This window comes from Cupressus sempervirens, chromosome 1 (assembly GCF_028749045.1).
Source record: "Cupressus sempervirens isolate cs-2001-9-10 chromosome 1, ASM2874904v1, whole genome shotgun sequence".
NCBI lineage: Eukaryota > Viridiplantae > Streptophyta > Pinopsida > Cupressales > Cupressaceae > Cupressus > Cupressus sempervirens.
In genome coordinates, this window is record NC_143118.1 from 80,836,023 (window position 1) to 80,908,111 (window position 72,089).

Below are 72,089 nucleotides of genomic sequence, written 5' to 3' on the forward strand. Positions count from 1 at the left end.
AATTCCTTGAACTGAATAAAAACTTGTGTCTTACTTTTCAAGAAATAAATCCATGTCCTTCTACTACAATCATCTATGAAAGATACAAAAAAATATAGACTTGGAGATTGAAAGAACTTTTATATGACCAAATACATTGGAATGAATAAGATCCAAAGCATCAAAAGATTTATGAGAACTAGAGTAAAATTGAACACAATTTTGTTTATCATAGACACAATGTTCGTAGAAGTTGAACTCAAGATTACAATCATTTAACCCCTCAATGAGGTTCTTGTTTTTTAGGGTTCTGAGACCCTTCTCACCAATGTGGCCAAATCTCATATGCCACAACATTGTCTTTTCTATAGGAAGTTTTCCTTCCAATGTGTTTGCACCCTTAGGTACACATGTTGCACTACCATCAGAACCAATAACCATAGTCTTCTTTACTACTCATTTAGATGGTGGCGATGAAGTGATAGTTGCTCTTTTCTTTGAAATAGAAGAACTATTGCACTAAGAAATGCATACATCAAGCTGAAACAAAGTACCTCTCCTAGTACCCTTAGCAAGCACCATAGCTCCTCTCATCATCTTACATCCATCTTTAGAAAAAAAAATTGCACACCTACATCATTCAACATAATTATAGACAATAGGTTTCGTGTCAAACCAGTGATGTGCATTACCTTGTTGATCCCCTTTACTCGTCCATTAGGGAATTTGATAGTGACATGTCCTCGTCCAACTATCTTTAGGTGAGAATCATCACCCAATTACACCTTTCCATCATCGAAAACTTCGTACTTTGAGAACCAGCTTTAATGAGAGGTCATGTGGAAAGAAGCACCTGAGTCTATCAACCACACATCATTAGATGCATGCACTACCAAGGATGTAATGAAAGCATCACCATCTTCTTGACATTTTTCTAAACCTGAATTTGAGGCCTTCTTCTTCTTCTTTGGCTATTTATAGTCTTTACAAAAGTACCTAGTCTTGTCACAATTCTAGCATTTTACCTTGGACTTTCTAGGAGTTTTTGATTTTCCACTAGATTTAGATCTACCCTTTCCAGACTTCTTATCATTTTTCTTGCCTCTATCATTGGATCTACCGCGAACAGCAAGAGCTTCCTTAGCCGAATCTGATGACTTTCTCTTTGTCTCCTCAAATAACAGTGAAGACACCACATCATCCATTCTGAAAGTGACTAAAGTAATTCCAAGAGCCATCACAAGATGGTCCCATGAATTTGGCAAGGAACATAACAAGGTCATACATCGATCCTCCTCTATCTTGACACCAGATGATGTCAACTATGCAATCAAAAAATTAAAAGCTTTTAAATGATCTATAAGAGATCCTCCTTCCTCCTTTCTTAGAGAATACAACCTCTTCCTCAAGAACAACTTATTCACCAGAGATTTGGCCTGATACACTAATCCAAGCCATGTCCAAACATTGTTTGCAATCTTCTCATCAAGAAAATTTAGGAGAACTGAATCAACTAGACAAAGTCTAATAAGACCCTTAGCTTTCTGATCCTTGATATCCCAATTTGCTTGAGATATTGTTGCAGGTCTCACATCAAGTGAAATTGCCTCCCATAGATCACAATCTTCAAGCAAGTCTTCCATCTTGAGTTGTTACTACCATTAAATTTCTCCACCTCCATTTTTTTGTATGATGAACTAGCCATCTCAATCTACAAATAAGATTCAGAATGCTCTGCAGAAAAATCCCACTTAACTTGAGATTAGCTCAAAAAACCCTACCCAAAAACTAGGATCAAAAGTTGATCAAGCTCTAATACCACTTGTAAGGAAACTCAGGTGTGGAAACAACTTCCTACACTAATCTCTTAAGGAAATTATTGTACAAATTCCTATTAAATCCTTACAATTTCAGATTTTATATTATGTAAACAATAATATTGTAGTCAACCATGAATACAAAAATAGATAGAGAAATAATAACACACAAACACAAAGATATGCTAGTGGGGAAAAACCTTTTGGTAAAACAACCCCACCCCTCCAAAATCTTCAACACAAAGGTTACAACACACTTGCAGTGCAAGTTCTTTCAAGACACGAAAGACTTATCGAGTAGCAACCAATAGTACACTACTCACACTCCCCTCAACTATCTACAGCCCTCAAAGTGCTTATATAATGCACTAAGGGAATCTTCCAAAGATAGCTCTTACGCGTCATAGGAATCCTTCATAACCGTTTCAGTTATGATTTCCTTACACACAATTAAATCTTCCAAAGATAGTTCTTACATGTCATAGGAATCCATCATAACTATTTCAATCATGATTTCCTTACACACAATTAAATATTCCAAATATAGCTCTTACGCATCATAAAAATTCATCATAACTCAAGATCTAGACACATGCAAGTGGAGTGACACATCAACATGCCAACTAGACATGTACACTCATAGTTAATTACATTATTTACAAAAAAAAATACATTTACAAAATGAATAATAAGAATAGCAACTATCCAAGGTTGAGACACCTTATTCCTAACAATCTTGTCTCCCCAAAACTTGATATCAGCCAAAGGGTCATACTTTCTATCTAAACCATTAATAAAATCCAAAACCCTACTATAAACTCTCCATCTTTCTTTCTTTACTTCTTATTTTTGCAAAGAGAAATCATTTCTAATTACATCTTTAGGATAGTAAAATATATGGTCATAGGATTTGACCCTACTTCTTTCTTTGAACATTTCAAAAAATCCTTCTGGATCTATAAAACTAGAATGAGATTGGGTCATTTGATATCTATCAAGAAACTTACCCAAGTGTCTCCATCTTCCTTTGGTTAAAACAAAATTGTGGATGATTATAAAATTTGGAAATATTGTCCCCCTAGATCTTCCCACCAAATCCATCTCTTCAAGGCCTTCAATCCGTCATAAGAAGTCAGCAATTCCTAGCTTAAAAGGTACTTGGTAGGACAAGACTAAGGGCTCCCCTTGGAAACTATACACTCTAAAAATAGTAGACACTGAATATGGGATGATGACTCCATAGTTATGACTAACCTTTAGACCCTTAGCATGATCCTTAGGCCTAATCAACTCCAATAAGGGTTTAGGAATTTGAGAGTTGTCTCCACTTAAAAAAATCCTCATCTTTGAAGCAAAATATCTATCAAAATGAACAAAACTGGCATTTGTGACTTCCCAAATCATATTTTTGCTCTAGAGTTGTATTGCTAGATTATCTCCATCCCTTTCTCGCTATAGTTTCATGTCATTTACAAAGACAGAAACACCCTTATACAGACACATATATATCAGAAAAGAATACCAACCAAAGGGTTTGTCAACCTTAACCTTGCTTATGCCAATTATCCCATCATGTATTTCTTCAGCTAAATGGGAGGGGAAATGAGAAATAGAGCTCATTTTATAATGAAAAACTTGAGCCATCATAAAAATCAAGGACCCTGGGATGTGCTCATGTTCTTCCATGCCAAAAATCTTGTAGAGGGAGATATAGAGGGCTTGTTCCTTAGGGTTGAAATATTTCTTTAATAAGGGCTCTGGGGTAGAAGATATTACTAGTGTCAGATGCCCTACCTTTACAGAATATTCTTGTAGTGATCCCCCTCTAAGGTATATTCTTTGAGAATTATACCTTGACTTCAAATCATCCAAATTGATCTTCCCATGCAAAGAAAGTTTAGGGCTTAACATAAAAACCTCTCTCATCACCTTTTTTGTTACCCTAAGCAAATTATCTCTAGCATGGTTCTTCACAACTTCCAACATAGGGTCATATCCCTTTTCCAACATCTCTAGCAAATCATCATCCATGAAGACACCTGGCCAAACAAGCTTTTTGATGTTGAATTCCCAAAAATTATTCAATTGTGTATCATGGTTTCTTTGTGCAAACCATTTCCTAAACAACTCCAAACCACTCATTGATGTTGCTGCATCTCTTAACCAATTTCCTTTGTCATAGAAACCCTCATCAATTTTTACTATAGGGATTTTTGGGACCAAATTCCTTCACAATTTCGTTTGTAGAGGTAGGAAATTGTTCAAGGAAATCATCATGCACATTTATGTGCTGATAGTCTATCTTTCTAGAAAGTCTCTTCATGGAGGCATCTTATCAATTCAATAAATTTTGAAATAGAAAAAACTTTTCACATCAAACATTCAGGTACTTACATACAAACCTCTGATCATAGCAAGAAAACTTGTTCACAATAATTCACAGTATGAATGATGAGAAATTTGGACTCTCATCAATCTCCTTCAATTCTATTTTGTGTTGTACCTGATCATGGAATGAATTGCAAACTTTATGCCAAATGAATTTACATGAGGTTTCCTTGAAACAATCTAATTGTACATGCAATGCAAAGAGTTTGAAAACTAGTTGTTAATGCACAAGAAATATCATGGCTATGATTCAAACTTGATACTGTGTCACCTTTTGTTTAGTGGGACATGCGTCAACTTATCATATTTTCACTTCGGTTAAAAACCTTGCACTTCAAATTTGTGAGATCATGCAATTAATTCTCTAACAATCTAATTGTACATGCAATACAAAGAGTTTGAAAACTGATTGTTAATGCACAAGAAATATCATGGCTATGATTCAAACTTGATACTATGTCACCTCTTGTTTAGTGGGACATGCATCAACTTATCATATTTTCACTTTGGTTAAAAACCTTGCACTTCAAATTTGCGAGATCATGACAACCCTCGATCAACCTTGCATTGGAAGATCAAGAAATAATCATGCTTTCTCAATAATATTTTTAGAAAATGAGCCCACTAAGACAAGTGTCACTTTGTCAATTTCTTGCTTTGGTTAACCTTCTTGCATATTTCTTTTGTGAGATGGTGAGAAGCATTGATCATCCTTTGATCTAACAAATTGGAAAATGTCTTTAATATTGTTATACATAACACTAAGAGCAAATCAGAACATGCCACCTGGTATCTTAGGCTAACATCAATCCTCTTTTAGGATTGCAATACAAATTGAACCCACCAAATCTACATGTCAGTCCCTCACATTCTCACTTTGATTAAAAACCCTTCATGTTCCTTTTGCGAGAATACAACCACCATAGATCTTTGCCTTAATCAATGGCAGAGAAAGTTGCTCATTCTTCAAACTATTCAATGAAAATGGGCCCACTAGGACACGCATCAAGAGCTCACGTTCTCACATTCCTTAAACACTGAACACCTTTTTTTTGCAAGTACATGACAACCCTTGATCTGCAATTTGATCAATGATCAAGAGCTTACCAAGAGAAAGACTTAGTTTGAATTAAGAACCAATCACAAGGTGACAATAGTCATATGCTAATGAAGTACTTTGAGAATTCTAAAATGGGCCTACACTATACACATAGTGATTCCTCACATTCTCACTTTAGTTAAAGCATGACCATATTTATTTTGAGAGATAGCAAGAAGTGTTGATCTTAACAGGATTTGAGAGTTGAGACCAAACTTGAGGATCATCATCCATGAAGACACCTGGCCAAACAAGTTTTTTGTTATTGAATTCCCAAAAATTATTCAATCGTATATCATGGTTTCTTTGTGAAAACTATTTCCTAAATAGCTTCAAAACACCCATTGATGTTTTTGCATCTCTTAACCAATTTTCCTTGTCATAGAAAGCATCATCAATTTTTAGTCTAGGGCTCTTTGGGACCAAATCCTTTTCCTTGTAGTTTTGTTTGTAGAGTCGGGCAATTGTTCAAGGAAATCATCGTGCACATTTTTGTGCTAATAGTTTGTCTTCCAAAAAAGTCTCTTCGTGGAGGCATATTATCAATTCAATAAATTTTGAAACAAAAAAAAAATACATCAAATGTTTGGGTACTTACATATAGACCTCTGATCACAAAAAGAAAACTTGTTCACAATAATTCATAGTGTGAAGGTTGAGAAATTTGGGCTCTATTCAATCTACTTCAATTCTAATTTGTGTTGTATCTAATTGTGGAATAAATTGTAAACTTTATGCCAAATGCATTCGAACGAGATTTCCTTCAAACACCAATAATTCTCTAATAGTCTAATTGTTCATGTAATGAGAAGAGTTTGAAAACTAGTCATTGATGCATAAGAAATATGATGGATATGATTCAAACTTGATACTGCATCACTTGTTTGTTTAGTGGGACACGTGTCAACTTCTCATATTGTTGTTTTAGTTAAAAACCTTGCACTTCAAATTTGTGTCAGATCACGACAACCCTCGAACAACCTTCCATCGAAAGATCAATAAATAATCATGCTTTCTCAATAATCCTTTTAGAAAATGGTCCCACTAAGATACTATCAGAATATATAGTTCACCAATTTAATTGGGGGGTGTGGTTTATCAATTATCCAACTAATATCACAATTATCAACCTTAAAAAACATTAATCATATGAACAATATAATTAGAAACCACAACAAGATACTCATGCACAATAACACTAGATATGTTAACTAGGGAAACCCTTAATCAAAGGGAAAACCTCAATGGGGATGATACCCACAAGATGATGTACTAATATGAATATTCCTTGTTAGAGGATGGACCTTGTTAGGAGTCTATAACAACATTCAATACATATCAGTCCTTGTTAGGAGACTTTGAATCCCTATTAGGATTCGTAGAAGATAGATGGACCCATTGTCCAAATAGCTTCAGGGAAAGACCAATGAACCCACTATCCAAATGATCTTTGTATTATTCCTTATAGAATAATAGAAATGAATAGTATTGCTCCTTCCTCTTTCTCTGTCCTATCAACTGGACTTTTGCTCCTAATTTTTTAACCAGATAAAAAATCTCCCATCTAATAATCCCTTAGATTGCTTACTCACATTCACCAAACATTTTGCTCCTTTTTGCACTTCACATTCAATACAATGATTACATCTATCTTTAAAATAAGGAAAACATCTTTCCTTTATACTGTATCTTCAAAATATTTCTTTGAGTCAGCCTTGAGGCTTTATCAATTAATTATAATAAGATAATTAATTAATTCATAATTACAATAGCATTGTCGACTCACAATCTATACAACTTCTCACACCTGCAACACTAGGGCTAGTGCATTCATTGATATCATCATCAGACTATCTTATGTCAATGGTTGACCATGCATCTCTAGATTATATCTTTATTAGAAGATGTAATACAAACATAAGAAATTGCTTCTTAGGTACTTTGTCTCAGTACTAATATCTGTAAATCAAGCATATCTTTTGTACATCTTCGACTCAAGTATTATGGATTAAACCTTAACATCAAGACATTGTTTCGAACATGTCCATAAATGCACATCACTAGAAAATCAAAACATTGTCCGTAGAACTAAGAACTTTGTCTTCTGCTCTGTCAATCTTCATAGACTTACTGCTATGTTGACATCAATGACAAACACAAACATGAATGCAACATATCAATACTCTCCAATGCTTAGGATACTCCCGCAAAGGAATACTATCAACATTCATGCTAAAAATCTTAGATGAAAAGCATCTATATTCCAAGAATACCAAACAGTGCTCTGTTGTTGTTGCTTATGAACTCATCTTTTCAAATCCTCTTCATCAATCAAATATGAAATCCTCTAGAACACTACTATGTTCTGCATCTTCTTTATGATTGATAACAATTGTTCACATTAAACAACTCATCATTAATCAAAATTCTTCATCTTGCATATGTCCCCATAGAGATATTCCTCCTTCTTTCTTACATGAATCTTTCTTAATCTCCCTAATAAAGTAGAGATTTTCATGTGCTCTTCTCCCCCATACACACTTAGGAGATGTTATTTTTTTCATACACTCTTCTCCCCAATTGACATCAATGACAAAGGCCTCATTATGTCAATTCACTTCTCCAAGTCTTCAACCAGCTCAAGTGTCCAAAGACATTGTTCAAGACCAAATACCAAGAGTCCCCAATGACTTAGCTCATAACAGATACTGCCCCATATAGGAAGCATCAGCATTCGGTCCAGTCTAACAAAATTTCTCTGTACTACTAGACTGATGCAATATCTGCATCATCTACTCTTAAGTAGGTAGGGGCATAACCCTAAGCATACCTCTCAAGTACTCAAATGTATCTTTAGGTAAGGGATTCATAAAGATATATGCAATATGATCTTTAGTACTCATATTCCAATCTAATCTCTTTTTTTTTTGCCTTATCTCTCAAGGCATGCTACTTAATATATATATATATATATATATATATATATATATATATATATATATATATATATATATATATATATATATATATATATATATGCTTAGTCTTAGAATGTAACACAAGATTCTTAAACATATTTATTGTACTTGTGTTATCACACTATATGATAACAAGTTCTACAAACTCAATCCCAATATCATTCAGCATCTATTTCATCCATATAACTAGTGTTTTTTCTATCATCCATACTGTCTGCCCAATCTGCATTAGTATATGCACATAGAGTGAAATCACTTGATTTGTCATACAATATTCCATAGTCATATATTCCTTCAAATATTTGAATATCCTCTTTACTGCTACATAATGATACTCCTTAGGATTGGTTTGAAATCTAGCTACAATCCCAACTACATTTGCTATATCTGAAACCTCCAATCATGGATCTATACTTCTTCTACTCAATTGTAGGTATCACATGCTTGCTAGATAACTTGTAATCATTTATCATAGGTGTACCAATAGGCTTACAACTTTCCAATCCAAATCTCTTCAAAAAATCTTTCAAGTACTTAGCTTATGAAATGAAAATGCCATCACTATTCTACACAATTTGTAACCCTAGGAAAAACTTAATTTCTCCTAGCATGCTCATCTCAAACTCATTCTTCATTTCTTTAGAAAACTTATCACTTCCTTCATCATTACCTCCAAATATTATGTCATCAAAAAAATATTTCGATTATCAACAAACCATTCTCAATTTCTCTCAAATACAAGTTACTATTTGTTGTACCTTTAACAAATCCAAGTTTTGTTAAATACTTATCGAACCTTGTGTACCAGGTTCTAGGTGCTTGCTTTAGTCCATATAGAGCTTTCTTCAGTCTGCATACCATTTCTTTGTCTTCTATTAGAGGGGAACCATCAGGTTGCTCAATGTATACTTCTTCTTCAAGCTCTCGATTTAGGAAAACCAATTTAACATCCATTTGATATACTTTGAACTTCTTATTTGCTACATAAGCTAAGAAAATTCTTACTACCTCCATTCTGGCTATAAGGGCATTTGTCTCCTCATAGTATATTCTTCCTTTGCACACAAGTCTAGCCTTGTTTCTTACAACTTCGTCTTGCTCATTCATCTTGCTTCTGAAAACCCATTTGGTTCCTATAACATTCTTGTCTCTAGGTCTAGGAATTAATTCTCATGTTTCATTCTTCACAATCTGATCTAGTTCCTCCTTCATTGCTTGAATCCAATGATCATCTTTACATGCTTCATCTGCACTCTTACATTGAAATTGATAAATTAGACATAATTCCTCAATAACTGTATTTCTTGTCATCACACCTTTGTCTTTGATTCCAATTATCTACTCTTGAGGGTGATTCTTTTTCATGTTTCTGTTAGAGGTAGGATTTTCTAACTCAACTCTTATCTCATCTCTTGGTTCATATCTGTGTTCTCCTCTTTGCTAAACAATTTGTACATCATGATGTAGATCAGTGTTAGTCTCAAAGAAACCTTCTACATTTTGTCTATCAATCTCTAGATTATAATCACCAATAATAGTACTAGAGCTAGCTCTTCTTTTACTTCATCTTCCTTAACCAATTCAAGCTCATTAACTTTATCAGAAAGTGAATTCTTTTTAGATTTTCTTGCCCTCATAGGACATCTTGATGAAAAATGATCAAGCTCCTTACATGTCCAACAAATAAAAATTTCCATACCTCATGACTCTCTTCTCACTAGTAGATCAATTCCTTCTTTGATCTTCATGTCTTCTTCAGATAAGGATTTTCTTGTGCTTCTATTCTTTTGTATGCAACAAAAAATTATGGATCAGGAAGCTCAATGTTCAGATCATTACACATATCTAATAACTCACCAAGAATCTCCATCTTTTGGGTGATGAAATTTCCTCTATCTGACTTAGGACTATAGATCTCCCAAAGTTATTAAGTTTTTCCTTCAAGGACCTCTGATACCAATTGTTGGAATATATAGTCCACCAATATAACTGAGAGGGGGAGGGGGGCAGGAGGGAGGAGGGGGGTGGGTGAATCAATTATCCAACTAATATCACAATTATCAACCTTAATAAACTTTACCCATATGAGCAATATAATCAGAAACCACAACAAGATACTCATGCACAATAACTCCACATATGTTAACTAAGGAAACCCTTGATCAGCTGGAAAACCCTGGTGGAGATGATATCCACAAGATGATGTACTAATATGAATATTCCTTGTTAGAGGATGGACCCTTTTAGGATTCTAGAACAAAATTCAGTACATATCAGTCTCTGTTAGGAGACTTTGAATCCCTATTAGGAGATTCCAACCCTATTAGGAGTTGTAGAAAATAGATGGACCCATTGTCCAAACAGCTTCAAGGCAAGACCAATGAACCCACTGTCCAAATGATCTCTGTATTATTCCTTGCAGAATAATAGACACGAATAGTACTACTCCTTCCTCTTTCTTTGTCCTATCAACCGGACTTCTACTCCTTTTGATATTGTAACCAGATAACAAATCTTGCATCCAATAATCCCTTGTATTGCTTACTCACGTTCACGAAACACTCTGCTCTTTTTCACACTTTGCATTCAATACAATCATTACATCTACCTTATAAAAAAGGAAAACATCTTTCCTTTATACCGTATCTTCAAAATAATTCCTTGACTCGGCCTTGAGGCTTTTTTCAATTAATTATAATAAGATAATTCATAAATTCATAATTACAATAGCACTATTGGCTCAAAGTCTATACAACTTCTCACACATGTAACACTAGGGCTTGTGCATTTGCTGACATCATCATCAAACTATCTTGTGTTGTTGGTTGACTGCTCATCTCCAAATTATCTCTCTTAGAAGATATAATACAAACATCATAAACAACTTATAAAGTACTCTGTCTATGTACTATTATCTGTAAATCAAGCATATCTTCCATACATCTTTGACTCAGGTACTATGCATTAAACTTTAACATCAAGAAATTGTATTGAACATATCCACGAATGTGCATTACCAAACAATCAAAACATTATCCTTACAGCTAAGAACTTTGTATGTTGCTCTTTCAATCTTCACAAACTTGCTGCTATGTTGACATCAATGACAAACACAATTATTGTTGAAATTACAATAGGAAAGGTAAACTTCTCTTTGACCCATAAAAATGTTCACCACACATCCATCTCATACATTCAATAAGTAAACTGAAATACCATGTAAAGCATGTACATCTAAATCATGTAGACATATAAACATTCACACACATATATGACACTAGATATAATTGCTCAGAAACCCTCCAATGAGAAGGTAAAACTGGGGTGGGGATGACACCCACAAATCTTCACTACTGCAATAACAAAGTGTATCTAGTGAAGATTACAATGCTTTGATCATGAAACATGATCTACTCTGTGAAAGGTTTGCCTTGTTAAAGGCTTACAAAGATTGTTAGGTCTCACCCTGTTAAAGGATTTCAACACTCTGTTAGAAGTGTGCCTTGTTAAAGGACTTTAACTCAAAATTAAGTAAGCACCTTGTTAGAGGATTTTAATACAACTTGTTAGGACTACTCTATTAAGAGATTTGAATGATTCACCTGCTAGAATGACTCAACATTAATCCTATGGTTATCATTTTGTTGCCTAATGACAGATCGCCTTCAAACTGATGTATTTTTTATCCTTCTTGATCAGATGTCTCTCTATTGTATGCTATTCCCTTCCTTTGTTCTCCTTTAACTGATTTTGCAATGCAATTTCAATTCACAATATATTAGGCACCATGAATGTTTTGTTTGCTCATGCAAACTTCTCTCTTCGCTCCTTCATATACCTTATAAATTTTAGGGTTTTTCCTCCTTAAGAAGACATAGGTGACTTAGGGTTGGGTATGAATCAACGACTGTGATTCATCCATTTTGCCGCTTAAACCTTCCCTTTACCTGATTAGCTACATGTAATGTATTGGGAATCCTTAAGATTCATCCTTATCTCCAAAATATTGTAATTCAATCTTTATGTCAGCTCAAAAATGGTTTATATAGTAGTTTGTGCCATTACAAACAACTATGTCAAAACTGTAATGATCTCATCTTTTGGCCTTCATGTTCTCCAAAGTCTAAGTGGAGGATAAGAAGAAATTAAATTAATTTCTTATAAAGCCATTAAATAAATTAAAATTAAAAGGTGGCTTTATATTTAATTAATTTAATTAATTATTGTATTACAAAGGAGATGCTTCTAGAGTCTGTATTAATTATTGGAAAGGTGGAAGCCTCTAGAAGCACAATTAATTATTGCAAGAGAGGAGTTTCTAGAGAGTGCATTAATTATTGGAAGGGGGAAGCTTCTAGCACCTGCAATTAATTAATGTTTTAGTTCTTTCTAGAAGGGTGAAGGAATAGGATAAATAGGGGTGAGAGTCTCATTGTTTAGCATGGGATTATTGTATCGAATGATTATGACTTGCATTTGATAACAGCTTGGATGTGTGAATCACACTCTTTTTTGGCAATAGGGGACGTTCATTCTCTGTTGTAACATTCTAGACGTCATTCCCTTAGGGTTTGGCCTTTGGAATACATCTCTTTGTACTTGATTGCAGCATTTTTAGAATTAATATAATTTCAGCAGTTGGTTCAACTTTTGGGCATTCCTGGGTGTCCATTACAAAAACTATCTCACTTGGCAACTAAAGTCTCTAATGCTCGGCATATACTGATTTCTATTTTGTGACTTGGCATCTATATCACTTGGCATGCACTGCTTTCTCAGGTCCTGAATCACTTGGCATACACTATCTGCTTGGCACTGACTATGGACTTGACATGCTCTATCATATACATGTTGTGCTCGGCATGTATTACTTTTTCGGTATGAACTAAGTAAATGACTTAAGTGTGTGGACACTCATTAGTCAAAACCAATCTAAGTTCAACAATCATGAATGCAACATATCAATACTCTCCAATGCTTAGGATACTCCCCCAAAGGAGTACCATTAGCATTCATGCTAAAAAATACGTGTCACTTTGTCACTTTGGTTAACTTTCTTGCATATTTATTTTGCGAGATAACGAGAAGCATCGTTCATCCTTTGATCTAACAATTTGGAAAATGTCTTTAATGTTGTTATGCATAACATGAAGAGCAAATCAGAACATGTAACCTGGTACCTTATGCTGACATCAATCCTCTTTTAGGCTCACAATACAAATTGGACCCGCTAACTCCACATCACTCCCTTGCATTCTTGATTTGGTTAAAAACCCTTCATGTTCCTTTTGCGAGAATATGACCATAGTAGATCTTCACCTTAATCTGTGGCTAACAAAATTGCTCATTCTTCAAATTGTTCATAAAAATGGGCCCACCAGGCCACACATCAAGAGCTCACATTCTTGCATTCCTTAAACATCAAACACCTTTGTTTTACGAGTACACAACAACACTTGATCTACAATTCGATCAATGATCAAGAGCTTACCAAGAGAAAGACTTAGTATGAATTAAGAACCAATCACGAGGTGACAACTAGCATATGGTGATGAAGCACATCAAGAATTCTAAAATGGGCCCACACTGTACAAGTGACGAGTCCTCACATTCTCGCTTTAGTTAAAGCTTGAATATCTTTATTTTAAGAGATAGTGAGAAGCATTGATCTTAATAGGATCTAAGGGCTAAGACCAAACTTGAGGATCACTGCATTCTTTTGGTCCCACCAAACAGGTGTCACAAGCTCGTATTGTCACATTTCTTAAATAGACATCTTCATTTTGTGAGAAAGCATGAGCTATAGAGCCGAGGAAGATCAATGGTTACCAAGAACAACTCATCACCTAGGTTAAAAAACATATTTATAACTAGAAAGCGACCTAACCCAAACCTAACCATGGTTTGAGCAAAACACGACATAAAGAATTAACTTTATTCTACAAAAATTTAAAACTAACAAGGAAATAACCCTACCAAAGGTATTTTAAAGTAATACTAGGGTTTTTTTAGATATTCCATGTTTGCACTTAGGGTTTACTTCAAAATTTCTCGCTCAAAAACATGATATGACTGTTGCAATTTCAAAAAAATTGCCAAACTATATTGAAATAACGAGACACAAAGACAAGGGCTAACATGACTTATACAGAGGATGATTGTGCATTTTGGTTATGTCATGTGACATCTTATGTACTTATATATTATTTCATTTGATTTCATACTTATGGTTATCCTATGGTGTGGACTTTGTTATGTATCAGATTTAATCTTAATAAAACTTATGTATGAGATTCAACGCCATGGAACCCTTAAGAGATGTAATTGTTAATGTATTGCTTATGTATGTATGTGAGTTATTGCTTTCACTATGTTATCTCTTGTTGTTTTAATCTTTCAAAAAAATGTTTAGGAAACTCAATGACATAATAGGTTAATTTCTTTTGGGTTCCTTGGGGGGTCGATACACAGAGTATAGCAAAAGCAGAGTATATAGTAGTTGAAAACAATTGCAATCAGATCATGTGGATGAAGCAGATGCTGAAGGACACTGGGATAGAGTTTTTAGAACCTATTATCATACATTGTGACAACACAAGTATAGTAAGTATGTCTAAGAATCATGTGTGGCATTCTAAGACTAAGCATACATCTATTAAGTATCATGTTTTGAGATAAAAGTTGCAAAAAAAGAGACCATTTTAGAATTTTTGAGTACAAAAGAGTAGATTGTAGATATCTTTACAAAACCTTTTTGTAGAGATACATTTGAGTATTTGTGAGGTATGCTTGGAGTTAGGCCCCTACCTACTTTTGAATAGATGATGCAAATAATGCATCAATCCAGTGGTATAGAGCAATATTGTTTATTTGGATTGAATGTTGATGTTTCTTATATGGGGGAGTATCTATGATGGGCAAAGTCATCAAAGACTCTTGGTAGTTGGTATTGAACTGTGTCTTTGGACACTTGAGCTAGTTCAAGACTTTGAGAAAATGATTGTTATAATGAAGTCTTTGTCATTGATGTTAATGGGGGGAGATGATCACATGAAAAACATATTCTAGTAGTATGTGGGAGACGTATGTATGGGGATAATTGTTCATGGATTTATTGATGTCAATGGGGAGAAACATTGAGTTATATCAATGGGGGAGAAGTTTGAAAATTGATGACCATCCATATAAGAATAAGGAAACACGGATGAAGAGTTGTTCCTGTGCATTAGAAGGAACAACTAATGTTGATCCTAAGAATGAGAAAGCATAGACATAGCAATATTCCAATGAGTTTTAGATTTGATTGATGAAGAGGATTTGAAAAGAAGAGAAGAGTAGCATAGTTTGATTTGATATTTTTGGAACTTGTATGTTTTTCATATATGCTATCATCAATGTCAAAGGTGGGGATTGTTAGCATAAATGTTGATGGTTTACATGATTGACATGTTGCATTCATGATTGTGTTTATCGTTGATGTCAACATAGTATTGTTTCTGTGAAGACTGGCAGAGTAGTAGACAGAGAACAAGGTCATACGGACTATGTATTGATAATAAGGTCAAGCACAATTGAGGACATTCTACACTATCCTTATGAAGTTGACAAGTGAACGTACAACAAATCAAAGACATGCAAAAGTTATTCATGAATTACAAAAGACAGTGTGCAAACAAAGTACCTGATAAGTGATTTATGATGATTGGGTTGTATCTCTTAACTAAGATAGAATTATGACGACCATAATTAGACAGTGACATTAGACAACCTGATGATGATGTCAACGAGTGCACAAGGTCAATAGTTGCACATGTGAGAAGTTGTAAAGACTGTGAGTCGACAGTGCCTTGTAATTATGAAAAGATGTAATGTTCTGTAATATCTTAATGAAGTCCTATTATTTTGAGGATATGGTATAAAGGAAGATTAATATGTGGTAAATACGAATAAGTGATACAAGGGATTATTAGATGTGAAGTTGGTGATATGGTATTTAGATCAAAAGAGGTTTGGTCCGACCAAGAAGACAAAGAAGGAGTTGAGGTTATTTCATTTCTATTATTCTACAAAGAATAATACAGAGGCCAATTGGACAGTGAGTTCAGTAGTCTTGCCCTTAAAACTATTTGGACAATGAGTCCTTCTGTCTTTTACAACTCCTAATAGGGTTGAAATCTCTTAACAAGGATTCAAGGTCTTCTAACATGGACTGACATGTACTAAATGTATTTCATTGGCTCCAAATAGAGTCCATCCTCTTATGAAAAATTGTTACATTAGTACATCATTTAGTGGGTACCATCCTCACCAGTGTCCTCTAATCAAGAGTTTTCCTAGTTAACATATCTGGTGTTATTGTGTATGTGTATCTTCGTATGATTGCCAATTATATTTTTTACATGATTATGCATTAATAATGTTAATAAGGTTGATAAATTTTTTAATAGTTGAAAAATTAATTACATAAGAGCGTGTTAAGAAGTGTGTGTCTTCTCGAGAAATTAAACAAACATTACATGAAGTGTTTCTTGCACTACAATACAAATACAACACTTTTCAATAATATTCGACATGCTAGACTGTTCCAGTCGGCTGCCAGTAGAATACATCACATGTTACGCTTTCTAGAATAAGCCAACGACTTACAAATCTGAAAATACATGCACAAAATAGTCCTCTAACAGCTTCCATGCTCGCAAGCATTATTTCCTAATCACCATAACAGTTCACGAAGCTTCCTATATGCATTGAACAGCTCGTGAAGCCCAGCTCCACATCCTCTTCACGTCCACCGTGTTTGCAAATTTGTGATCTAACTAGAATAATTTTAAATGGAGCATTAAAATAGAGTTCAAATAAATTCAATTTTTTCTAAGCGCTTCGACCATGAAATTTTTAATCAATCATCTAAGTTTGTTCCTTACTATGTGTGAAGATATTGCAAAATGAATTAGAATTGGTGATTAATTCGGGATTTGCGTCGATTAATCTTTTATCCAGCTAGTTTTGCTTTTCATTGTGATTAACTGTTTAATTTGAGGAATCTCGTGGAAGCTAGCTATACTTTTCATCGATCACTGTTTGTCCAAAGTGATTCTTCAATTTCTATAGAACCATAAAAGCAGTAACATGCAGAGATTTATGGATTGTGGAAATCTAATAGCTCAAGTGCGGAGTTGTTGCGGAGTTGAATATTGTTTCAGCTTAGATCAGTTTCAAGGAATCACAAATCTTTGGTAGCATGTGTCAATTTCTCATTACATGCTAACAAACTTAGTGTAGTTTTAGGTGGTTGTTTTCATGATAGTGGAGCTTTTCCTTCCGAATTACCAAATATTCTATCTCATAAAATGTACTTTTAAGGATTGTTTTCAAAAAGATAAATACAATTGCTCTCAAACCTATACATCAAGAGCCCATAGCAGCGTGTATAATACACAAACTTATCTTTAAAATGTTTTTAACCAAAAAGGAATCAAGAGTTAGGCCCAGCGACCTAGAGCTTAGCTCTTTGCAGTTGAGCCCCCGCAACCTCTCAAGTGATGTGAAACAGACCCTCATCCGCACCATGGGCGAAACAGGAGTTAAGCCCACAACCTGGGCTGGCAGCAAAGACCGAGTGAGCTAAGCCTAGGGTTCATAATAGATATAACTTCTCTTAAAGAAGCCAATCATTTAGACACAGATGAATTCAGTATGATACCTTCTCAATAAGACCACATAAAATCAATTCATTTTTCATTTTTTATTTATCATCTTTTGAGTATGCTGAATGATGTCTGCACCATTTCAACTGTCCTGGAATCAAATAACTTGTGCAGTACATAAGAATATGAAACTGGTATAAGAGTAATGGGAGCATCATATTGACATATATTCAAGAACATCTCCAGAGGCCATCACCAATCCCCAATGTATTATGGTACAGTAACTGAATCCAGAACTTGTGACATCTGAATATCATAAATTATCCAATCCTTCCCATGGAAAAAAAATTCCTGCATGAACCTTAAGGCAAGACATAGAGTAGAAAATGGCAAAACAGCGGACATCAAAGATGTGCATTTTTTTCTGAAAATGTAACCTTTCAGTAGTTGATAAGCAGATACTGATGAATTTTCAAAAATGATATACAAGAAGATCTACAGTTATTTCACAAATATGATCTACAAAATATACACAAAGACTACCAGTAGATCTATAATCATCTGTCAGCTCTGGGACCACTATTGTCTGCGAAAAATATCTCATCAATGAGAAGTAACAAGAGGCATTTCCAACTTAGGTACAGAGTTGTGTGCAAAGATCTCTTATTCTATCATCAGATACATTTCGAAATGGATATATCTTTGTTTTGCCACCATTTTCGCACGTTAAAGTCAATTCATTCTGGCCTTGTGAAGACTGTAAGAAAGCATCATTACAAGTAAGCATATCAGCTACTATAGTAGTTAATAAACAGATGGTACTCTATATGAAATATATTCAAAATTTACAACTTTAAATATACATAAAGACAATATTAGGCTCTGAAGAGAACTTTCAGCAATTTAATTACCAAGCAATAAACTGGTTTCTCCTTGCAACTCCACTTGCTTGTTGGTACACAACTTAAATAGTGACACCAACCACAATGATCATTTGCATTTACACCACGCAAAACCATGGTCAAACCAACAGCATATCTGCAACAGAAAGTAACAAGATTCCATTGCAAATAGAATTATGAATATTACCAGGAAACCAAGTCAAAATCTCTTGATACCAACTTTATAGAAAAATTAAATACGAGTCAATGATAGGTAATCAATTAATGGAAAAAGTGGCATGATGAAAATTAACAATCATTATTTAATGAATTAATCAGCACTCAAGATACTTGGCAAACTAGCTCAAACTGTAGAAAGCTATGGGGGAATAAATCAATCAATGTAATAAATCAATCTCTATTTGGAACCCTCCACCATTCCGAGAGGATACTTTACATTTTACTGCATTGTGCTGCAAAACTCTCTTCTTTATTTCACTAATTAAAAATTTATTCGTTTACTATGACTTCATATTGAAATATTTTAAGAATAATCTCTGTATGTAAATATGCTTGTACATAATACTATTTGTTAGAATTTCATTGGTATCCATTATAGGTAAACTGCCCCGGATAATAGATGCATGGTACAATCCACCCTTAATCAAATTATGCATAAATGTTTTAGGGTAATTAGGTTGCATGTCAAATTTGTGCATCTAGAGCCATACTTATCAAAGCTAGATCAAGACAGTAAGTTCAGTTTACCAAGCCACTAATCTCAGTCTTCTACTTAAATTGAATAAGCAAGCAACTTCAAGACATTCAGAAAATATTGCATGGCAATTCAACAGACAATAGAGATCCCAGGAGACACAAAAACAAGACAAGTGCAAAATGGTTTCAGGATGATCTTGAAATCCAGGAGTCAAGGGAAGCTGCTGAAAGACCACTCAACAAGTTGAGTTATCATAACACAACAAACCCAAAGAATGCAAATCAATATTTTTTGGCATTTTGCTTTAGTTTATGGCTGCCAATGCAACTCTGCTAACTGAAAAGGCAAATTGATTTATTTATTTGAAATTTTCCAAATACCTATAAAGTTCTCTTTACCGTTTGTTTAAAAAGATCTCTTTTACAATGTTTTTTTGTTAATTGCATTGGGCAGAGGGGCTTGGCAAGCTGTCCATTTGTGACATCCTCTGACAGTCCTGAGGACGCCCAGTCGTCACCTCCCATCTCCAGGACATCACAAAAAACAGGGACATTTTCCCACATAACACTGGGTTTTAGATGTTTGAAAGTAGAGGGGGGCTCCTTTGTAGTGATAATAAATTATGTGATAACCTTCTTTAAAACTGGATGTTAAAAATTATTCTTGACAAAACCCATCTTATGTTTGTCATCTTGACATGAATTTGTCTTGTCCTGTTTTTGGGGAAAACAATAAGGTTGTCATTTATCTCAGAAATTCAGGGGTTGACCTAGTTTTAATCTTCCATGTAAAATTTCAACATCTTGGAAGGAATAATTCATAATATCCAGTCAAGTTTAATTTTTAATTTCCATCCAAAAATATATACAATGGAAACTATACTTTTTTTCTAGTTTAAAGATAGCAAACAGATATGTTGATTTCCATTTGACCTACTCTTCACATGCCCTCTGACCAATTACTTATTATAAAATTGACATTTTAAGTTAAAAAAAATTATTGTAATTATCCTACAGTCTACCTACAGGAATAAGAAGTTGGTGCTTTGGAGGATTTCCTTCCTCAAAATAAATACTATCCCAAAGTTGGTGAACATGTTGGATTTCTTTGGTTTTTTAGAAAGACATTCCGAATATGGTAATGAGTTTCAATCATAATTTTAGGGCTCTGACTCGGACTCAATTCATTAGCCAAAATGGCTTGACTCGGACTTGTAACTTGGCACAGACTCGGCAAATTAAGAAAAACTTGTAATTACACAAAAAAGAAGGAATTTATCGATATTACAACATTTTACATCTTCTTCTTCCTTGGTGTAGTGAAAACTTGAGGATAGGTTCTAATTATCACATTTGAGTCTTTGTTATTGATAGTACAATACTCCACCGCTGATGAAAGTGTTGAAGTTTCTTGTTGATGTTTGTCATTATCAACAATCAATGCCATAAAACAAACAGTTACTTCATTCTCAGCAAACTTTGGTTTGAATACAGTGATTCTATTGGAGAATGTCACACACAGAATGCTACATCGACATTTCAAGGAGGAGAATAGATTAACCTGCTACCTAGTTCAAATACATGACAATTAATACTCAATTTGCTGCGATCACGTACATACATGGATAGCAATATGGGCAGTGATTATTAAGTTTTAAAGGCCACATTAAGAGACTATGATGAAACACCTACAATAGAAGGAGAACAATTGAAATAAAGATTTATTATCACAGCACTGACTAAGTTAGATGTTAACCATATTTTACTTAAGTGACTAAGTTTTTTATACATTAGCTGGGATTAGAGACAACAATTCTAATTAAAAATTGTTTAGTGTCTAATTAGACATTGGTTACCTTAAAAATTCTAAGTGTTGTGATTGCCTAAGACTAAGATACCGGTGTGTCTGGGAAATTGCCAGGTGCACATGCTGGTGCTTTTGGATGCTGCACTGGTGCACCCAGGATATACTAAAATTTAAGTAATTGTTCAAAGTTCAAACCTCTGTGAGCACTGCAATCACTTACTTGTGTCCAAAAGGCTGGTTCATTTGGATGATTTTATCTATTAACATGGATAGTATGCTTTATAAGCCAACTCAAAGCATGGTTGCAACTTATAAAAAGGATTATCTGTATGAACTTTCAGTTACAACCCAAACTAATTATCAGTTAATGTGTGTGTGTTTGTAGTATTTTTATAATTATTATTGAAGGCTTGAACAGAGAAAGAGATTGCCTTAAATAGGATTCTTCTCAGCAGTAATTGAACCCCCAAATCTGAACCATTGATTGAACTAGAGCCAGAACTGACAACTAATATATATTTTTAAAATTATAAATGAAGGCTTAAACAGAGAAAGAGATCAAATTAGCCTTAATTAGAATTCTCCTTAGCAATAATTTACTGTGCAATACAGATTTCATGCAATAGCAACAGAGAGGTTCTCATTGTTGAAGTATCATGCTATGGAATGGTTTATTTTTTAATATTTCTTGCATTTCTTTGCTATATCTATCTATCTATCTATATATATATGTATAGACACACACACATATGCACACATGATCAGGTTGGCAGTGGAAAAATACAAAAATAATAAAATTCTTCGGTATTTTTCTATGTCTCAGTAAACTGCATTTTTCTATGTCTCAGTAAACTGCATTTTTGAAGGCCTTCGGAGCATTTCTGGGACAATCTTCCTCATCTAACCTCGGTTTGATGTCCCAATTTTGGTTCTAGAGTTTTTGACCAGCTTTCCAACGAAGTAAACGATTTACAAATCGAAGCTAGGACTAGAAAGTTATGCCTTATCCAAGTGGACCTATTTTTTTTATATAGTTTTTTGATAATTTTGGTAGTTTGAATAAGTTTATTTGTATTAAACATTCAATGACTCTTCATTTTCATTTCCGAGGGGATTCTGGTGACCCTTGAGATCCTCCATATTTGTATAAACTCATATTTCAAACAGAATGGAGTGGGAAGTTTTTGGTTGGCAATCTTATTGTTCATTATTATTGTTTTTTCAATACCGCAGGTTTCACACCAGGTATTATAATCTGAATCTTTAATTCAGATCAACACATGTACCCAAACGCATCCTAAATCCAAAAAAGACGTGCACCCACACATCAGAATCCCACCCACATCAGCATCACAACCAGAATCGGTAACTTAGGCCTAAGAAAATAAACACATGATTTCTATGAGGTGCTGGGTTAGTGAAACAAAACAAAATCAATTCAAGGAGGCGTGATAATGTAGTAGGTTGATTCTTCTCTAGCTGCCACATTATGATTCAAGACAGATTTGTTGGTAAAGATTGCCTTCCTAGGGGAAGGATGTGTCTCTTCAATGGTATCTAGTCATAGGAATATGCAATTTAGAGGGTATATATGTAGAAAGAAATTGGAATTGGAAGAGGTGTTTGTGTGTGTGGAATATTAAAGAAGATCGGTTGAGAGCATACGCAAAGGAAAGAACAAAGATTATATGAGAAGATGAGGTCAGACTTACATATATGAGGACTCTCCTAGAATATAAAGAAGTGATTGTTAAGACATATTGTGGCTGATCCATAAGTAGCTTTTGTAGGTTTAATGAAGAATTCACAGGCAGATTTGAAAAAGAGGTTCTGACTTCCTTTTACCAGACTTGTAACCAGACCTATTCCAGTTTCAAAGGCGGTATTAAGAACTCCATAGTGAATAGAATTTTGTGGTCATTTCATAGCAGACTTGAAGAACAAGTTGAGGAGAATGATATCATCCATTTTCCATTGGGGTAGGTGCCACTAGTGAGTTGGTGCTCACTGCTCAAAATCAAATGAAGGGTTGATGTCTCTAAAATTGTTAAAATTTTGATATTCATATATAGCAAACTCTCTCTTTTAGGGTTTCCACACAAATATCAGGTTCTTGTGTTCTTTGCATTTGAATGACTTGCAATTTTGATCAATAAACTTTTAGTTAATTATTATTGATTACTATTTGGTCCTATTTAAAGAAGAGGACTTGACAATGTCTGGCAACAAATAGAGAGTCCAAGCCCGAGACTCGGCAAGTCTTTAACCAAGACTCAGCAGGACTAGGCCTGTGAATCCTGGGCAAGTCAACTCAGTTGGCCTCAAGATTTGCAAGCCTCACGAGTCCTGCTGAGTACTCAGCGAGTCCTCAATCTATGGTTTCAATGTTGCATTAGTTGGCCCATGTCGAAGACTGATTTATGTGTCTGCCCAGCTCCAAATTTTCCAGCATCTGTCATTGTTCAGTTGCTGCTCTTTTAGGTCCACTCCTTTGGTTTCAAATTTTCCCTTTTTGGGCATTCATCTCTCTTTCAGTTCTTCTGCAATTAGCATGAATTTTCAACTCATGGTTTCAGACCACTGCTTAAGGAAAACATTTTTTCATTCAAGATATCTCAAAACGTTTTTCCTTATGTGGTTGCCAGGTAATGGATTCTCAGCAAAATCCTTCCCTGTGATGACCTTGTTCGGTTGGCAAACAATATGGAAAGTATTATGATAGACCATTTGGTATCTACAGCTCACCACTAGAAGATGAAGGATGTGTAACAGTTTCAAGCTCTCATGTTACCTTTCTAAGAATCATGTTGACTTGGCATACTACAGTTGAGATTTGACCTTATATACGAATAATTTGTGGATTGAACTTCTGAAGAATCCTGTGGAGATTTGTAGAGTGTACTACATTCCTAGCATTTCAAAAGTGGGGTATCCCGAGTTGCCTGCAGTTCCAGCGTTGCTTCTGGTTTTTAGGTGCCAACCAAGGAGTCTACTCCAAGTCCCTCTTGCTGATTTGACCTGTAAGATTGGTTCATTTTAGATGATGTTGTCTTCTTGTTATAATTGTTTTGGTCATTTCCTTGGTCCATACAAGTTGGCATAATTCTTGCATGCTTTTGGCCGTAATGGATCTTTCAGGTTTATCTAGCTTATTTATGTAATTATATTACACTTTTAACTTTAAGTTTTGAACTTTTGAGAGGGTCCTATAAATATCCACCCTTTATATATCAAAATAATTATCATTTAATATGCATATACAACAAAAGTTTTAGCATGGTAGTATGATAGAATATTCAAAAATCCATAATATCAAATTCAAACCTTTCCTGCTGGATTGTTTTCAATGATAAATTGCAAATCAGCTTTACAATTATGGAAAAAGGAGAATCCAACTAATTGTGCAATTTGTAAAATGTAAACAGTAATGCTAAATGTATTTGCAGTTACAAGCAATGTTTTCCTTCTATTACTCTTTCCTACATAGCTACTTAACAAACCAAGCTAACATTCATTGAAAACAGCTCATTAAACCTACATAAGCCAAACATGCTACATGTATTTGCTGAGATTTGAACCACTTCAAGAGAGAGAAACTTGGAATGCAATTTAGAAAACTTCAACTCAGACTCATCATACCATTTCTCCACTTCAATCGATCAAAATTAAGTTAAAGAACCATCTTTAAGTCTCAGTGGATAGGAAAAGGAAAAAAATGCAATTACAACAATGAAAATTAGAATATGAAATATTCTTCCAATAAGAAACACAATAAGTTCACAAATAGATTTGTTGATAAAAACTCACCCTATCGTTAGCAGAATTATTGCTGACAGCCACAACACATACTGATATGGCTTGTGTTTGTGTTTGACAAATGTACCCAATTCATATCCTTGAGGAAGCTTCTTGCGATTAACCCATCCAAACTGAGGCCGGATTAAAAACACAAATCCGAGAAGGAACCCAGACATAAATCCTCCAAGATGTGCAAAATTGTCTACATGTGGCAGCAATCCAAAAGCCAAGTTGACAACGATGATGAGAATGAGTGTAACCAGTGCTGCAAGCTACATGGGAATTTTCAACTATATGTTGGTTAGAGACCAAATATTTCCTAAAAAATATACTTTTATTTAACATGCACATGCTGAGAAGTAAATTATATATTTTTCCGATAAAAATGGTCCATCAAGACTAAGACTTCGCTAACCTTACTGGCATAGATTGTCCAGTTTGTAATAAGCTCTGAAAGCATAGCACCTAGCAACCCAAAAAGAGCACCCGATGCTCCTACAGATATATTATATTGGATAAATAAAGCTGACAACAAGCTGCCACCAAATCCAGAAAGTAGGTATAGCATGCCAATCTTAACTGTAATAACCCGTAAGCAGAAAGCCAATTAGTTGCTGGATGTTTTCTTCAACATACAAATAACAAGAAATGTGATCTATTAAACAGACATTAGAAAGATTAGTATAAATTCAAGGAATCAAACTGAAATCAGAATCGGCCAACAACTCAAAAAGAAAAACAACAAAACCTGTGTCAAGCAAATAGATTGCATAAAGAAGGAAAGTTTCAATTAGAAAACAAAGATCGCCAGCACTGGAACAGAGGAAATTGTATTTAAGTTTCATTAACCAAAGACCAAGCATAGTGAATACAATGTTGAATTCTATGACTGTGCATGCAATTTAGAACTTACAGAAGCCAAACTCTTGTTCGAGACGAATTCCTATGAAAATAAGACACAGCATATTGGAAAGCAGATGAACCACTCCTGCATGTAGCCAAATACACGTAATGAGCCTCCATCCCTGATGCTTCTGTACGACCTTATTCCAGTCAAGACCTCCCATTCTCTCTAATCTGGAAAAATTACAGAATACAACCAGAATTAGCACATAGCTTATGGTAAAGAAAATGCGGAGATATGTATGACAGCAATGCCAATAAAAGTTGGGCATTCAACAGCTGCTTGTGTGTCTTGGGCATGCATGCGTTACCATATGAATTTGGAAAATGCTATTTGATTTTCATCATCATATAAATGGCATTATTCGAAATTGAAACGGTACTTTGAAACACATTGGGATTGGACAGGCACCTCCATACATAAACAACATTAAAATCAAGACTCCAGCCTTGTATGAAGCATGGCTCGTATATTCCAAATAAACATGGAAAAGAGCCTTAGTGTGAGAACTTATGGTAGTGAAACATTTCTCTAGCATCTCCTGCACCATATAAAAATTGTATTTTCCATTCAGAGGACTTACTTAAAGGACAAAAAAATGGCCATATATGAGAAGGCGAGGTGTTTATGAGAAGCTATATTTTAGGTTACTGCCAAGAAGACGCCGATCCGGCATACATAGCTCAAAGGCGCGTGTATTTTGGGCGTGTGACAATCCACATCGCACATCGATCACAGTTATCTTTGCTCTTGAAGTGGGTATTAGAAATGTGATGTCCAAGTGGGGACGGCATCTTCATGGGCATGCAGAGGTTAGGCTATTTGGCTCTTGCTGTTGGTAGGGCTGGTATATTTCCTCTTATTAACATCTAAATCCCAATTCACTAGCTGATATGCATAGCCGGATAATTCTTCCATTGCCAAACTTAGAGGTCTTAATAAATGTGTGTTAGTGTTTAAACCAAGAACCCACAACCATGCGCACTGAAAATATAATCATAACCAACAACCCGGTTTACTAAACTGAGGAGATTCATTAAACAACTTTTCAGAAAAAAAATGAACTCTAATTCAAACCATTCATTTTCTTGTATCTGTAAATTGAATAACGATTTCGGATTTTATGTAAAAACATGTAATGCTGCTGAAAAAGAAAAGAAAAGATCACAATGGGTATGAACACAAGGCCTACGTGAAGGACGAAGGCCCTAAGAGAGGATTCTGCTTGAGAGGCTGAAAGGACATTCTGCCCAAAAACTTGAGCACACATTTGCCAGGTGTCTCTGAATTCTTAGGGCAATCATTCACTGCCATTGTCGCTATAAACACAACAAAATTCGCCACAACAAACGCAGGAATTATCCATGTCTTCCATTTCTTGCTCGGGTTTTCCATGTATGAAATGGCATGCGGCCTATCCCGCCGCTGAACTTCACCATCCTCTGTAGATGGGTAAACAATTTTATCGCCTCGCCTTCTATCCATCGATCCTGTTCTTTCCACATCAAATAACACCTGTAACGGTAATGGCTGCTTACCCGCCATCGAAATGTATGCAAAATTTGACTAGATATTGACGGTACAGAACAAAAGTTTCACTCAAAGTTCAAGTTCAGACAATTTCAAATCAGTAAAAGAAATTTCTATTTGCAGGCCGAGGGCGGCTTCGAATTAGCGTGGCGTACAGAGAGAAGATTTCTTTGGTCGCTTACGCACGCAACGAACCGGGCATCGGCATAGCCGGGCATAAAACAATTGCGTGTCGACCAATTTAAAAGAATTTACAGGAACTTTAAATAGTCGGGAATGGATCTCTTGGCGCTTGGTTTTTCATATGTGGGACGGAAAGTGACAAATGGGCGGGACAAAAGAAGTCAATGCAATAAATACGCTCATGGCGCATGCATGCCATCTCCAAAACTTTCGATTATTTCGAATTAATTTATACAGCATGAATCTCAATCGCTTCCATATCATAACAAAGTATTCGAAGGGATCGAGACCAGCTCAAATTCAACATGTGACAGGCTTGGTGTGTCTCGTCAATTATTCTCTATGCTGCCCTCTATGTTTAGGTGCATGTTTGTTTGGAAGTTCTCCCTTGTCATAGGAGAATGATGCTGAAATTTGGCTACCATATCATTTTTCGTTACTTAATTTTGTGTTATATGAACGGGGATTAACGTTTTCATCTAGATGATATGGTATTAGTGTCATATTAAATAGTGAACTCGAGGGAAAATTAAGAGTTGTTTATGTTTTTTCTTGTTTTTTCAATGTGTGGAAAATGATGATCTATTTGATGCATGTTTGGTCAATATCTAATTTTCAAAAGGTGAGGATATTATTTTCATTTCTCTAAAATGTTTTAGAGAGGTTGTTCAATATAGAATATAGCAAAAAATAAGTAAATTAGTTTTCAATAAGTAAATTCATTTTCCAAAGTTCTTTGTTGTTAGTTGCATAGAGGTACAAGGTGTTGGGTATTGCATGGCAAGAATATGTCTCACATGAAATCAAGTGAAGAAGGTAGATACATGTGTTATATATATATTGAACGACAAATAAGAGTTTTTAAATAATATGTTTGGGTATGTCATGGACATTCGATGTTGTGAGCCTTTCTCTTTATGTAATTGTGTATTGTAGGTTTGATCATGTAATATTTTTAATGGAAAAGAAAGAATCAAATTGGTTTTCATAAGTTATGTGTTGTTTGTAATGCCTTGCCAAGGAACCCTCAAAACAAGGGGTCAAATAAGCACAAACAATGTGCATAAGAAAAAGGCGAGCAATCATGTATGGATGGATAAATCACTTCCCTTTTCATTAATTATACATTTTGGAAGGAAGATGCCCCTAATTAGCTCAAGAGGTGACTTGAGCACTAAAGGAGTACTATGATAATTTAACTAAAATATGTGAATTATGAAAAGAGAATGAAACTATAGTAATGTAAATGATTAACTAGGCAAAGAGCACGGAAAAGAGAAAGGAAAGAATCGAATTGGTTTTCTTAAGTTATGTGTTGCTTGTAATGCCTTGCCAAGGAACCCTCAAAACAAAGGGTCAAATAAGCACAAACAATGTGCATAAGAAAAAGGCAAGCAATCATGTGTGGATGGATAAATCACTTCCCTTTTCATTAATTATACATTTCGGAAGGAAGATGCCCCTAATTAGCTCAAGAGGTGACTCGAGCACTGAATGAGTACAATGATATTTTTACTAAAATATGTGAATTATGAAAAGAGAATGAAACTATAGTAATGTAAATCATTAACTAGGCAAGTCACTTAAAGACTAGTAAAAACATGTTGTAACAAACAAATAGTGAGCAAAATTTTATGAACATAAAAATCAAAAGACACATCCAACTAGTGACTAAAATCTGAGCTCAAAATGGTAGGGGCATGACAACAATGGTGAGCTATTACTTGAACATGACAATAATGGCAATGTCTTCCTGGTATTTTTTTATCTAATTTTTCACAAATTGTCCAATTGTTCCTAATCTACCCATATTTGATCTAGTAGCTCTGTAACTAGTTCATGTATACATAAAAATGGGGGACAAGATTGTCTAATGGTCAAACCCTGATTTAGGAATCAACCTTAGAAATGAGATGAATTTGTGTAAAGGACAATTAATAAAAAGGCAAAGGATAGATTCACCTTGCATAAACCCTCATAGACAAACATAGAAATCACTCTTATCCATAAAGATGCTTGAATGCGCTTGAAATATAAAGAGACAACCATGGAATGTAATGTAGAATCAAATATGTCTAGACAAATGCATAGATATATGAATGTCACTCCTAGATCTTAAACATAGATATGCTTGGTAATCACTTAAAAAGGAGAGAGAAGATGAATGAAAGAATGAATCTTCTCAATTGATTGAGAATTCATCTATTTGGCCATCATGGGATAGAAACTTACATCAAATGAGAAGGTTGAATTTGACTTGGATGATCTTGAGGATTTGGAGACTTGCAAAACTTTATATTGGATGTTTACCTTCAAATCTTGATTTTAATTACTCTTATTTGACTAAAAACTTGATCACTTGGTTGCCAAAAAGTTTGCACTTGATAATGGACCATTGATGTTAAAATAAAGACTGATAAATTTTTTTATACTAATTACATCATTCCAAAGTCAAATTTGATTTAGATTGGGCATAAAAGAAAATCTCTTGATAAAATGGTGGCATTGAGCCCTAGTAAAATTTGGCCCCAAAACCAGAGAAATATTGTCATTGGCAATATGTCCCATGAGAAATGGGCTCGATCTTGTTGGAAATTTGGCTAAGGTAATATATAAGGTGATGTATTAAGGTTTTCATTTATGGCAACATATAACATATTTTGAGATAGAAAAATATAAGTTTGAAGTATAGAAACTCAAAAAATTTGTCTAAGTCTAGTAGAGGGAAACAATGTACAGTTAACTTATTTTGTTTAGTGCATTTCATTGGAGGAACTTGAGAATGTTCCCTCTTACTAGAAGGTAGTATGAACTCCATACAACATGTGGGTAAAAGTGCTTAAGGTTTTGTTTATGCACAGAAGGAGTTATGGAAGTTTTACTAAGTACAATTTGACATGACAGAACACAGGAAACTTGGGTAGAATGACTTTTTGGTTAAGGAATTATTTTGGTTTTGGAATAATTTGTAATACCCCTCCTTTGCTATCATTGTAAACTTGATTGTTAAAGTTCTATATGACTCTTCTATATATGTGTTAGCTTTTATTTGATATTTGAAATGCAATACTTTGATATGTCGAGTAATTGATTACGTCAAGTTGTAACAATTTCCTACAGGTAGTGATGATGCTTTAATTTCTCTTAGTTAGTTAATGAAATTAGTTTTATGATAATGTCATATTGTGTGTCTTAGAAAGATGTTTAGTGTGTCCTCACGATGAAGAGAAGCTCATGTTAGAATATGATGTTATTTATATTTAGGATTTATTATTATACTTATCACATACTTGCATGTGTATGGCGTGTGTGTTTATTTTACATTTATTTTTAGCATGCTTGATATGGTTGAGGGAGGGAGTCGTAGTCATCTGATAGTCAAGATCTACACAATGTACCACTCCCCGCCGTTGTTTGTTTAGCTTAGATATATATGCACATATACATGCTCGTATTTTATACAAATTTGTGGGCAATGGGCATCGACTTCCATGAATTGTCAAGATGAGTGTGTCATATCGTAATAACTCAATGGTAATACTGGGGAGATAATATTCACGTCTATTTTCAACCATAGCCTAATTACTTGTCTGAGAAGGAGGACATGTATATGACTTTCCACCTTTTTAAACCCATGAGTTTATCTGTGTCTGTGTTGTTTTCTTTTGAATTTTGGTTAATTTTGGTAATGTAGCTTTTATGTGGATTTGACTATGTGATTTATTTGTTAAATTATTTAAATATAATATTTGGGTTAATCATATAATATTGAGAATTATTAAATATTATTTGATTAAAAAGAAAATATTAAAATATGAGAATATTTAATTAATTAAAAACTAATTAAATGTGTACTTTAATTTAAAAGACTTAATTTAGAAGTCTAATTTAGAAAATTGGTTAAAGAGAAATTAAAATATGATGATATTTAATTAATTAGAAATTAAAATATTATGATATTTAATTAATTAGAAATTAATTAAATTTGTGCACAGTTTGAAAGATTTAATTTAAAAATCTAATTTAAAATTTTGGATTAAAGAAAGAATTAGAATATTAAAAAGATTAAAGATTTAATATTGTTTTATTATAATTATTTAATTAATAATAATTAAATTAGAGTTGTATTTGATAATGAGCTTTAATTATTATTATTATTAATTTAAATAATAAACTACGCTTTAAATAGTGCTTGCACTAATTAATAAAGTGAAGGAAAAGAAAATAAAAGAATATTTTAATTAAAAAGTTATTTAAGTATGCATGAAATTTTTGAATAATAAAAGTTTATTTTAAGGAGAGGCCTTTCCATGTTCAAAATCCAGAAACCCTAGCTAGAGTTAACCTCTTTATTAAGAGATTCGAGCTCATTTCTACACACATAGGGTTTGGGGAGCAAAATTTGAAATTGGATGAAAAGAATTGTTGAAAGTTTTGGAGCATTTGGGTTTGCATGCATTTACAGATTATCTCATATTTTAGCTGTGATTTTGAGGTAGGGTTTGAAAACTCATTATAGAATTTTTTTGAAAGATCTATCTACTTTGTGTCTTCCTTAATGCTTGCATAATGTTTATTAATTTATTGTATTAATTTTTGGGATAAAGAATTATGTTGTAGATTTTGAATAAGTAAAACTTATTAATCAAGAAAAATTGACTGAGAAGGATTGTAGAAAAATCTAGAAAATTATTATGATTGTATTATTTTAAAATCCTTTCTAATATAAGAAAAATTTGATTATAGAAAATTGGAAGAAAAAAATTAATTGAACAACTAAGATTTCAACTTTAAATTTGTCATTAGAACCATGTGATTATCATGAATTTTTTAAATACAGATAAATATTCTTCTTATATATAAAATAAGTTGGTTGCAAAATTTATTGGAAAAACAAAAGATTAATTGAGAGGAAAACATGTTGTAACTAAACTTATGCATGCATGTGAAAACAAATATACTAAAGATAGAAAACTAAGTATAGTATGGTTGCATGATTTGAGAGATCAAAGACAAGCAAAAATACTAATTGCATGTTTATTTTTATTTTATAAAAATATATTTATTTTTTCGTATTTATTTATTATTTTTAATTTTTTTTTTTAAATTAATGACTCATTATTAATTTCAAAATTTTTTAAAAAAATTTTAAATATATTATTTATTTATTTTAAAAATTAAATAAATAAATACTATTTGTTTTCTTATAAGTGAGTTTTTAATATTAATTAATTTTAAAACTCTTAGTGGAATATAACTTATTATATATAATTATGATTTTGTTATTTTTTAAGAGAAGCTATAGTGGAGTTCACTATATAATCATTTATTTATGAATATTTAATATTATTAGAGAAATTGTAGATAAAAATTATAATTTCAAAATTGAGTTATCTCTAATTGCATTATGAATTTAAGGAAAAGTAAAAATTAATATTGGACTTAAATAGAAGTCAAATTAATATTTTAAAAATGAAATTGATATTAATATTTAATCTAATAATACACATTTATGTTATTAATTAAATCATTCATCATTTAAGATTATTTAAATTAATAAAGATTATTTAAATTAATAACATGATAATATTGCATGATATTTTATATGCACAAAGAGATTTGACATTCAAATACTTATTGATTTAAATAAGTATATTAGCATAATAATTTATATTAACATGTATATTCTTACTTTATTTTTTAACACATCTTTATGACTCAAACTAAACGAGAGAAAATGATGGAATTAAATCATATGTATGGCTAAAAACTATGTGTTTTCTTAAATATTTTATTTATAATCTTGTGGTGTTTATTTTCGTGATGGTTTTTATTTGTAAATTGTTTAATTGGCCAAGTTAAGATGTGCACCAAAGACATTTTTGAGATTTCTTTAATGATTATTTGACTGGATGTAATGATGCACTTTGTGATTTAAATTGAGATTTCTTTTATGAGATTTCTGTTGATGAGCATTTATGAGAACTTGGGTTTTGAGAACCAATGTTATTTTTGGATTGCCTGTTTAGGAACCAAATTCGATCAATATTACTTTTGTTGTATGGGACACAATTGTGGTTTGTGAGTTTTGGAAAGATAATCTAGGTGCATGTCTATGGTGTTGACATATCAGTCAAGTTTGTTATTAGTGATACACACTTATTCAAATTGTATATAGCTACCAAGCTTATTGTACAACTATCAGTGTTTGCCAAGTATTTTAGTTGTCATCGAGTTCTATAATTGCTACCAAGTCCTTTGGACAAATCTTAGTGGTTACCAAGCAATCACAATTACAATGAAGATCAATAGTGTAAACCATGCATCTCAGTGTATGTCAAGTTTACCAGTGCAAGTCGAGTTGTGCAATGTTCACCGAGTTTGTAGTGTATGCGATGTGAGTCTAGTGTTAACAGAGCTTTCAAGTGTTAACCAGGTGACTCATTTTATACCGAGCTCGAGGAGCTCGAGGTGAGAATGTTTACCAAGTCATATAATGTAAATCAAGAGACTTAGTTTATATGACGAGTTTCATAGTATCTACCAAGTCACCAGTGCAGACCGAGTTTAGGACTACTTGGAAGTGATCAGTATGGACCAAGCTTCTACGTCTACCAAGTGCATGACAATGTCGAGCATTGACAGTGGATGTCGAATATCAAAATCTGACCGAGTCAGTTTTCACAACTCGAATGTCTTCATGTGGACGACTTTGTAATTTGTATAATTGGATTGATATATATGTAATGCATTGTATCATATCCAAAGTGTGAGTATGAATGTGTGTATAAGAATGTGAAGATGTGAATGCAAACTAAATCAAAGAAAAGAAAAAGGCATGAATTACAAAGGCTACAACAGTATAAGGAGCAGCAAAGTCATATCTATCATAGCAAGGTGATCAATACTTAAAGGAATCTCATTCAGCAAACCAAGTTGCAAATCAGAGATCATCTACTATTTCATCCTAACAAGTGGATCAATCAAATCCTTTCACAAGGTAGACCTAACAGTCTTTTGCAAATCTCTTTACCGAGTGCATACTCAATTGTATGTTTGTAAATCCTTTCACAAGGTGGACCTAGCAATCCTTATTGCTCCTAATAGGGCAGATCATTAGAAGTGATCAATGTAAGCTTTAAAAGGCTATCTTTATACTGAAGTACTAAAGTTGTGAGTATCAGCAAGTTTTACTTTCTATTTGGAAGGTTTTTGGGTCACCAAATCTTTGTGTCACAGTGTTATGAATGCTTTCATATTTTTAGTTTCTTATGCATGCAATTAGATCAGAGTTTATATGATGGATTAAATGATAATTGGTTTACAAGTTGAAATTGTTGAAGTTTTAGAAGTTACTGATTCACCCCTCCTCTCTTAGTAACTTAGCTTAGTCTTGAATATTTTCAACATATGGGAGTGACTTACAATGGGGATCTAGTATTCAAATTACATGTGGTGTGTGCATAATATTGTTATATCATGTTATTTTATTTTATTATGTAATGTTGCAACTAGAAAAACCTAGATGGACATGTAACATGTAAAGATTCTCATGGGCTAGACTTGATAAGTTGTATTGTTACATTGTGATAATATTTGATGTAATTATTTAATAATGGGAAAAATAATTAAATGCCCAATATTACATGTGGGCTTAATTGGTTAGGTAGCACATGGCTTATGTAATACCACTTGGTGGCTTTGTGGGACTTGCTACTATATAAGCAATCACAAGGAAAGTTGTAAAGATAAGACAAACAAAGAGAAAAGGGAAAAATGCAAGAGTCAAACAAGACAAGGCTTGATAGGTTAGTCAATGGAGCATTTGTGAAGGTTATAGCATGGTATGTGATATGTGGATTCATACTTGTTCACATAGATTGTTTAGTGGTGGCTATGACTTTGAAGGCTTCTATGACTATATTGCAATGATTTTTTGCTGAATAATACATGGTGATAGACATTTTTGAAGGGCAAATTTTTTTCCCTCAATGAGAGTTTCATAGGGTATATCTTGTGTCACATTTTTGTGGGTATATTGTCTATTCTCTTGCATGTGAATTTCAATTATATATTCATTTCATATTATTATGGGTTATGTGGAAACAATTATATTATTTGTTGTAAATTTCTTTACAAGTGGTATCAGAGCTATGGTTGTGTTTTTGTAACCCTAGATTGAATCCATGGGAATGTATGAGAGGATAAAAGAAAATTCAAGATATATAGATTTCATAGGTGTTGACATTCTAGCCATGTTTGTTATTAGTGACATACACTTATTCAAATTGTGAGTTCATACTGAGCATATTGTATAGTTAACAATGTTAACCAAGCATTACAGATGTTACCAAGTTCTACAATTGCTACTGGGTCCTATGGATAGATTTTAGTTTGCACCAAGTAGTTACTACATAGTTGATGAACAGTAGTGTAAATTGAGCATCTCAGTGTATGCCAAGTTTACCAGTGCAAACTGAGTTGTGCAATACTTACCGAGTTCACAGTTGATGTGATGTGAGTCTAGTGTTAATCGAGCTACTCAATGTTAACCAAGAAACTTAGTTTATATTGAGCTTGAGGTGATAGTGTTTATCAAGCTATATAGTGTGAATCAAATGATTCATTTTATATGTCAAGTTTCACAATATTCGTTGAGTCACCAGTGTAGATCGAGTTTAAGACTACTTGGAAGTGATTAGTATGGACCTAGATTCTATGTCTACCTTGTGCATGATGATGTTAAGCATTGACAATGGATGCTGAATATCAAAACCTCACCGAGTCAGTCTTTAGAGCTCAAGTTTCTACACTTTGGCTGACTTTGTAATATTTGTGTAAACTTGTATTGTGGTTGACTTTGTAATTATGTAATTAGATTGATATATGTAATGTATTATATTACATATAAATCATCATAAGGAAGTAATGTAATCATTAGAGAAGAGAAGAAGAGTGAATTAAAAAGACTACAACAATATAAGGAGCGACAAAGATTCATCTATCATAGTAAGGTGATTTGTACACTCAGAGGAATCTCATTCAACAAACCAAGTTGCAGATCAAAGATCAACTACTGCTTCATCCTAACAGGTGGATTACTCAAATCCTTTAACAATGTAGACCTAACAATCTTATGCAAATCTCTTTATCGAGTGCATACTTCATTGTATGTTTGTAAATCCTTTTGCAAGGTGGACCCAACAGTCCTTATTGCTCCTAATAAGGTAGATCATTAGAAGTGATCATTGTAAGCCTTAATACGCCAACTTTATACTATAGTACTAAGGCTTGTGGGTATCATCCCCACCCAAGTTTTACTTTCTATTTGGAAGGTTTCTAGGTCACCAAATCTTGTGTTAAAGTGTTGTGCATGCTTTCATGTTTTCAGTTTCTCATGCATGTAGTTAGATCAGAATTCATATAAAGGATTAATTACTAGCTGGGGTAAAAGTTTTAGAAGTTACTAATTCACCCCTCTCCTCTTAGTAACTTAGCTTGTCATAATATTTCCAGCAATTGGTATCAGAGCATTGTGGTTCTCAGTGAAAAGTTTAACAACTTGAGCAAAGATCAAAGACAATGGAGGTATTTAGACTTGACAAAGCTACTGACAATGAGAAGCTAGATTTGAAATTGGCCATTGGACAACTCAAGAGAGCAAAAGAGAAACTCTCCCAACCTCTGAAAAGAAGAAAAGATCTTGCAATCTAGATGAATGATTCACTCTACATTGAAGAAAAAATTGAAGAGATCTATTCAAGCAATTCAAATGAAGCTAGTGAAGCAATCAAAGAACTACTGGAAAAGAATAGTACTCTTCAAGAAGAAATAAGAAAACTAAGAAGAGAGCAAGAAATTTAGTCAATAAGATTGTGTGAAGTTATGGAAGAGAAAAACAAGATAAGAGAAGAGATAGAAGGAAAGAACAATGAAATTCAACACATATCCCTTCAGCAAGCAGCCTTCATTGATTAGCTCACCAATGCAAATGAAGAAATCATGAACCTGAGATTAGAGAATGAAAAATTGTAGAATGATCTAAAGATTGAAAGGCAAACCAATGAAAGAATGATGAAATCCCAAGTAGACATGAATCAATTGAATGAGAAAAGTCACTTTAGACAAAAAGACAAAGTAGGAATTGGATACATAGAAGATGGCGAAACATCTAGGCAAGGAGCTGAAAGGAATCAAAAACCTACTTGTAGTCACTATGGTAAGATAGGTCATACTTCAAACAAATGTTGGAGCAATGGGAAAGAAAAATTTAATGGAAAATGCTACAATTGTAATCAATATGATCATAGAGCAAATGAATGCAATGAGAAACCAATATTTGAAGGCAAATGTCACAAATGTAAGAAGCATGGGCATAGTCATCATAATGCAAAACCAAGATATTGAATCCAACATAACAAATTGTAAAAGTTATATTTGGTTGGGACTATAACATTTGGTGCATATATCATTGCGGTGGAGAATTTGGACACATTGGAATGAATTGTGTAAAGCATCACATGAGGAAAAGAGATACTACCAAAAGATGTTTTATTTCTACAGAACTTGGTCATCTTGCCAAGAACTATATGAATACTAGAAGAATAAAAGATGAAAAGAAGGCAAAAGTTGATAACCTCAGAAAAAAAATGAAACAACAATGGGTTCCAAAGTCTACCAAGAATGCAAGTCCGAGCAATGATGATCAAGTCACTTAAGAATTGGGTGACTCTGCCATTTTCACTTGATTTCTCAGAGGAGAACTGGAACTAGGTTACTAATGAAGACATCTAAATCAGTTCCAGTTGACAAGACAAAAGATCCATATTAGCGTTCAAGATGAAAAGGGATCACCAAGTAAGAGGTAACAATTTCTATCAAGTTACCTTCCTTATTGAGCAAAGTTGGGTTACAAACTCTACTGAGTGAGCTCGAGAGTAACTAAATCTCATGTGGCTACCGAATGATGGAAGACTCTACTAAGTATTCGATTCAAGTGAAGTGGATGACATTTTATCAATTTAATCTAACATTTGTACCAGGCATTTATGGAAAAATTTAATAAAAGGAATGAAATCAAAGTCATTCTTATCGTGAATTTTTGAAGAACAAATTGTGCAGAGTGATCTACAAGAGCATTTGAGTGATTTGAGTGAATTGTTACCAAAAGTTTTCAAATTCTCTCAAACACTACCAAGTGAAGATGGTAGGTACTAGAAGCAAAGAAAAATGAGGATCAGACATGTTGGTTTGTGGTGAGGAATGGAAAGCACTAGATTTCAAACTAACACCTACCATCATTAAAACCCTAGATCCGAGTGGAGCATAGTCGCAAATCCCTCCCAAGGTACTGTTGATCAATGATATCAGTTCTCATTTTAAATGTGTGATTCAGGATATTGGAACACTAGAAATGGATGAATGTTTAAAGGAGTTATGCGTTGATGGTGTATTGAAACCTAAGCATCAACATCTTGAGACTAAAGGTTTAACCCATATTCCTCACATGCCACGAGATTTCCATGTAAAATGGATTAGGTTTATACTCAGTCATGTGCATAATGGTTAGCTATGACTAGAGCAACCAATTTTAATCAGAAAGAAGATAATCCACAAGATCACTGGTCTCCCAATGTTGGCAAAAGCTAAAATAACTAAAACCCTAGGTCGGGTTAAACTGGAGAAGAAAACCCTAGTTGATTGGGATGGTAGGGGAATGAAGATAAGTAGTGTCACTAACATGGAATTGAAGTTTGGTATTCATGTCATTGCACACAAAATCTATAGTTTGAGTAGGTTAAATAGTGTGTCTTGTAAAGTAGTTGACTTGGCACACAAGGTAGTCAAGAACAACCTTTCACTTGACCTTGCTGAGCTACTATTGAATCAATTCAATAAGAACATGAAGAACATCAAGACATCAAAGAAAAATCCATGTAAGTTTGGCTCTCTATTGACATGTTTATTCTTTTATGTTCAGAAATTCTTTCCATCAAAAGGTACTATTGTTTGGAGGAAAGATGTGCCAATACTTTATCAGATAAATGAATACATTGTTGAGATGGGAGAAAATTACACTAATATCATGGACAATTATTTTTATGCATTCAAGGAGAAAATGAATAACAGATACTGGATCCCCAAGAAATTAGTTGAGGATTATATGGATGACATTTGTTTTATGGTGGATAGTGATAAGGTATACATTCAAGTAGTTATGCCTAGAATTGCATGGATGAAACCTCTAGGATATGAGGTAAACATTGATGAAACAAAATATATAATTGAGGCATTAATAAATGAACCAGTTGACCCCAAGGCTGCATATTTTGGCACATGTGATGAGGCTAAGGCCAGAATAGAACTGGAGATCAAGCTTCCAAAGGCAAGAAGAAAATTGCTAAGTTGAAAAAAAGTTCTACTCTCTTGTTGACCAAGGGAAAAGGTGAAGATGAAGAAGAAGAGGATGAATAATCAGAGGAAGAGGAGCCACTAAAGAAAAAGGGCAAGGTAATCATTACTAATCCAGCCAAGATAACCATTGGAGTATTCACTAGGAGATCCTTTGGGAAGAAGGTAGACAAAGAAAGGGGAGACATAATTTTCAAGAGGTCTCCACCCACATTTGAGGAGAGAATGAGAGTATTGGAATCAGGTTTAGGAATAACAAATTTCAAGGCATTAAAATATGAGACCAAAATAGCTGATGAGCAGAAGTAGATTGAAGACATGTTGATATCCAAGATGGGCAAATGGAAATACTCACTTGATCAACTCACTCAATAGATTCCAGATGTATTGATGGGAACAAGCAATGAAAATTGCAAAAGATATTCATAAGCAGACCCTGAGGCAACTTATGCCAAATTTGAATGACAAGGAGGTGAAAGAATCTATAAAGAAAAATGAAGAAAAATTAACTTTAAGATTCAATAGTTATCTTATTTTTTTGAATGAAATAGAGCATGTGTGAAGGATGCAACAAATACATGGAAGAATATATATCTTCTTCACAAACTGAGTGATTTTCTAGTTAGTATAAGTGACAAGGATGATGCAGATGATCAAGAATAAAAAGATGAAGAGAAAGATGATGAAGTAACACATTTTGATAATATCGATGATGAAGAGGAACAAGAGAAAGAGGCTACCGAGGAAGGTACACAAGATGTTGAGGAAACTAACCTAGTTAAGATTGCTACAACGATTATTGCCTCACTTCCTCACTCTCCAAGCAAAAAATTGACAACACCAAGCACAAACATAGTCTCAAAAAGATTGATTGTGACTAGCATTACAAGCACAAGCATCCAATCAATTTTTGCACCAATCTAGCTTAGCACATCATTGACTAAAGTGCCAAACACTTCATCTACCGAGATACAAGTTCTACCCTCTACATCAATTTTGGCTACAACTGGTATTATTTTTGCTAGCATTTCTACAAGGAAAATACAAAACCATGTACATAAATGCATCCTTTACAAAACCAATTTACAAAAATCTCAAAAACAGTATACTCTAACAAGTTAGAGACATAAGGTGATGAATAAAGGTGTTGTTGAACATTCTTGAATTTAGTTTTGATTGATAATTGTTTTTGTCACTAATGCCAAAGGGGGAGATTTTTGACATTCTAGTCATGTTTGTTATTAGTGACATACACTTATTCAGATTGTGAGTTCATACTGAGCATATTGTATAGTTAATAGTGTTAGCCAAGCATTATAGTTGTTACTGACTTCTATAGTTGCTACTGAGTCCTATGGATAGATTTTGGTTTGCATTGAGTAGTTACTATAGAGTTGATGAACAATAGTGTAAACCAAGCATCTCAGTGTATGTCAAGTTCACCACTGCAAATTGAGTTGTGCAATACTTACAAAGTTTGTAGTTGATGTGATGTGAGTTTAGTGTTAACTGAGCTACTTAGTGATAACCAAGAGACTCAGTTTATACCAAGCTTGAGGTAATAGTGTTTACTAAGAGATACATTGCGAATCAAATGATTCAATTTATATGTCGAGTTTCATAGTATTTTCCAAGTCATCAGTGCAAACCGAGTTCAAGACTACTTAGAAGTGATCAGTATGGACCAAGCTTCTATGTCTATCGAGTGCATGATGATGCCGAACATTGGTAATGGATGCCAAGTATTAGAACCTCATTGAGTGAGTCTTCAGAGCCTGAGTTTCTACACTTTGGCCGACTTTGTCATATTTGTGCAAACTTGTATTGTGGCCAACTTTGTAATTATGTAATTAGATTGATATATACGTAATGCATTGTATTACATCCAAATCATCATAAGGAATTAATGTAATCATTAGAGAAGAGAAGAAGAATGAATTATAAAGGCTACAACAATATAAGGAGCAACAAAGATTCATTTATCACAACAAGGTGATTTCTACACTCAAAGGAATCTCATTCAGTAAACCAAGTTGTAGGTCAGAGATTAGCTACGGCTTCATCCTAACAGGTGGATTAGTCAAATCCTTTAACAAGGTAAACCTAACAGTCTTATGTAAATCTCTTTACCGAGTGCATACTTCATTGTATGTTTGTAAATCCTTTTGCAAGGTGGATCTAGTAGTCTTTATTGCTCCTAAAAGGGAAGATCATCATAAGTGATCATTATAAGTCTTAACAGGGAAAATTTATATTGCAGTACTAAAGCTTGTGGGTATCATCCCCACCCAAGTTTTACTTTCTATTTGGAAGGTTTCTAGGTCACCAGATCTTGTGTTAAAGTGTTGTATATGCTTTCATGTTTTCAGTTTCTCATGCATGCAGTTAGATCAGAATTCATATAAAAGATTAATTGCTAATTGGGATAAAAAATTTAGACGTTACTGATTCACCCCTCCCCTCTTAGTAACTTAGCTTGTCATAATATTTCCAACAATAGATTGGTTATTATAGATCTGAGGGATTTGATTTTGCTGTTATGATGGGATGTTGGAGATTTTGGACATGTGAAATTGTTGGTCAAAATGGTTTGTTTGGATGTTTTATTTAAATGAGGGTTTTAGGGGAAAGCTTGCAAAAATGACCTCTTGGATAAAAATAAACTTCACCATTTGATCCATTTTGGTTTTTCCATAAATATTGATATATAATATGCCCTAGTTTGGTCATGTTGATAGAAATGCAAAAGGTTTTTAGTTTCAATCTGTGATGACTATCAAATTTAATCCAGTCAAAAATTTTGTTACTTTTTTTTTTTTTTTTTTGAAAAATCACAGTGAAAATGGTAAAAATACTATCTTGGCAAAACAACCATAGATTTCTCTCAAGATTTTGGATTGTAGACTTCTTATAGTCATTGGAAAGCTAATTTAGAACACTACAACTTGGTGCAGGTTTGATTATATGATTTGGACACTTTTAAGTTTTAAGAGTCTGAAAGTTAGATTTTTTTATTTTGAGCACAATTTTGGACATAGCTTGGGAATACAGAGTCATATTTTGGACTTCAAGTAGTCAATAGAAAACTCTTGGAGAGCACTATACATTGGTTTAGATTTGGTGCCAGTTTAGCATGATTTATTTGGTGATATATTAATCTAAATAGTTTATGATATATATTGACTATGGTAACATTGTGAGTTTATGACATTGCATGTTTTGGAGATTTAAGATTTGATGTCATTGTATACTCAATTCATATATTAGATTGGTCACATGATGATATGGTTATCAATATTTGATTTGGATATGTATGATGACTTGTTGGGTCTACAAGTTGTGTAGTGTTGTAAGTGGTCTATACTTATAGATTGCATTTATGGCTAGATTATGGGTTGTCTTTGCCCATTAATCTTTTAATATTGATGTGTATTTAGATTGGTGGCTTGGATTTGGGTTTCCTATACCCTAAGTCACATGATTTGTTATTTTTTTCTTCATGTAGAAGGGATGAGATGTTGTGACCAAGTACAATCATGGTGGAGGATTGTGGTTGACTATTTTATGCTCATGGGTTGGACACATTGAGAGTTAGTTCAGTGGTTCATGGATGTGATCATGGTACCATGAATTTTAGCATGACATGATTGGATATATAGGTACATCCTTGATGTTTAATGGTTTGGATTTATGATTCAGTTATGGTGGTATTATCTTCTTGGTTGAGGATCATGGTTATTTGGTTTCTTTTGAAGAGCTCATGATGTGCAATTTGAGTTCTTTGATGGTGTGATGCCTTGGTTGATTCTCATGGTTAGAGGATGGTTTTTCATCATGATGTCATGGATAGTTTAGATACACAATTTAATAGGAGCTTGTGACAATGATGAGGTATTAGTACATGAATAGTTCCTGATTTGGTTTGTATCTTCTTGGTTTGGAGATCTTGGTTTCACTTGGTATTGACACTTTGGTTGTGTGGGTAGACTTAGAGGATCTTCATGTAGGAGATGGATGTTATGATGCCATTGGTGACTTGGTACCATGGTTGAGTGAGAATTTTTGGCATTTATATCTTTATTGAGTGTTTGTAGATGTTGGAGGTTTGTCTTAGATCTTGTTGCTGCATATCCATTTTTGACATTTGTATATTGCACTTGTTATCTTCATGGTGTGTGGAGATGGTTCTTTATGTTGTGTAGAGATGATTGCATCTTGAGAACTCATGGAGTTCTGGGTAAAGGTGTGGTTTATACTTTCATTTGACATGTTATCCTTGGTGTTAGGATGGTTTAACTATTGTGTCATTGTATACTCTTGATAGGTGTTTATATTTTTGACATGTTATGATATGTTCATAAGAAGCATGATGTCTCTTTGCTTGAGATGGTTTAGATCATGTTGTCATGCTAATGTTCCTAAGGCCATGGTTGGAACTTTTAAATTGATCTTGGTTTAGTTTTTTGGTATTGAGTACATTGATCATTTGTTGGATACTTCATGATATTGCTATGTTGCATTTGGAGTTGACATGGATTGATTAGTTACTAGTGCTCTTGGGAACTTAAAGATGCTGGTGATGTTGATTTCTCTTGGATTAGAGAAGTATTTGTTGGGACAATTGATGGCTTCAATAGGACTTGAGAGGAGATTTTTCTTAGATGACTCTTGGTTGGAGACTTGGATATCTTAATGAGCATTCTCATTTCCCACTTTTGGTGTAGTCGGTGGTTTTACTAGTTAAGAGGTATAGCCCATTTTTTCTCTCAAGTGTATTATGTTTATGCTTGTATTTCATGAATATGGATTTTGAGTTATGGTATACAAGTTGGTTCTAGAGGGCTCATTAGAGAGATGGTTTAGCATCGGTTATCTCCTTTTGCATATGTTGTTATGCTACTTGAGTTTGTGAGATGGTTTTATACTGGGCATATTCCTTGGATTAGGAATGATTATTCTTTGGTTTAGGAATGATTTATGAGTTTGATCTTCTTGTGAGAGGCCTACATCCATGATTTATTATATGGTATGGTTTGGTTGTTGTAGCTTCTTGGTTGGGGTTTTATAGAGGAGATCATACTTGCATAGTTTACATCTAGAGGTGTGTGTAGAAGGACATGATACAGGTTGTGATTTGCATGGTTTCTCTTTGGTTTTGGTTATCTTCTTGAATGTTCAATTTCACTTACATTAGATTTGATATTGGTTGGAGCTTGTGATCACTATTTAGTTTTCATATATGTCATATGAGAGATGACATGATTATTCTTTATTTCTTTTCTTTGTTGGTTGTAGAGAACTTGGGAGAGTTTTGGAGACTTGTTATGATAGTTATTCTTGTAACTTATTGGTTTATGTATTATGGATGTCATTGATATTACATGGATTCACTTAATTGAGATGTTATGAGTTTATTGGTTATAGATTTGACATTGTCTTTTGTAGTGAGAACTTCATGGTATATATGTGCCAAGTATTTCTCTTGAGGCTTGTGATTGTATGTTATAAATTGGATATGTTGATGATGTGAGATTCACTTGGTATACCTTTGGAGGTATGGATAGCTAGATGGGTTGGCACTTGTTGTGGCTATTATTTCAGCTATGGAGTTGTGACAACTATGGATACATGTGATTACCTTTGGATCATGTTTTTGTGCTTGACATTTCAATTTGTATAGGATTTTGTGATCTTCTAATGTGACAGGTTGGGTGGCTTTCTCTTTGGATGACTTCTATGTATGTCTGATAGCAGTGGCATAATAGAAGGTGAGATCGTTCATGTTTGAGATGCTAGATATTTTGATTTTGTTCCAGGTACCAAGATGGAGCACTTGGTGTACTTTGATCCATGATGGTGGATGTGTTAGGAGGGATTATTTTCTTGTTCATTTATGTGGCCACAAATTGACCCTATGCAATGTATACAACAAGTGAGAGATTGTTGAGACTCCATGTGTTGCACACATTGCATAATATTGTTATATCATATTATTTTATTTTATTATGTAATGTTGCACCTAGGAGCACCTAGATGGATGCGCAACATGTAATCTACAACATAGACTTGATGAGTTGAATTGTAACATTGTGATAATATTTGATGTAATTGTTTGATATTGGGAAAAATAATTAAATGCCCAATATTAAATGTGGGGTCAATGGGTTTGGTAGCACATGTTTTTAGCACATGGTTTATGTAATACCACTTGGTGATTTTATGGGACTTGTTACTATGTAAGCAACCACAAGGGTAGTTGTAGAGATAAGACAAAAAAAGAGAAAAGGGTATGTTGGAAATATAAGAGGAGTAACTAAGAGGGGAGGGGTGAACCAGTTTCTACAAAAATATATCCTAGATCCCTTAGATGTCAGAACAAATCAATAAACTCTAAAAACTATACGCTGTTGATGCTTGGCTAACACACAAAGATGCTATAACTTGGTAAAAACTGAGAATGCTCAGTAATTACTTAACATGAAAATCTTAGGATATTATCTGTGATTATTTAGTACTTTAACCTAGTTGTAAACACAAAAAAAAAAAAAAAAAAACATGAGCACATTTGACACCAAGATATAACATGGAAACCCAATTTGGGAAAAACCACCAATTGCAACTAATTATTGTTTTCACTCTTCTAAAGTGAGCCCTATTAGGAGCCAACCCTATTAAAGGTTAAAAAACACACTATTAGGTGTGACCCTTAGAAAATTTAATCACCCTATTAGGAGTGGCCTTGTTAGAGGTCTTTAGACAATTCAATAGAACTGCCACCTTGTTAGAGGATTTACAAATAGTTGTTAAGACAACTCTGTTAAAAGATTTAGATCACTGCTACAATGGTTAGAGAGTAACAATGACATGACTTGATTTGGATGCAATTGAATTTTTGATTATAGATCTCAATTTTGGCTTGTACTTGATCCTTCCTAATTGTATATATCCTTTCAGCTTCACAATGATATTCTGCTTATCCTTCTAATTTTATTTTTATTTGCATCATTAGATCTTCAAAATCTTCCATGCATTCACATTCACACACACACTCTAATTCTCAATTTGACCTTTTATTTATATCTTTCATATTGTCAAGTCAGCTCAAATACAATTTAGAATAATTAATATTCATCTTCTTAGTTGGCTAGAACCATTAGATAAATCAATTTAACTCAATATTCCAAAATAAGAAAATCCTTTGTTCACTGACCCTACTCAGTAAACACTAACTTAGAAATGATTTTCTTGTGTTAACCAATTGAAACTCGGTCAACACTACATACTAGAAAAGTTTCTTTGCTAACTGAGTGAACTTAGTTAACACTGGTTCCATCCAACATTTCCTTCATTAACTGAGTGAGCTTGGTTAACACTCATCTTTTGTAGACTTTTCTTGACACTTGAGTGAAGTTGGTAGACACTACCTTTTGAACTAGGCAAAATTTGGATTGCTCAGTAGCCATAGAAAACTGTCATCAATGCCCTAGTGAGCTCAACATACACTGATTGGTAATGATATGACATTTTGTGTAACATCAAAGACAATACACAATTAATCAATTGTATTCAACAATCTCTCTCTTTGGCATTGATGGCAACACAACATTTCATAACACAATGAAATTTTTGAAGCAAGAAAAAAGGTAAGAAACATATCCTTAGTTTCATTCTAATTCTCATCCATGAGAACTCCCTCTATTAGTATGAACTCTATCTACCTTCAGTTTCTCCCTCTATCAAAAAAAATTTGTCTACTAGAACTTTGGCCAAGTTCATTCTCCCTTTTTGATAATTCTTTCTATGATAGAAAACGTTTCCCTTTTTTCAACAACAACAAAATTTCTATGAGATATGATAGTAAACTTCTCCCTCTTTGACATCTCATGCTAAAGAAAATACTCGATGAATATTAATATACCTCAAATACTGATTCATTTGCAATATGCCCTTGCCAATTTTGCATCAACTGATTGATCTTCAACATGCTTTGGTTGATGCATCACTAAACTTCATTTACTAATCTTTAGATAGGGGAATGACCCCTAGCTTACCTCTTGGATACAAAAATTGCAATTTGTTCTTTTGTATTTACATATTCCAATTTGACTTCTTTATCAGTGATATTTTATAGCAATGTGCTTTGTTTTGGTTTGCATCACTAAATTCTTTGATATATTGATTGCACTAGTGTTATCATAGTATATGACTACTGGATCCTTGATATTTACCTTCATACCTATCATTAGTTGTTTGAACCAAACAATTTTAGAAATATTAAGTGCTACTGCCACATATTCTGCCTCTATTGTGGACTGAGAGATACAATTTTGTTTCTTGCTTGTCCAAGGCACTAGTCTTTTACCAAGAAAGAATGCTCCATCGCTAGTGCTTTTTCTATCATCAATACTTCCTACCCAATCAACATCTATAAATACTTTTAAATCCAAATTGCCTCCTATATTATACCATAAACCATATTCTTCAGTACCTTTCAGATATCTTATGATTCTTTTGATTTCCATCAAATAATTGTCTTTGGGATTTGCTAAGAATCTTGCCACCATAGCAATTGCTAATGCAATATCAGGCCTTGTATGCACTATATACTACAATTTTCCAATCATTGATCTATATGTGGTCTGATCTACCTCTTTGGAATCATTATTTTTGGAAAGCTTATGTCTAGTAGACATAGGGGTTCCAACTGATCTTGAGTCTTCCATTCCAAATTTTTTTAGTATCTCCTTGATATATTTAGATTGAGTAATGTAGATACCATCTTTCTTCTATTGAATCTATAATCCAACAAAGAATTTTATCTCTCCAAACATAGACATCTCAAATTCCTTACCCATTCTTCTAATAATGCCTTGCATAAGTCATCATTTCTTGTGAATAAAGTGTCATCAACAAATATTTTTGCCAACACAATCTTCTTGTCTAGTCCTTCTTTGATATATAGACTACTATTATCATTTGTTCTTTGAAAACCAATATGTATCAAGTAGTTATGAAGTATTTCATACCAAGCTCTGGGAGCTTGCTTGAGACCATATAATGCCTTGTGTAATTTGCAGACTATGTCCCTTTTGCAAGGATCTACAAAACCTTTTGGTTGTTCAATGTAGACTTCCTCATCAAGAATTTCATTCAACAATGTAGATTTTACATCCATTTGATAAACTTTAAATCCTTTGTAAGCTACATATGCTAGTAAAGTTCTAACACCTTCTAATCTTGCAACAGGAGAAATTTTTTCACTATAATCAATACCTTCTTTTTGTGAATAGCCTTTACATACCAACCTTGCTTTGTTTCTAGATACTTTTCCATCTTCATTCAACTTGTTTTTGAACACCCGCTTTGTGCCAATTACATTTTTATCCTTGGGTCTAGGGACAAGAGTCCAAGTTTTGTTCTTATCTATTTTTTTTATTTCTTCATTCATTTCTTTAATCCAATATTCATTTTCCAAAGCATCTTTAATATTTCTAGGTTCAAATTCAACAAGTAAACATGTACCTTTTAATTTGCCTCTTGTCATTGTTTCTTCTGATTTTTCTCCAATGATCTGATTAGGTGCATGATTCTTTCTAACTTATCTTGCTAACACAGGTTCTTTGGATTTATTAATTTCATTATAAACTTTCGTGTCAAGCTCAGGTCCCATTGTTTGACTTAGGTCCATCAGACTCAATTTTCTCTTGAAGTAGCTCAGTAGCTTCTAACTAGGACTTGGGTCCTTCAGACTGTGACTTGGGTTGCATTGTCTACAATTTGGTAGCTATTGTGGATTTTGGGGACTCGGGAGGTGAAGCTTCTTCTCTTTTAGATAGATTTGGTAGGGTATCAGGTTCATAGTAAACAAATCTTTTGTAATACTTAGGCTCTTTACTATTTTCTTTTTTACTCTTTTTTGCAAATTCATTAATTCTCACATGTACACTTTCTATGATTTTATGATTAGAAAAATTCAAATATTTGTATGCTTTACTTCTAAAAGAGTATCTTAGAAATATGCCTTTGTCAACTTTGACATCAAATTTTCCTTTTCTAAATTTTTCAAGATATAACATTTGCTACCAAATACTTTAAAGTAACTTATATTAGGTTTTTAGCCATACCATAGTTCATAAGGAGTTTGATTTGAGTCTTTCTTCAGTTGTACTCTATTCAAGGTATGAACTATAGTGTTGATTGCTTCCTTCCAGTATTTGATTGCAACATTTTTTTCTATCATCAATGTTCTTGCACAATCCATGATGGATCTATTTCTTCTTTCAGCTATACCATTCTGCTCTGGTGTACCAGGGGCTGATACTTGCCTTTTAATTCCTTTTTCAATGCATAATTCATTGAATTCATTGGAGATGAATTCACCACCTCTATCTAATTTCAAGCATTTTTAACTTCTTTTCAGTTTTGTTTTCTACTCTAGCTAGATACCACTTGAATTTTTGAAAATCTTCTGATTTTTTTTATAAGTACATTACAATCATCATTCTCGAATAATCATTGTAGACACCTAAAAAATTTTAGAAAATAAAGTATTTTTATTTTCTGAAAAATTCTTGATGACATCATCATTTATTAATTAATTAATTAATTTATTTTTATGCCATTAAATCCCTTTATCTTAATTAAAAATATTTAATTAAGGAATCCCTCCCAAAAATGTTTAAATCTTATTTAAACATTATTTCCTTATTTATTAATTATTTAATTAATAAATTGACCAAAAAACCCAAAATAAATAAAAAAATTATTTTTTGCCCAAAACTTGGCCAATTTCCTTAAGACCACTAACCTCTTCCAAAATCTTCTAATCCTTCTTTAATTTTGATTAAAGGCTAATCCCATCATTTCCTACCCCTAATCCCAACTCAAAATATTTAATTAAGATTAAATATTAATCCTCATGTTTATTAAAAAAGTTTTAATAAATATCTCCTCAACCCAGACCCTTGAAATAAATTAAACTTTATTTATTTCCTAAAAATCTAATTTATCCTCATCCTAAGAAGTTCTAGACTCTTCTAGAAAGTCTTCATCCTCATCCTAGGAAATTCTAGACTATTCTAGAAAGTTTTTATCCTCATCCAAAGTCTAGACTCTTCTAGAAGATGTCTTTAAAACTAATCCTAATCCCCTCCTAACCTTGTCACATTCCCTAAACATGAGTTAAAACTTCCTAACCCAAGCCAAAGTTAACAAATATCTCCTCCTTCACCCACCCTCATTAAATGCCATCCACTTGCCTATCCCTAAGCTAATCCTAAACCATCCTAATCCATCCTCTAATCATTTGCATCATCCTAAGCAAGTTTAAAACCCTCCTAATCAAGCCCAAGTCAAAATTGCTCTTACAAGCCATTATGAGGGTCTTTATGAAGATTTTATCCCTTGAGCCTCCTTTTTGACTCATCCTTCCCCTTTCCTCCATCCTCTCACCCTGTGACATGTGTCACTCCTTGATTGGCTGTAAAGAAGCACAATCCATTTGCTCTCCTCTCATGCAATCTGAGCCCTCCATGAGCTTTTTCCCATCCTTGCATCTTAACCCTCAATCCCTCAAGTCTCTTGCCTATAAATTGGATCCTTCCCCTTAGCAAAATAACACAATCCATGAAGTAAAGTCATAATTCCATTTTAAGAAACCATTTTACATCAAAACCATACACTCACACCCAAATTCCAACTCCATTTGAAGCCCTTTTTGAAGCATAAGCTTGAGCATACATCCTATCTATTTAGACAAAGCCACTCAACAAGAGAGCTTCTTATTGAGAGAGCCCATCAATGGCTCATATTCTCAATTGAGAGCTCATCTTAGTCTATCTTGAAGTTTATGAATTTTGTTTAGTTTGTAGAAGTTTTATTTAAATTTGGTTTCTATTAGCATACTAACATTGCTCATATACATTTTGGCACGCTCGGTGGGACCCCGCATGGGTCATCTTCATTAGCTTTTTAAGTCAAGTTTTGTATGTCATTTGCTAATTTTGGCTAATTTTGCTTATTTTTGTGATTGGTAGGATTGTATAAATTGGTTTTGTAGGTCCACATGAGCATGAAGAAGACAAAGGAACTCATAGTCTATCTCATAGTGTTTGCAGATTTTTCAAGCTTATAGGTGGACAAAGAACTTGGAATTCTTCTTCCTCTTCTTGTCTATATTCTTCTTATTCCATCTACTTCTTCTTCTTCTTGTGGGAGATCTTGGCCTTTTTTTTTTTAAGGAAGAAAAATCATACACACTTCTTTTTAGTGCTTAAAATGAACCTCCAAATCATACTTAAATCCATTAAAAAATTAAAAATTTGCAAAAAAGAAAAAATCTTTTAACAAGTGAAACTAAACCAATCCAATCATTTGCATCCTTGCAACATCAAGGTTTTAGATGCATTCATGCAAAGTTAGGAACACTTCATTTTTGGGAATTTAAAAAGAACTTCAAGTTTCCATTTCAAAAGGTTCAAAATCAACACTAAGTGCACACTAAAAGCTAAATCAAACTCAAAGCATCAATCAAGGATAAAATGAACCTCATTTGCAAATATTTTAAAGTTCTTTTAAAAATCTCATGAAAACTAAGAGTCCTAAATGGTTGCCAAAAATTGTCCTAAAAGCTTTGTTATTTGTTCCAAACAAATTTCTTGTTGCAAAATCTTGAATGTTTCTTAGATTTTTCATGCATCAAAACAATCTAGGAATATCATTTTTGGACTTAAAATATGCAAACTAGAACACAAAATCTTGAATGAAAACCAAAGTAAAAAGAGTATTTTTCACTTTTGAGTCCAAAACTATCTTGAATGATCTAAGGTTAAAACAAAGCACTTCAAAGTTCTTAAAACAACACACAAAATCTCAATCTTGAATGCTCAAAGGAAAAAACTTGAATGTTTAATCACTTGTCTTTGAATGCATGTTGCTAAAATCACTCTTGAGTGCCATGGATTAAAATCAAGTTTTTTTTTTTTATGAATGCATGATTAAAATAACAAATCCAATCTTGAATGCCATAGATCAAATAATCATCTTTTGGGGCATAAAAAGAATCCACATTTTTGAAATCTTCTAAGTTATAAAAACTAATAAAAACGCTTTGAGTAAGTTTTTAGTTGGAATCATCCTCTTTAATCACCCATCAATTTAACCATTGGTTGCAATCTCAGCGCCATCTATGGGGATAGGTCTACCTAAGAGGTTGTTAAGTGCTCCACAAAGATCAAACTCTACTCACTTGGGTCTTTAGTGGTTTTTCTAAGTTAGAAAATTCTTTGAATGCACATTAATCTCGTTCACACTTCATTTGGGCATAAAAATTGGACAAATCTTGATGTGGAGGGCCTCTGGGCGCGTGCTTGGCAATCGAGTTTCACACATCTTTGTTTTGGGCTTAAAAAAAACTCACACTCAATCTTGAATGCCTAACAATCAATGAACATTGCATGGTTTGGACACATTTTCAATGACGCTCGCATTTCTTATGTTGACGATCTCTTGACTTTCATTATGTTGACGATGCTGTCAAATTGGAATGAACATTGTATGCCATAATCACAAGTGTCTTCAATCATAGCTTACAAAATCTAAATCATCAATTGGAATAAATGCGTGTCTTTTAAAGTCCAAGATCATGTATGTGGTCTTGTTTTACACTTTTTAGGAGGCCTGCTTGGGGATTTCATCACCCCTTGGGATGACCTCAACTCTAGTGTTCTAGTAGAGTATAAAAATTGGGAGGTGAATCCAAATACACCTCTCTTGGAATCAAGATTTTGTCACTCGGGCTAAGCCTCAAGGAACTTTATACCCTTGAGAAGTGAAAGAGGAGAAGTGGGTTACCGCTCCTCTCCGCTGTGTGACATCTTTTTGGTTTCATCTATGGATTTGGGCCTCACGTACCTTGCATATATTGATGACTCCCTAGCTAAACCAAATTTCATCCTTGTAGAAAGCTTCCTAGGATGTTGGTGTGTTTGATGTGCTTGCTCCAAAATTTTGTCTGCTTGTTTGTTCATAGCTTTTGAATGAATGCTTGCCAACTTTGGTCAAAATCCCAAAAAAGAAAAAATCTCCTAGCCCAAGGCATACTTAGCGTAGTCACTGCGTCATCACAAAATCATCCAAGCTCCCCCACTGCAACCGAATCTATCTAGTTCCTTGCTTTAGAACAATCCCAAATCCAAAGTCTCTCCAAATCATCCCCCCCCAGCCAGCTAGTAACCCAATCCAAAATCACACCCAAGCCTTTAGAGAGTTGTTGTCATTCTGCTAGAATTTGCTATCCAATCAATCCGACCAATCCACCAGCCTCACCAAGGTTATCCTTTTGACAGAGCTTTGTCTAGGGTAATCTAGCTTTGTCACTTGTTATCCCTCATCACCTTGAGCTAAAGGTTGGGATCCACAAGTGGTCAATCTCATGTCATGCCCATAGGATCATTAGTCTATCCTTAATTTGACACAATCTCCACTAATCCAGTGCATAGGAAAGCAAAACCCTCACCTTTTGACAACATGCCCTTGAAGTCTTCCATCCTTAGAAAAGCCTAAAATCCCCATCCAATCCTTTTTAGGTTTGTCATGCAGCTTTGACTTTCCCTAGGAAATCTTTGCAAACCCAATCCAAAATCTGAGCTTAATCCAAATCCAACCATGGGCTTCCGTGTTCATCCATATGCAAGACCCCATCCCCATCTGACTCATCATGAAAACATGAAATCCCAAACCTATCATGATGTGTTCGGTCATATTGTCCTTGCTCCTGCTACATCCTATTCCAATGATGATGAAAATCTTGTTGACTATGACGGGTATCTTGAGAGCCTTAGAGGTCTTCCACCAACCATCCCCCAAAATCCAAGAGTTATTCCAAACTATCTAGTCATGCCATCTGATATCCCAGCTTCTCCTCCATCACCCAATCAACCAAGCTTCCAATCTTCCACCCCCATCACACTAGCTATTCCTGTCAATCCACCTCCACCTCTGATACACGAGTCTCCAAGGAATCTCCTAGAGGAAATACAAGAAAAGCCACCTCCAATAGTCGATAAGCCATGTCATCTAATCCAACCATGTGAAGTAGTCAGTGATGAAGTTTCCCCATCTATAATATCACCTCCATCTCCCATAGCTACCATCCCCATACCATCCATCAAATTGCTTAAAATCCTTCCACTTCCCACAAGCATCAAAATCCCACCACCCATCGAATCGCTCCAAATCCCATCCACATCTCCTCCTCCAAGCATTATCCAAATCCTATATAATGAACCTCATGCATCCACTCCCATCCATTCCTGTCAAGATCTTGTCCAAAAGCATGTTGAAATATCCTCTGATAGAACAAAAAATCTCGCCATCCCACTTATTCCCCTACATGATCCACTTTTACCATCCCCTCCATATCTAAATCCTACCATCTTACTTACTCCATCTCAAGATCCCTTTCCCTCAGCCCACCTAACTCAAGATCCTATCCTCCCATCTCCTCTGCTTCATGATCATACATCTCCCATAATCCATGATGATAGATCCATTGAAAAAGAACTAATTATCATATCCGAAGCTCCAACTCCTTTAGCTAGTAATGGACTCACATCTTGTGTTCCAAATAATGAACATCATATTGAAAAAAGAAATGAAAATGTATTTCTAGATGTTGGTATCCCTGCTATTCCTACATGGTCCCAAGTCCTTCCATCTCCACCCCAAAGTTCCCATCCATCTTATTCCGCATCTATTTTGGGCCCTCATCCTACTCCTTATCTCCAACCCTCCATTTTGGGTCCATATATCCCTTATCTAAATCCCACACCCTTTCCATCCATTTTGGGTCCTTACATACCTAATATGAATCCTTTATCCCCTCCATCTATTTTGGGACCTACACCTTCCCCGTTTCTATCTATTTTGGGCCCATATCCTTCCTTCCCTCCATCCATTTTGGGAAATTATATCCATCCATATCCTATGTTTCAATCTATCCTTCCATCCCCTCAAATCCACCAGCTAGATCATCAAAGGCACTCACCCTTGAATCCCTTCCAACCTTTAAACCCTATCACTCCATCAATTATCCCTCCATCTCCTCCATGCTCTTGTTCCCACCCCATGGCCAATAGAAGCATATTGGATGCCAAAATACAAAAGCATAAATCCAAAAATCCACAAAAATTCAAGTCTCAACATGTTCCTTCTAAAATACATGTTCAAAACAAGAAACATTTAATCCCAATCAAAGAAAAAGTCAAGAGGCCACAAAAGCCCAAGCTAAAAAAGTCAAAAATCATGTGGATACCCAAGATGCTCATAAAAGAAATGCATCTCAAAGAAAAATCTCAATTGGCATCCATTCATGCTACTCAAAAAGCCTCATCCATCCATCCTTCATCCAAATCCCCATATAAGCATCCTTCATCCCCACAATCCACTTTTAGTCCATATGTTTCTTATCCTAAATTTCCCATCCTCCATCTTCCAACTCTACTTTTAGTCCTTATCTTTCTCTTCCTCCATTTTCTCCTCAACCTCGCTCAAAACCATCTTTCCCACTACTTTATCACCTCTCAAGGTGTGTGCCAATGATGATCTTTCCATTTTCCTCATCCATTTACCCACAAGCCTTATGTCTTCGCATCCATTAGTTGTCAAACTCCCACCCACCATTCCACTTGTTTAATCCAATCCTTTTTCATCCATCCTACCAAGATCTATGAGCCAAAAGTAGCTGAAGAAAGCCAAAATCATTCCAGCTAAGTCGAAAGTCAAAAAGTCAAAAAAAAAGTAAAGAAAAATAAAGTGTCCACTGGTGAAAACTTGGCAATTCAAGTGCCTTGGACAAGTACCATGATGAAAACTTGGCAAACAAGCATCATGCGTAATCCTGCCATCCCCAGCTTAGCCTATCACCCTCATGCTTTTGGTCATCTCTTGACATCCAACTCCATCTTCCAATCTATCCACCTATCCTCCACCCTCCATCTTCCATCTCACATCATCCACTTATCTCCTGCAGCTTCAGCCAACCATCCCAGCTATCATCCATCTCCCTAGCCCCTTCAACTTTTTCCATCCTAGCTTCAATCCTATCACATCCATCATAAGACCTCCTTTCGCATGTTATCTTCTGATTGGGGGCACTATATTCCTTGGAGATCTTGTCTTGTCCATCCTCCCTTGTCATTGGTATCCTGCTCTAGGCTATCCTCATGCAAATCCAATGTCATCCTCTCATTAGCCATTCACTCTAGCGTCATCTATCCGTTCAGCTACCACCAACCTTAGCATTGTCCCCATCATCATCATTGGATGCATCCTGCCAAATCCATATCTTTCTCTATCACCCCACCCTTAGCTTTCACATCTTGCACAATATCAAACCATCCTGCTATCCTATCATCCTAAGCTTTTGCCTGCTTGTAACTATCTTGGTTAGCTTCAGCTTGTAAATATCTTGGTCCGTCAGCTTGTACATCCTCTTTAGCTTAGTACCATTGTATCTATCCAACATTTGTGTCAGTTTGTCCTTGATCAACATCTTGCACCCATTGCACATCTTGGTTAGCTATTCCAATGCATCCTTTAGCTAGATTTCCTATCACCAAAGTGTTATCTTTCTTAGTTCAGCTTCCTAGATGCATCACTCATCCAAATCCACCAGCTTAGGTGCTCTCCGATAGGTCCTTGCAGGATATAGCTTTCCTCATGTCTAATTTTGGTCTGTTAGTACCTCGTCCTACCCATCTCATTGGCAAACAGTTCTCTTTTGGATTTTCACTTTCTTTTGATTTGGACTCTTCCCTGTTGGGTCTTGAAATATCTTTTCCAAGAAATCTCCTTATTCCCTCCTCAAGGTTGCCACGATCTTCCATATCATGGTATACTATGAATGGGGCAATCAGAGCGTAAGGTCTTGATCATGTCTTTTGCTTGTTTTCTTTTCTGCTTGTGGGTTACCCAGTATCGTTTCCACACTGCTTCCTCTGGGATTCATGTGTGATACTGGGGCAATCCTTGCGTGTTTGTTTTGAGTCAGTTTGTCAGTCCTCTGGACAATTGGTGAAAAGGCCTTGATGTTCTTGGTAACCTTGGCAATTAACCAACAATCCTATAGCAAATTTAGTGCTCAACTACATGGTGGTACTTCTCTTTGAAGTATCCCCCCACTCAAAAAGCTTCAATGGTTTTCCTTCATCTCCATTATCCCCCATCCATATCCAGCATCCGTCTTTCCTACCCTAGCTTATGCATCATTATCTCTTTGAATCACTCCTCACCTTTAGCTTTAGGGATCCACAATCCTAGTCTTAGGGATCCACCAATCCAAATCAATCCACCAAGCCTCATCTTTCGAGATCCACAATCCTAGTCCTAGGGATCTCCGAAACCCATCTTTCGCCAATTTGACTCTTTGAAATCCTATTGCATCAGCTTTTTAATCCCCTCATCCATCTCCCCATCCTAGATTCCTTTTATAGCACTCTACTCCTTCATCCTCTGCAATCCCTCAGATCTTAAGCTTGCTTCCTCTTGTGCCTCTGATTCTCCCTTTATCATTCTCCCGTAGTGAGAGTTTGAGCTAACTAAACCTCTTCTCTTAAGCTAATCTGAGTCTTCTTGCTCATCTTGGATTCTTGTACTTTTCAAAAAGTCGTCGAGCCTCGCTTTCTCTCCCGCCGCCTTCTTGAGGGGGCATCTTGCAGTCCATTCTCTCCTCTTTTGCTCTAGCCTTGGGCATCTTATTTTCTTATCTTTGATGCCATGCCACTTGCGACATCACATCAAAGAGGGGCAAAATGTAGACACCTAAAAACCTTTAGAAAATAAAGTATTTTTATTTTCTGAAAAATTCCTAATGACATCATCATTTATTAATTAATTAATTAATTTATTTTTATGCCATTAAATCCCTTTATCTTAATTAAAAATATTTAATTAAGGAATCCCTCCAAAAAAAGTTTAAATCTTATTTAAACATTATTTCCTTATTTATTAATTATTTAATTAATAAATTGAGCAAAAAACCCAAAATAAATAAAAAATTTATTTTTTGCCCAAAACTTGGCCAATTTCCTTAAGACTACTAACCTCTTCCAAAATCTTCTAATCCTTCTTTAATTTTGATTAAAGGCTAATCCCATCATTTCCTACCCCTAATCCCAACTCAAAATATTTAATTAAGATTAAATATTAATCCTCATGTTTATTAAAAAAGTTTTAATAAATATCTCCTCAACCCAAACCCTTGAAATAAATAAAATTTTATTTATTTCCTAAAAATTTAATTTATCCTCATCCTAAGAAGTTCTAGACTCTTCTAGAAAGTCTTCATCCTCATCCTAGGAAATTCTAGACTATTCTAGAAAGTCTTTATGCTCATCCAAAGTCTAGACTCTTCTAGAAGATGTCTTTAAAACTAATCCTAATCCCCTCCTAACCTTGTCACATTCCCTAAACATGAGTTAAAACTTCCTAACCCAAGCCAAAGTTAACAAATATCTCCTCCTTCACCCATCCTCATTAAATGCCATCCACTTGCCTATCCCTAAGCTAATCCTAAACCATCCTAATCCATCCTCTAATCATTTACATCATCCTAAGCAAGCTTAAAACCATCCTAATCAAGCCCAAGTCGAAATTTCTCTCATCTCCCTCAAAATATCTTAACCATAAAACTTTATGAAGCGCGCTAGGCAATAAATGACTCTTCCAAGCCCTTTTATTGCTCTTACAAGCCATTATGAGGGTCTTTATGAAGATTTTATCCCTTGAGCCTCCTTTGTTGAGTCATCTTTCCCCTTTCCTCCATCCTCTCACCCTGTGACATGTGTCACTCCCTAATTGGCTGTAAGGAAGCACAATCCATGTGCTCTCCTCTCATGCAATCTGAGCCCTCCATGAGCTTTTTCCCATCCTTGCATCTTAGCCCTCAATCCCTCAAGCCTCTTGCCTATAAATTGGATCCTTCCCCTTTTGCAAAATAACACAATCCATGAAGTAAAGTCATAATGCCATTTTAAGAAGCCATTTTACATCAAAACCATACACTCACACCCAAATTCCAACTCCATTTGAAGCATAAGCTTGAGCATACATCCTATCTATTTAGACAAAGCCACTCGACAAGAGAGCTTCTTATTGAGAGAGCCCATTAATGATTCATATTCTCAATTGAGAGCTCATCTTAGTCTATCTTGAAGTTTATGAATTTTGTTTAGTTTGTAGAAACTTTATTTAAATTTGGTTTCTATTAGTATACTAACATTGCTCATATACAATCATCAACAAAAAGAATGAAATTTTTTTCTCCATTGTAACTGTCTATTCCAATAAGTCCACATAAGTTTGTATGTATAAGCTCTAAGACTTCTTCAAAATGATAGTTTTTTTGAAACTAGTCTTTCCCATCTTACCAATTTGAAATTTTTTGCATAGACCCATATCAGATTTCTTTACTCTTTTGTTTTTGTTTATCTTAAATAGATTATCAAAGTTTACATGACATAATCTTTTGTGTCATAACTAACTTTCTTCTACTTGAGCAATAAAACATGAACTTTTCACTGAGATCAAGATAAAATAGGTTATTTTTTGTTTTCTTGCTAGATCCAACCAGATTTCCTTTTCTATCCAGTAGTTTGAGCTTCCCATTCATAAATTCTACCTTGAATCTATTGTTATTCAACTGTGCCACACTCAATAGATTATTCTTTAGTCCTTCAACCCAATAAGTATTATCACATATAAGTTCATTAGTTAATGAGATACAACCTTTTCCTTTTATGCAACAAGATTCATTGTTTCCTAATCTTACACTACCTCCATCATAATATTCCATGTGTTCAAACTTTGTTTTATTACTAGTCATATAATGTGAGCAACCACTATCAATAATCCATGTATCATTTTTGCTAACATGAGAGATAAGTGTCATCTTATCTCCTTCATCATCAAATTCATCTTTTACAACAATATATACCATTTCATCTTCACTATTGTTAGAATCTTTAGCCATAAAACAAGATTTCTTACCTCTGTCCTTGGAGCTCTTGAATTCCTTCTTGCCTTTGTACCTTTTACTTTTCTTCTCATCCTTGTGTTCTTTGTTTACACACCTAGTAGTGATATGACCAACTTCTTCACAAGAAAAATAGATTAGAGGAACCTTGCCTTTGTACTTTCCTCTGCCTTTGGAGTATTTCTTTGCAAATAGGGCTTCAACAATTTCAAGATCACTGTTAGAACTTTCTTCTATTTCTTCTTTACTTCTTGATTGATTGACCTTTGATTTTTTGTTCTTTTCTTTCAATGAGAGTTTGGCTTCAACTACAAACTCAATATTTCTGGAAGTAGTAACATAGTTATCATAGTTAGCCAACTCAAAATCTGTCAATCTTCTAACTAGAGCATCCAAAGTTATTAAGTTATTTGGATCACATCTCATTTCTTAAATAGATGATGCTCTAATTGCATAAATAGGAAGAAGAGTTATAAGTACCTTGCTTATATATGTTTTGCCATCAATGTCTCCTCTAGATGCTTTGATTGCGCTCACACTTGCTTTGACTCTTTCCACATATTTTGTAATGTTTTCATTTGCTCTCATTTTCATCTAGTCAAATTGACCTCTGAGACTTTTTTTTTTAGTTCTTCTTACATTTTCATCTCCTCCATAGATTTTTTTTCAGTTTGGTCCACATTGCATGAGTTGTTTTGAAGTATTTTACCTCATCAAATTCAACATAACTGAGAGTAGATGCAATATCAATCATCATGATGTTATGATTCTTCTTTTTAGCAATGTCTTCCATTGATAATTTTCTAGTAGGAGTCTTTTATTCAACATCAAGATATTTACAACTTGAATCACTGATAGTCACCAAATGTAATCTCATAAGTCCTTTCCATGCTATAAAGTTGTCTCTGTTCAACTTAAGAATCTCTCTTTTGTAAGACATTATGATCTTTAGCTTAGGTCCTTGAAACCTTCTCTATAAGCACCAAAAGCTCTAGTACCAATTTTTAGAAATATAAGAGGAGTAACTGAGAGGGGAGGGGTGAATCAATTGCTACAAAAATATATCCCAGATCCCTTAGATGTCAGGACAAAATAATAAACTCTAAAAACTAAACTCTGTTGATGCTCGACAAACGCACAAAGTTTTTGTAACTTGGTAAACACTAGAAATGCTTGGTAATTACTTAACATGAAAATTTTAAGATGTTATCTATGATTGCTTATTACTTTAACTTAGTTGCAAAAATAGAAAAGAAATAGCATGAACACATTTGACACCAATATTTAACATGGAAACCCAATTTAGAAAAAATCACCAATTGCAACTAGTTACCATTTTCACTCTTCTGAAGTGAGCACTATTAGAAGCCAACCCTATTAAAGGTTACAAAACACACTATTAGGTGTGACCCTATTAGAGGATTTAATCACCCTGTTAGGAGTGGCATTGTTAGAGGTCTTTAGATAATTCAATAGAACTGCCACCTTGTTAGAGGATTTACAAATAGTTGTTAATCCAACTTTGTTAAGAGATTTAGATCATTGCTACAATGCCTAGAGAGTAACAATTTATTGACCTGATTTGGATGCAATTGAATTGCTAATTATATATCTCAATTTTGGCTTGTACTTGATACTTCCTAATAAAATGTATCCTTTTAGCTTTACAAGGATATTTTGCTTATCCTTCTAATTTTCTTCCTCTTTGCATCATTAGATCTTCAAAATCTTCCATGCATTCACATTCACACACACATTCTAACTATCAATTTGACCTTTTATTTATATCTTTCATATTGTTAAGTCAACTCAAATACAACTTAGAATTATTAATATCCATCTTCTCAGTCAGCTAGAACCATCAGATAAATCAATTGAACTTAATATGTCAAAATAACAAAATCCTTCTTTAACTGACCTTGCTCAGTAGACACTAACTCAGAAATAATTTTCTTGTGTTAACCAACTGAAACTTGGTAAATACTGCATACTAGCAAAGTTCTTTTAGTAACTGAGTGATCTCAGTTAGCATTGGTTCCATCCAATATTTCCTTTATTAACATAGTGAGCTTGGTTAACACTCATCTTCTGTGGACTTTCCTTGATGATTTAGTGAACTTGGTAGACACTATCTTCTGAACTAGGGAAACTTTGGATTGCTCGGTAGCCATAGAAAACTATCATCAATGCCCAAGTGAGCTTGGCATACACTAACTGGTAATGATATGACATTTTGGGTAACATCAAATACAATACAAAATTACTCAATTGTATTCAATAGGGTAGACCACAAGAGTCAAGCAAGACAAGGCTTGACAGGTTAGCCAAGGGAGCATTTGTGAAGGTTAGAAGCATGACATGGGATATGTGGATTCATGCTTGTTCACATAGATTTCTTGGTTTTTGGTGGCTATGGCTTTGAAGGCTTCCATGGTTGTATTGCAATGGTTTTTTTATAAATAATACATGGTGATGGATGCTTTGGAGGCTGAGTTTTTTTTTTCCTCAATGAGCATTTCTTAGGGTATATCTTAGGTCACATTTTTGTGGGTATGTTGTATATTCTTTTGCATGTGGATTTCAATTGGATATTTATTTTAGATCTATTATGGATTACGTAAAAATGGTTGTATTATTTATTGCAAGTTTCCTTACATGTGGTATCAAAGCTATGGTTTTGTTGTTGTAACCCTAGATTGAATCCATGGGAATGCATGACAGGATAAAAGAAAAATAAATATATATAAATTTCATAGGTTGGTTATTGGAGATCTATTATGGGTCATGTGGAAATGGTTATATTATTTGTTGCAAGTTTTCTTACATCAGGGCCCAAAGTGGTTGCTAGGATAACTCATTATAAGCTATGTAACAAGTTATAACATAGTAATTAATATACTTTCCTCCCCCATGCCTTGAGATAAATTAAAAAGATAATTTAGATATTTTTCCTCATCCATGCCTTGAGTGCTTATACATGTTAACAATGAGAATGAGATGATACCTTGAGAGGTATGACTAGTTTCCTCATCTTCATGAAAGGGTATTCCGGTTCCACATAGAGTCACTAGGGGGCTAGGATCTTGAGAGACTGCCAAGATAACCATAGAGTTGGCTCATGTGGTAACACTCTATCATATGTAGCCTGAGTCTCCTTCATGTTTTCTTTATATTTGCCTCTGATGGTGTACTTGTTCAATATTACTCTAGTGGTGTACTTGTTTGATATTACTCTGGTGGTGTACTTGTTGGATGGTACTTGTGATGGTGTATTTATTGTGAGTTATTATTTATTGATTGGATATCAATTATTGTTGATAGTTGACTTTTATTGATGAATTTCAGTTATTCATTGGTGGTGCTTTTATTGTTGGAGTTAGTGATTGGTGGCTTAGTTTTATTGATGGCAGTTGTTATATGTTGGTTAAAGTGCTTGTGACACTTGAAATTGATTTGGAGGTGGTTGTATCTTTTCAGTTTTGATATTTTATTTGTATTTGATATTTGTTATTGATTTTGGTATGTGATGTTGGTTTGGGTGAGTGTCTTTTTGGCTTTGGTTATTTATTTTTTTATCAGAAGATTTGGCTATTAGGATTCCTTACCTAGGATTATTTTATGATTTGATTATCTATGTGTGGATCATACATTATCTCTCCTATATAGTGGGAGTGGGAGTCTGATTAGTTGACTAGGCGGTTAGGAGGTAATGTCTTCTTACCATTTGAGCCCCCTTTAGATTGATATATGTTGGATGCTCATTGATACAATTGTACCATTATCATTCTTAATCTTATCTTGGAGACTTCTATTCATTTGATGTATCTATGTATCATGTGTTTTGAGATCCTACATGCTAGTGTATTCTATATTTATGTACAATTTCATTTATTATTCCATTCCCTGCATCATGAGTAGTGGATGATGCTATCTTAATGTGCTCTATCATATCAATTGTTTTATGTATGTGTATATGAGATTATGTATGTGTTTATTCATTTTATTATTATCGACATTGTAATTAAGACTTAAACTTATTAATAAAACTTTCTTAAATGTGACTCAATTCAAAGGAACCCTTTAAAAATGAAATATATATTGTAATTACATTTATGTAAATGGTGTGTATGTGTATATTGCTTCCGCATTGTTACTTTGATGTTGTTTAAACTTAAAAAATAGTTTCGTAAACTTTGTAACATATTAGATTTATTCCTTTTGGGTTCCCAAGTGGGGCATTACATAATTACTTAAAAATGTTGGGAAAACATACTAGGTGTTAACATACAAATGGAAAAAGATTATTTAAAATATTTAGCAAAGTATCGAGCATGAAGGCTGTCAGGATGAAAAGTTTTAGTCTAAAGGCAAAATATTTTGTTTAATGAAGTATGACATTGTATTATAATGATATAATATTTGTATGCACACCTTATGAGATTCATATAGATGTGAAATTGATAATAGCATAGAGACAAACAATTGTATGATCAATTTTGAAGAAGAAATTACAAGGGAAAAATAGATATTGAAGATATCAACACTATATAGGGTTTTTGTATCCATCTCTATTGATAGCATTATAAAGTTGTATATGAATATTTGATTAGTGGGCTCATCTTGCATTCTTTTGTATTTTAATACCAACTTCTAATAGGGTTGAGTCTTCTAACAAAGCTTAAGTCCTCTAAAAATGACATATACACTATATGGATGTAATACCATCCCCATTGGAGTTTTTCCTTGGACAAGGTTTCCCTAGTTGACAAATAATGGTGTTATGAGATGCATTATGATATGATTATGTTTACTTTTTAATTTGATCATCTATGTAAGTTTAAATTTTGTTAATAATATCCATAATTGGGAAAATGTTTGTGGAACACTGATTCACACCCTTCTCAATATCTCCTATTTCTAACAATTGGTACAGAGCATAGTTTCTTAGAGGACTCCTAATAGCTTGAGTAAGATCACTATGGATATGAAGTAATTGCAAAGGAATCTTGAGGAACTTGATATAGTTGTTAGAAAGTAAAGTCCACTAATATAACTAAGAGGGGGGGGGAGGTGAATCAATTATCAAACTATTATAAAAATTATCAACCTTATTAATTCCTAACCATATGCGAAATATAATCAGTAACCATAATAAGATATTCATACACAATAACACTAGATATATTAACTAGGGAAACCCTTGATCAGAAGGAAAACCCCAGTGGGGATGGTACCCACAAAATGATGTAATGATATAAATACTCCTTGTTAGAGGATGAACCTTATTATGAGTCAATAAAAGAATTCAATACATAGCAGTCCCTGTTAGGAGACTTTGAATCCCAATTGGGAGATTCCAACCCTATTAGGAGTTGTAGAAGGCAGATGGACACATTGTCCAAACAGCTTCAGGGGAAAGATCAGTGAAATCACTATCCAACTGATCTTTGTATTATTCCTTGTAGAATAATAGAAATGAATTGTACTTGTACTTTCTCTTCCTTTGTTCAGTCAACTAGAATTCTGCTCCTTCTGATCTTGATACTAGATTGCAAACTTTACATCCAATAATCCCTTGGATAGCTTACTCACATTTACCAAATACTCTGCTCTTATTTGCACAATCCACACTTGATACTCTTTCAAACAAAGAAAATATCCTTCCTTTATACCATGTCCTCAAATTTTTTTCTTAAGTTGGCCTTGAGGCTTTCCCAATTAATTATAATAGGATAACATTAAGATAATTAATTATTTGTAATTACACAATGCTTTTGGCTCATAGTCTTTACAACTTCTTACATGTGTGAATCCATACCTTGCACACTCACTAAGATCATCATCAAACTATCTTTTGTCATTACCTAACTTTTCATATCATGATTCTATATCTGTTAGAAGTTACAATCCATTCACCATAAATTGCTTCTCAGATACTCTCTATATACTGTTCTTAGTAAATCAAGCATATCTTCTACATGTCTTGACTTACTTTATGCCCACTTAACCTAGCCATTAGGACATAGTGTAGAAAATTGCATTAATCGTGCTTGGCTTGATCATCAATTTGTTGTTTGTATGATCTTGTTCTTTGTCTACAACTCTACCAGTCTTCACAAAATACTACTATGTTGACATCAATGACAAACAGAGTCATGAATACAATATGTCAATCATGTTAGCAATCTCCACATACTTTGGTAATGCTTAGGATACACCCCCAAATGAATACCATTAGCTTTCATGCTAACAATCTCCCCCTTTGGCATTGATGACAACATAAATGAAAAATATCTAAGTTCCATGAATACCAAAACAACACTTTGTTGTTGCTATTGCTATTCTCTTCTTGTCAAATCCTCTTCATCAATCAAATCTGAAATCCTCTAGAACATTGCTCTATTCTGCATCTCTTTGTTTAGATTGGCATAAATTATTCACAAACTAAACAAATCACAACTTCACCCCCATTCAATGTATCTCCCAATTGAAACCTTATACATATGATATCTCAATATTTCCTCCATTAGAGGATCTTCTCCCCCATTCATTATACTTCCTCTTCATACTCTCCCCCATTTACACATAGGAGATGTTTTTCATGCATACTCTCCCCCATTGACATCAATTAAAAAAGCTTCATTATGTCAATCATCTATTCCAAGTTTTCAATCATCTTGAATGTCCAAAGACACTATACTAAACCAGCTACCATGAGTCCTTGATGAATCTTCTCATCTCAAATACTCCCTTATACAAGAAGCATCAACATTTAGTCTAGTCAAACAATAGTTTTCTATACCACTGGGCTAATGCAATCTCTATATCATCTACTCAGAAGTAGGAAAGGGCATAACACCAAGCATATCTGTCAAGTACTCAAATGAATATTTAGGAAGAGGCTTTGTAAAGATATATGCAATCTGATATTTTGTACTGACATACTTTGATCTGATTTCTTCTCTACAACTTTCTCTCTTAAAACATGATACTTAATAGATATATGCTTAGTCTTAGAATGCAATACATAATTCTTATACATGCTCACTATACTTATGTTGTCGCATTATATGAAAATAGACTCTAAGAATTCTAACCCAATGTCCTTCAACATTTGCTTTATCCACATGATCTAATTACAATTTTTTGCTATTATTACATACTCTGGTTTAACTATACTCTGTGAAATACAATCTTGTTTCTTGCTTAGCCAAGAAACTAACCTTCCTCCAAGGAAAAATGCTCCACCACTGGTGCTTTTTTTGTCATCCATACTGCCTATCTAGTTTGCATCAGTATAAACACATAAAGTGAAATCACTTGATCTATCATACCAAAATCCATAATCAAGTGTACCCTTCAAACATATAAACATCCTTTTTATTGCTACATAATTAGATTCTTGAGGGTGACCTTGAAATATTCCTACTATCCCAACTACATTTGCTATATCTAGTTTGGTGTGAGTTAGATATTGTGAACCTCCAATAATTTATCTATACTTCTTCTACTCAACTGTATGTGTCTCATCTTTGCTAGATAACTTGTGACCAATTATCATAGGTGTACCAAAAGACTTATACTTTTCCAATGCAAATATTTTCAACAAGTCTTTCAAATCCTTAGCTTGTAAAAAGAAAATACCATCATTGCTTTGTACAATCTATAAACCTATACAAAACTTCATCTCACCAATCATATACCCATCTCAAATTCATTCTTCATCTCTTCAAAAAACTTATCACTTGCTTCATCATTACCTCCAAATATTATATCATCAACAAATATCACAATTACTAGCCAATCATTCTCAATTTCTTCCAAATATAGATTACTATCTATTGTACATTTAACAAATCTAAGTTTTGCCAAATATTTAACCAAACTTGCATACCATCTTTTAGGTGCTTGTGTTAGACCATAAAGTGCTTTCTTCAATCTGCATTTCATATCCTAGTCTTCTATCAAAGGAAATCATTCAAGATGCTCAATGTAAACTCTTCTTCAAGTTCTCCATTTAGAAAGGCTGATTTGACATCCATCTGATACACTTTGAACTTCTTATTTGTTGCATAAGCTAAAAACATTCTTACTACTTCCATTCTAGCTATAGGGGCATATGTTTCTTCATAATCTATACCTTCTTTTTGTGGATAACCTTTCATTAGAAATAACAATGGGAAAGTAAGTTCTGAGGGGAGGGGGGGGGGGGAGTGAATCAACACTTAAAACTTTTTCCTCTAAAACATATCACCAACATCTATCTCATAACTTAACATGTAAACTGAAATAACATAACATGCATCACATCCATAGCATAAAGTAAATAACACATAACATAGTAAATTGGTTACCTAGAAAACCTCGAATGATAAGGTAAAATGAGGGTGGGGATGACATCCACAAATCTTCACTACTACAATTGTAAAGCATGGCCTATTATGGCTACAATGTGTTTGATCATCATCTACGATCTACCTTGTGAAAGGTCTACCCTATTAAAGGCTTAAAAAGATTGTTAGGTCACCTTGTTAGAGGATTTAAACTTAAATAAAGCAAGCACTTGGTTAAGAGATTTATAAAATTTTGTCAAGACTTAAAGCATGTTAGGACTACTTGGTTAAGAGAGTTTCTTTGTATCACTTGTTAGAATGATTTAGCACCATGATCCTTTGGTTAGCACCTCTCTACTTGATTTTAGATCTTCTCTTCACTAACTAAACCTTGATCCCTCTGATTAGACATGTCTTCTTCTCAAATTGATTCTACATTGCTTAGCATTGTTATAGCCATCTCAGCCAACATGAATGCTCTCTCTACTCTTAGCATTCATCTCTTGCATGCATTCAAACTCTTTAGGGTTTACCTTGTTAAATAAACATTGGCGGGGATGGATTAGGTAAGAATCAACAACTTTTTTTAATCCATATTTCCGCCTTAAGCTTCCCTTTTTCTAATTGATTACATAATCTACATAGGAATTCACAATATACCTCCATACTTATATCTCATAATCATAAATTATGATAATGCCAGCCCAAAAATGGTTCAAATAGAAGTTTGTGCCATTACAAACAACTATGTCAAAAACTTTTCACTCAACATCTAAAGACTCTAATGCTCAACCTTCACTATGCTCCTAATGTTGTAGCTCGGCTTTCAAATAGCTCAACACTATCTGTTTACTGGACACTTGAATCACTTGACATGTATAGTATGCTCAACACTTGAGTAACTTGACACTAACTATCCATATTGCTTGGCATGTATTAGCTGACAACTTATGCTCGACATGCTTTGATCACTCGGATCGCACTAATTTCTTAGCTCGCTCTGATCACTCGACATATACTATGTGCTTGGTCAACACTATAATTCTACTGGATTATGACTAAGTATTTTTTAACTACCTTGTCAAAACCAATATGATATTAACAATCTCCCCCTTTGACATGAGTGGAAAAAAAAAATTTTCATGGCATATACATCAATATATTATGCATAAGTTAAACAATATACTTCGTTACTTAGCTCATATGCAAAACTTCAAAATTTTAAAATTTGCAAAACTAGTGTGTCTCTCCTACTTTATTATTCCCCCCAAGTAAATGCTTCATTTGAAATGTCCCTTTACTGATTTTATATGAAATTTCAAGCCTCTAATCAGATCTTTAAAATCAAACAACCAATATTTCAAAGATCCACCAATTTCTCAATAAACCCCAAATCGAGTATGCCGAAAATAGTGCCAAAAACTTCACAGCTTCACATATTATTAGTAAATTTGAAAGTGGACATTTTTATAGAAATTTCAGCAGCATAACAGCCTAAAAATGACATTTTCAGATTTTTATAATATTTACACAACAACTTCCAAACGGAGGATAAAAACAATGCTCATCGGGCTCCCAAAAACAACATAGAATAGCCCAAAAACACCACAAAAACACTAATAATCTGTCACAAAAGTATAATCATGATCAAATACATATATTCAGCTCTATTTTAACATGTAAAAGTCTGAAATACAGCAGCAACCCAAACTGATATGAAATACTCAACTAGAAACACCAAACTCTTACAAAAACACACCCGAAAAACCACAAATCTGCACTGTTCAGCACAAAGGCAAACTCTGCATGAGAATGCACATGGAATGGCTTCAAAATCCTATCCTTAGCCTTCCTAGAAACTTACAAACTCCCATTCTTGGGTCTCCTTCTCCACAAGTTTGGCAGCCTCTGAAGAATAACAAAGAAATGAGCAAAAATCAAGTTCTGGAATGAGCCCAAAATGCCTCCAAACCCTTTAAAAGAGAGCATAACCCTAACTCACATCCAAGAGGGGTTAATAAAACATATGTTAATAATAATTTTCATTTATTAGTCCATTCAATTCCAAAGATTATCCCCTTTTGCTAAAACTTCACCTTTTTGGGCCTGCCTACCTTAGCAAAGATTATTATTTTTAATTATTTGAAAAGGGGACATGAAAAGTCCTCCCGTCCCAAATATTTCTTGTCCTCAAGAAATGGTTGAACAATAAACCAATCAATCCACCTAGATCCCAAATGTAGTCATGAACTATACTACTGCCAATTAACACAGGCTCCTGCAATATCCTCTGCAATATGACCAAGAGGAATCCATAATCAAACTGACAATTAAAGCTCAACCAAACTCCAAAATCATGACTGCCACAATTAGAAACCCATGAGACACAAACTCTTAGAACATCAAAACCCAAGTAAAGTGGACAAATCAAACTGCCAACACAGTAAATACCATCAATGCATCCCACTGGCCTATACAGAATGTACAATCCAACTCTGCAACAATGGTGAATGCTCTCGAATGAAACTGTATCAAGTATGGAGAATCCACACACTATACAACTCCTACAGTCAACACAACTCTACA

The 72,089-nt window shown here is 34.1% G+C and overlaps 1 protein-coding gene and 1 pseudogene across 3 annotated transcripts; both read right to left on the reverse strand.

Annotated features, from left to right (window-relative positions):
- The window catches only part of LOC149576328 (putative GPI-anchored protein At3g06035), a 115,171-nt pseudogene extending 113,987 nt beyond the window's left edge, over nucleotides 1-1,184 (reverse strand).
- A 16,800-nt stretch (nucleotides 1,185-17,984) lies between these two features.
- LOC149576329 (RHOMBOID-like protein 2) lies at nucleotides 17,985-27,993 on the reverse strand. 3 transcript variants are annotated; one of them, XR_016361433.1, is made up of 7 exons: nucleotides 27,208-27,991; nucleotides 26,025-26,188; nucleotides 25,527-25,690; nucleotides 25,121-25,383; nucleotides 18,820-18,946; nucleotides 18,452-18,665; nucleotides 17,985-18,269 (listed from the first exon to the last, which is right to left on the reverse strand). XR_016361433.1 is itself a non-coding variant. In XM_089816851.1 (7 exons), the coding sequence occupies exons 1-7, from the start codon at nucleotides 27,558-27,560 to the stop codon at nucleotides 18,543-18,545; spliced, it is 1,185 nt and encodes a 394-aa protein (XP_089672977.1). In that variant the 5' UTR covers nucleotides 27,561-27,993; the 3' UTR covers nucleotides 17,985-18,542. The 3 variants fall into 3 exon arrangements, 2 of the variants coding, with proteins under 2 accessions (XP_089672977.1, XP_089672972.1); XM_089816851.1 differs by adding an exon at nucleotides 25,692-25,766 and having other exon boundaries at nucleotides 17,985-18,665; nucleotides 25,527-25,606; nucleotides 27,208-27,993; XM_089816846.1 differs by having other exon boundaries at nucleotides 17,985-18,665.
- Nucleotides 27,994-72,089: the final 44,096 nt, after the last annotated feature.

What these genes read in the sequence shown, in the direction of transcription:
- LOC149576329 (XM_089816846.1), bottom strand. Translation starts at nt 27,560, where the DNA reads ATGGCGGGTAAGCAGCCATTACCGTTACAGGTGTTATTTGATGTGGAA. An exon ending in TTAGGGCCTTCGTCCTTCAC is followed by an intron (nt 26,189 to 27,207) that starts GTAGGCCTTGTG and finishes TAATTTTTCCAG; the next exon opens with ATTAGAGAGAATGGGAGGTC. An exon ending in ATAATTCTGCTAACGATAGG is followed by an intron (nt 18,947 to 25,120) that starts GTGAGTTTTTAT and finishes TTTCTGTTGCAG; the next exon opens with ATATGCTGTTGGTTTGACCA.